The sequence below is a fragment of the Saccostrea cucullata genome, unplaced genomic scaffold, assembly GCF_032062105.1.
Source record: "Saccostrea cucullata isolate Sc308-1 unplaced genomic scaffold, CSIRO_AGI_Scuc_v1 ctg289, whole genome shotgun sequence".
Taxonomy (NCBI): domain Eukaryota; kingdom Metazoa; phylum Mollusca; class Bivalvia; order Ostreida; family Ostreidae; genus Saccostrea; species Saccostrea cuccullata.
In genome coordinates, this window is record NW_026933175.1 from 464,009 (window position 1) to 536,097 (window position 72,089).

The 72,089-nt window shown below is 35.9% G+C and overlaps 4 protein-coding genes across 7 annotated transcripts in view; 3 read left to right on the forward strand and 1 right to left on the reverse strand.

The window, feature by feature from the left end:
* Positions 1-9,927: 9,927 nt before the first annotated feature.
* On the forward strand, positions 9,928-12,146 carry LOC134237516 (uncharacterized). Its single transcript, XM_062719606.1, has 2 exons — positions 9,928-10,244; positions 10,582-12,146. Exon 2 carries the CDS (start codon positions 10,592-10,594, stop codon positions 11,879-11,881), a length of 1,290 nt encoding a protein of 429 aa, XP_062575590.1. The 5' UTR covers positions 9,928-10,244; positions 10,582-10,591; the 3' UTR covers positions 11,882-12,146.
* A 7,296-nt stretch (positions 12,147-19,442) lies between these two features.
* LOC134237517 (E3 ubiquitin-protein ligase TRIM71-like) lies at positions 19,443-20,993 on the forward strand. The gene has a single exon (XM_062719607.1). The coding sequence runs from the start codon at positions 19,443-19,445 to the stop codon at positions 20,991-20,993; it is 1,551 nt and encodes a 516-aa protein (XP_062575591.1).
* A 3,102-nt stretch (positions 20,994-24,095) lies between these two features.
* Positions 24,096-34,943, reverse strand: LOC134237505 (tyrosine aminotransferase-like). The gene is made up of 10 exons (XM_062719592.1): positions 34,831-34,943; positions 31,886-32,044; positions 30,555-30,659; positions 30,298-30,365; positions 27,079-27,237; positions 26,680-26,871; positions 26,028-26,110; positions 25,501-25,780; positions 25,107-25,205; positions 24,096-25,011 (listed from the first exon to the last, which is right to left on the reverse strand). Exons 2-10 carry the CDS (start codon positions 32,031-32,033, stop codon positions 24,856-24,858), a joined length of 1,290 nt encoding a protein of 429 aa, XP_062575576.1. The 5' UTR covers positions 32,034-32,044; positions 34,831-34,943; the 3' UTR covers positions 24,096-24,855.
* A 16,796-nt stretch (positions 34,944-51,739) lies between these two features.
* LOC134237507 (maestro heat-like repeat-containing protein family member 1) overlaps positions 51,740-72,089 on the forward strand; it is a 34,549-nt gene continuing 14,199 nt past the window's right edge. For all 4 annotated transcript variants that reach the window (XM_062719594.1, XM_062719595.1, XM_062719596.1 and 1 more), the window contains exons 1-6: positions 51,740-51,891; positions 55,371-55,516; positions 56,132-56,263; positions 66,311-66,473; positions 66,766-66,864; positions 67,894-68,045. In XM_062719594.1, the coding sequence (XP_062575578.1) occupies positions 51,834-51,891; positions 55,371-55,516; positions 56,132-56,263; positions 66,311-66,473; positions 66,766-66,864; positions 67,894-68,045 (750 nt within the window). In that variant the 5' untranslated portion in view covers positions 51,740-51,833. The remainder of the gene's footprint in view (positions 51,892-55,370; positions 55,517-56,131; positions 56,264-66,310; positions 66,474-66,765; positions 66,865-67,893; positions 68,046-72,089) is intronic.

A 72,089-nucleotide genomic window follows, 5' to 3' on the forward strand; every position in this document is an offset into this window, starting at 1 on the left:
TAATAGATGTGAAATTCGAAAACCCTCACATCCTAATTAAGAAGTAATGATCAGTGTTAAATATTTCAAAAGTAGGTCAAAGTCCCAAAAAGGCAACAAAAAGAAATGTTTGTACCAAACCAAAGGTCTTGGTATACGGATATGCATGTGTTCGTTAAACATTACTTTGAAAAAAATGTAATGATTAGAATGCATAACTTAAGGTCTGCAAGATAACATAGAAACATTTAAGATTTTTTTCTTGCTACGGGTATTGAACATAAAATTTCAGGGAAGTACCATAATGCTTAGGTAACCCTCAGTTATTTTTTTTTTCATTACACAGAAGTATATCTGACATAAATTACTTTATTGATTTCAACGACCCGAAGGCGGAAACACACCAAACCTCCTCGGATTCTTTATCCGGATTCTCCGCGGTTTCTTTATCTGTTACACACATTAATAATGATTCACTTTTCGACTTTCGGCCTATCTGTCTGACAAGTAATTCCCGGAATTAAATTTTGAACTTTAAAGAAAGTCTTGTAGCAGATATACTTAATTTGAAAGAAGCCGTTTAAGCATGAAGGAAATGATAATTTCGTAAAAGTTCATTTTCTTCTCGGAGATTTGTCTGTTATATGGCGCATTGGATAATGAGTTTTAGCGCCAGTGGATTAGCGGTTTATCCGTGGGGGAATTGGGCCTTGTCGGGGATCACTAAAAGATCCCGCCTTCTCTGACGTATACCACAATGATGAAAGCTTAGTCTAGCGCTGTGTTTATTAAACTAGAGTAAATTTTATACAGAGAAAGAAATTATTTCCTTCACTAATTGTTTTGTAATTCTCTTGTTATGCAAAAATATAAACACGCCAAGAACAAATGGAGTTTTTCTGATCTGTTACTGAGACAAGATTGTCAAAACCATAAAACGGAAGCCCGTTCCTCACCTTCTCAAGAGGACAGGGTTTTTCGGTTCGTAGGTGACACAAAAAGTGCAAACTACGTGTTAATGCAGTTGTGACAATAGATGTAACCTGTCGTCTGCGTGTTACGCCGTGCCGTCACCGGCATGTCTGACAACTACTCACATCTCAGGTCTTACAACTACTCACACCTGTCCAAATGCACTTTTAATGATTTTTGGTTTGGCCCACCATCAATGATTATAAAAAGGCAAGAAATATCGGTGAGATTAAGCAAAAGGTGTAAAAACGTAGCAAACAAAGGTATATGGAATGGCATTAATTTATCAATATAGGCTGGCCAGTAAGTTAAACCAAACACAGCGCCCGAACGGCGCTTCAAACACGCACGCGCAAAGTATCGAGTTTTGCGAAACAAAATATTTGAATTTTAATTTCAGTTAAATTAATTAAGTTTGTCTTTTGTTAAATAATCTCATGATTATTGATAAAGATACATGTAGTAAAGATTGATTTCCTTCAATGAAAATTCAGTCCATTTATAAGACAATGGATTCTGTAGTGGGATATCCATTTCTGCGTGTATTATACATTATACACAAATAAATAAATAAATAAAATATAAATTTCATGGGGCTGGTATTATCCATATATCCATGTCGCTTAATTCTGTCAATGATGAGCCCGCGAAACTTTTCAGAAGGTAACAAAATAAGGACAAATAAATGGTAACACTTTGTCAATTGTTATGTTAAGTAAAAATAGTTTTCTTGAACTGAAAACTTTCAATGCTTCCCTCAGCTTCTTGCATTAGTATATCGGGTAATCTACGATAGATGGATCACCGAACCTCGCCTTGTCTACGATATATGTTGGGTGCGTTTGTTTTGCTGCTGTTGTGTTGACGATATGCAATGGGCAGCATTATTTATGATTAAGTTGGCCGGAATATGCGCCTGCATGCACAGTTCAGTCTGGGTCAGCAATCACCATCACTGTATTGTTTGTAATATAACAGGGTTTAATGAACTTGGAAATAGATGAAGAGATTGGGAGAACTTTGTATCTCTTGTCTATCGCACTGTAAACACCCTTTTTAGAATAACAAACGACGGCCAGTAACCAGGGCTGGGAAACCTTGGGGTATTAATTACATATCAAACAAAAACCAAAGACTCTTCTCACTTTTGCTTTGACCAGGGCCTTCAATATAGAGATATATTTACATACAACACGCGTGAATTCTAATCCATACATACACGGGGGCATGAACTTAGATAATATCGACGTCAGAGGGGTGGTGGGTTATACTGCTTACCCCCTCAGTAGGTTTTATCCGAATTTTTTTTTCCATAATACTTTAAAGTCTGCACATAGCATAATTCTGTGAACCTATGGTATATACTATGTACAAATTATTATGTAATTCTTTTTTACCTATATCTATTCAAGCAGAATTTATCAGGTTACGTTTTAAGGATTCTTTTTATGTCATTCATAGAAATAAAATTATCACAGAGAATCAACTGCCATGTAATTCAGTATTGCTGTCCGTTTGTCTATTCATCAACTCTTAAGCTTAGGACCATATGTTCAAGGTATAGATTGACACTGGTAATCTTTGGGATATTTGGTCAAATTAATGACATCCAATTTTTTAACGTACAGAGATGAATTTTTTCTGAACACATTTGGACATTGATTGGAGAAAGTCGTCATGTAATACAGAGGGGCACTCGGTCTACGATCGATCAGTAAAAAAGATATTAAAATGCATTGTGTCATCTCTGCCTTATGATAATTTTATGTGGGTACTTACTGGAGGAATATGATTTTAGAAATCGGCGTATTTTGGTTGAAGATTAAGGTCAGAAATAGGCAGTACAATTCTTAGTTAACCTTGGACTTCCAGTAAGGCGTGTTATTCTCGACGTCACCTAATTAGCGTCTGAAATTTACACAGCCTTTTATTCACTGTTGAAATATACATTTGGGCGAATGTCAACGAGTGTAGCAATGACCCAATGATAGCGTTTCGTGCGGTAAAGAGGTGGGGCTTAAGTTGTCTCATCGTTGTCAACACCAATTTAAAGTTGTTGATGTTATTAATTTCTTAACCAATGAGAATCTATTCACCATTTGAGAGACGCTAATTACACAGTGTCTAGAAAGTCACGCCCTACTGAAAGTCCACGGTTTACGGAGAATTGTACTTATAATGTCTTTTAGCCCACATGCATACTGTTTTTCTCATTTACTATAAATGCGGGGCGTTGCTATGGGAAAGCATCGAAAGACCTCGGGATAAATCAGTCAAAGAAGACTTTAATTTTATTAAACTTACTGCCAGGCCTTGGATGACTTTTTTAAGTTCCACCAAGGTAATGAGTAATCTGATAACCATATGCTCACTATTGTTTTCTGTCTTTCATTGAATTCTAATCGAACACTCTTGACAAAACATCGATAAGTGTAAGCGGAGAAAAGGTAGCAGAAATATTTAAAAATTCTTCGCAATGTTGCTATTTGAACAGATATTGACGATTCCTCGTATAAATACTTGTAATCATAGCTGAAGGGATTGTCGATTTCGTCAGTATAAACGAGCTAAGTTCTGTTTATTTCTTGTACGGTGCTGCTTCTCCCGGTTCCTCAACATCGCCGAGATCCTAAGAAAACCAGCCTCATTTATGCGGGCAATAACTGCTTATATCATTCCTGTAATTAAACGATTGATCGGGTCCACCACACGATGTCATTTAATAAATAGAAGATTGGTAAAGTGCAGCAGACGGTGTAATGACGTCCTAATTTGATATAGCCGAGTGGTCATTTGCAACTCACCATATACCAAACGTATATTCTTCCTTTTAATTAAAACTTAGCCATCCTCGATCAATTACAGATCTGCAAAACTTGACAAAGGCCACGCAATGGAAATGTCGTCCTTGCAGATTTGATTTTGTGCAAAAATGTAATTCGGTTATTGTGCAATAGAACATTTCGAGGACATATAGGGGACCTGGTAGCGACACAGATTTATCTCCCTTGTGTGTCAGAGGCGCACTAGTCCGTATATCCTCAAGTCAAAACAATGATTAGCCTTACAATAAATTTTATTGAAATTTGAGATACAGGAGCGTCCTGATATGGAGTCTGTGATTTTATTGAATGCCTGCTACAAGGAAGTAACATTGATTTCCTTTCAAATATCGAGTATTGGAATTTAATGCATGCAATAACAGAATTAATCTTATATAACGGAGCAGATATTCCTCCTGCTTCGCTGTAGTTGCGTTTACTGTACTTCTGCTTGCAAAATTTCACACCACCAGATTTGAGGGAGATGTAATCCTTTTATCTGGCGGTAGCTTTGTGAGTTCATCTTGTTTCGCACATTAATTTAATCCCGTTGATAGTCGTAGAGTTATGACCCTACTGCGTCGAATCACAGCATGGCTTTCATTATCCAAGAATTTTCGTCGAATAGAATTTGTCGCGGACGTATTTTAAAGTCATAAACAATATTTAAAGATAATTCATGGCCAAGGTTGCCAACGTCTAACGGAACTGCTCTGTCATATTCCCCATCATATATAATTATCCCCCCATCCATAACAAACCATTTATGTTAAATATGTTCAGTATATATTAAATATTGCCCACGTCTTTTCTTTGTCTTGGTTATGAAGCAGTATCTCAAAGTGTTTTTTCTTCAAGTTCCAAGCAAATCCAAAAACACGTTCTAATAATTACTTTTATTAAGTATATGGAGTCTTTAAGTAGCTCATATACTAACCGTATTTATGTAAGTTGCAATTGTTATTGTTGTAATTAAACTTCCTGTTTAATATTTTTTTGTCAATAGTAATATATTTCGTAGATAAAAACAACTATGCGATGAAGCTGAAAACTAAAATAAAATATGGAGATAACGAACAGAATTCAAACTCAGAGTCATACAAATCCAGAGCAGAGCAAACACTGACCTCCAAAACATACGGTGGGATCAGGTGCCATGGAGGAGTAAGTATCGTTTGTCGCCCGGTCACATCCGCCGTGTGCTTCTGGTCATGATCGGGAAATGACGGAAAAATCCGTAGTAAATCCAGTGTGTTAATAATGGCCTAGAACAATTAGTATGAAAAACATAATTAAGCACTTGAACTCATTATGATAGATTTAATTTGCTGATATTTAAGGTCATTGTAGTTATTATAGAACTTGCAAAATGATGACTTTAAAGGAGACTGTTGATATCCTTGTTTCATCAAGTTGTTGGTCAATAGCTTTCCTTAATGAAAAAAAAATGATTGTACGTTGAGCACCCTCTTGCATAGATAAAAACAGTCTACAGTAAACTACAAAAAAAGATAAGGTGGTAAAGTTTACTATTTTGACAAATTAACGATTTTGGTAGAGAACATACTGTAGAGAACAAGACTTCAAGTACAATACCAGTGGAGTCAGGTGTTCCTCAGGGATCAGTACTGGGACCAAGTTTATTTCTTTACTATATCAACGACATGCCTGAGAAAAGACCAGACTATTTGCAGATGATACAATTGTATATTTGACAATAACATCAGACATCGATGCAACCCATCTTCAACAAGACCTTGACCAACTTGCAGCATGGAAGGAGACCTGGAAAATGAACTTCCATCCAGAAAAATGCAATGTTCTCTCTATATCCAGGAAAAGGAACCCCATCATGAAGAATTAGATCCTTCACGGTCACCAGCTTGAACATGTAACAGCAGCAAAATATCTAGGTGTATCAATTACATCAGATATGAAATGGAATCAACATATATCCACTATCTGCAAGAAAGCTAATAATACCACCAGCTTTCTAAAACGTAAGAACATAAGAAATGTAAATATCAAAGAAAAAGCCTACAAGTCACTCGTAAGACCCACCCTAGAATATGCTTGCACTACCTGGGACCCATATCTGAAAGAGGATATATATAAAATTGAGATGGTCCACTCCAACGCAGAGCAGCTAGGTTCGTTACCAACCGATATCATAACACCTCGTCGGTCACGGATATGCTGCACACCCTGCATTAGGAAACACTGGAGGAGCGCAGAAAGAGGGCCAGATTAATTCTTCTACACAAAATCCAAAATGGACTTGTGGGATTAGAAACATCAGACAAATTAGTACCACCATCAGGACTAAGCCAAAACATGGGAAGGCATTCCTTGCAGATACCATCCAGTAACACACAAGTTCGCAAGGAATCATTCTACCCTAGGACCATCAGGGATTGGAATGTTCTGCCCACTGACAGCCACATCAAAAAGCCTTGATGTTTTCAAGGCCCGCCTACTTGATTAAATTAATCAAGTTACTTTTTACTTGCACTTTTGAACTGTAAAGCACCATTTTTACTCTTTTAAAATTGGCATGCGCACCGACGTGGCAGCGTCATCAGCGATTGATGGTGGCTGCAGTGTGGTAGAAGTAGAAGAAAACGAGTTTCTTTGGGGAAAATTCACATAAGTTCCAGTTCAGTTCACTTCAGTTTATATCACCCAGACCAACCTATTGGTACATGTTCCAACATATCTATCGAGATATCAAACAATACACAACAAGATCAAAGAGTTAGTTCGTGATTTTTTTTATTGAAAACCCTCAAAATAATAAATATGTAACGTAATAAAGATTGGGTAAAACGTGGTGAATGACCATGTGTTTGTGACTTGTAAATCGTGTTTAAATTTTATTGATACCGAATTTATTGATGTAACAGTGTTCCTTCTATGTTTATTGTTATTGTATATGTAGCAACCGCTTTTTGTAACAGTAAAAAAGATACCCCTAGCCCTCTTCTTCCCCAAGAAAAAAATATCGACAATAAATCTTGTTTCAAACTGATAAAAACCCTTTCAAACGGGGTCCTTCATTTTCTGGCAAAATCAAAAGGATTTCTGAAAGAATGAATGTGAAATATCAATTTATTCAAATCAATTTAGAGTATGTATTTCTTGCTAATGAAGTAAGTAATAACGTTTTTGTCCGTCTCTGGATGACGGTATCAGACCAGGGTTTGTGGCGCTGCTGCGAATTCGTCTGAATGCTCGGTGCGTAATATGACGCTCGTGTGGCATAACACAATAAAGTCAAATTATTTTTCTTTTAAGTAGATAAGAAAAAGAAAAGCAAAAAAATCAATTGGCAGTGTTTCTTTAAAAATACACAAATTAATCATGTGCATCTTCATAATTTGTTTTTAGAATCTAATCTTTTCCTAATATTTGTTCTGCAGCGCAACTAATTAATGTAAATATAACAGCATAGTGCATGAACCTACAAAAAAACCTTGGTGCGCATCTTTTATCCCTATTTCCTTTTTGGAAATCAGATATAAACTTATGTCATACCACACATAATGTTTATGGGATTATATTTTGTTTTGTTATCGATAAAGATCGAACGAAGGAGCGAAAATAAGACTAATACAAACGCAGATGTCCAGAGTGCTTGGCCAGTCGTAACAATATTGTGTAAACTAAACTGATCCAATTGGTACTTGCGCCTTTCATTGGACAAATAATCAGGATATTTCAAGTTTAAGAAATAGTTTACAGGAACTAAAAGTAACCTTGATTCACGCTCCAAAATTTCTTACAGTTTAATAAATAACTTCATGTTCAAGGAAACTGTATTTGTTTCTGATTTTCATTAAAAAATAATAAAAAAAACAAGATGTGTTTGTGAAACACTGATGCCCCCGTATGGCAGCTTACGGCGAGGGTTGACGTCTTTCAGTCGCAAGACACAATGTCCAAGGTCAAAGTCAAATGGTCAAAATTGATATCAAAAGGAAGGTCTTGTCAAAAGGAATACGCCTTTGAAATATGAAAGCACTAGTACTGACGGTTCAAAAGTTATTATCAAGGTTACAGTAAAAAAAACTCAAATTCTAAGGTCAAGATGAAAAGGTAAAAAAAATCTTACACCCATTAAAAGGTCTTGTCACAGTGAATTCATATGTGAAGTATGAAAACCCTAGCACTAGCTACTAGTATTCAAAAGTTATGACCAAGCTAAAAATCGGAAAATTTTGGTAAAAGTGGGTCAAACTCCAAGGTAAAGGTCACAAGGTCAAATTTGGTGGTACCCGAAGAAAGGTCTTTTCACAAAGAAAAACATAGTCCCATCAATGCACTCAAAAGTAATGTCCAAGGTTCGTTTTTGCGGACAAACAGACAGACAAACAACCAGACAGACGGACGGACATGGCAAAAAACTATATACACCCGAATCTTCGATTACGGGGTTATAAAAAGAAGACACGATTTCTACTCATGTATCTTATTTGTTGACCTTGACCTTAACATGAAAGCTTGAACCAGTCTAACTCGTAGGAACCTTTGTTCCATGCTTGTGCTTCTAAAGCAATTCTTTAACGGAATGAGGTAGATAACATGCATGTGAACATGGTCACGGGATTTAAGAATCGGTCATCAATTAAAGAGTTTGTCTCGATCCAAAAACTTTCCTTAAATTTTAAGAGAAAATTGAATTAAAATCTGATAAACAGTATATATCTCCATCTTACGGTACCAAAGAATAAAAAAATAAATAAATAAATAACCATTCAGCATTTTGTATATCGCATATAAACAAGTACTTTTATGCTTTAACCATGCTTTCTTAAAGTCATATCATGTACATACGTGCTTCAATCATCACCTGCATGGGTTGAACGTTTTCTAAGATTGTGAACTTTTTCTTTACTTCAAATGAATAAGCTGAAAAAAGGTATAATAAAGCCAAATTATAACAGGTCAGCTGAAAATAATTTTTATTCACGATAACTTTTTCTCGCATAATAACTAGACACTGTCTGCTCACGAACATTTCTTTCTCGCGAATATTTTTATAAGCATAAAATAAAATTATATACACTATAATAACCAGGATCGCGATATTTTTTTTTCTTTCGCTTATAAATAGCAAATAGTCGTCTCGCGAAAACACTGATCTATACGGTAGTAAAAATAAATAAAAAACAAGATTTTATCTTAATTTTCTGAGATACCGCGGGCAAATTGTTTACGAGACAATAACTTCAAAATAAAAAAAAAAAAATCTTATGCGTATGCGTTTATAATGAAATCGCGTAAATGTATTCAGTGTACATAGGTTTGATTTCACCATTACTCTTGAACTTCTTGCCAAAAAAGTGCATGAATATGATAATTAATACTGTATAAAGTGATTATCAACCTGTCTTGTTTTACATCAGTATAAGGTTGTACTTCGGGTTGGGACCAAAGTGGTCCATCTTTGGAAACTCATGAAACTCAGATGCCCGCCAAGGCACTTTGACTTCTTGATTTCGTTTATCAAATATTCATTCCTTCCCCGTTTTCTGGGTTTAATGAACTAATAATTTATTATGATTTTATTATTCCTTGTTTTGTAGGAATATTATGTTAGAATTATTTGCCTCCGTGAATACAAGATGTCTGATCTTTGAGAGGTCTCCCGGGTAGTCGTGAAGTGTTTACTATTTATGACAACCTTAATATTACACAGTCTATTCCCTGCGAAATAAACAAGCGTTTACTATCAATGTCAACATATCTGTAATATGAACAAATCAAATTAAAGACACTAAAGTACTGTAAGTAAATTGAGGTTTTGAAATATTTTTACAAGATGCTTGCAGTAGAAATATTTGTCTATATTCTCCCATAAGCTAAGTTTTGTACAATATCGATGAATACAATACAATAATTTCTATATTCCTAAAAATCTTTAAATGTAATCAAATACCCCTTACTGACTGAAGGATTTCTTTTTAATTCACTCTTATGTACTATTAGGCAAGTTAAACAGTATAAATCATTTCATTTCTTTTTAATTTAAATACGGAGAAAAAAATGATTTAATATATAATTCTCTTTAAAAATCTTTTTTATTTCAGAAATCACGAAATGATTCTATTTTCTAACGGCTTGAATCGTTGGCTCTGAAAAGGAGCACCGTGGTATTTAGCGGCAAATAACGACGGCGATTGGTTATTGAACACTTTATAGCGGGCCAGCGAAGGTCGAGCTCAAACACCACACTGATAGTGTTTCATTTTTGGTGGATACACTTTTTTCATTCATGTCTGAATGATGTAGACTTTCATTAGATTTTGTTCGGCGTTTACTCGTTCTCCAATTTCTTGTTTTTGATTTAAAAACTCGTACAGAATTAACATATTCTTTGAAGTTTTCCTTCTATCGATGGATATTTAACGAGATTCCGAGGGACGAAAAAGCAATATATACTTTAATCTTTATTCATCCTGGATTTAAAAAGTAAGTCGCATGTTATTTTTTTTGACAGAGCAGAAAAAAATAACAATTATCTTTTGTATCAAAATTTAATTTTTGAAATCTTTTTATAGTTTATGTAATTTCACTTATAAAAGGATATTTGTTATAGATTTTTTTCTTAGATTAACAATGAATAAGAAATGTTCTTGTTTCATATTTAGCCAAAGAAACCCAGTAGTGTTTACTTGCTCTAATGTTATCCCCCATGCCATATCGGCGTCCATTATCTTGAACTTATCTGATCGTACGGGCACCTGGGAACTCCCGGGGCCATTAACTAAAAATATCAAAAGGTGCATCTCCATTTTTCTCTCTTCAGAATCCCTGCAATGACTAACTTCTCCGTGGACAAAGTTCTAGTTGAGGACAGTGAGCGCGAAGGCGCCATGAACAACCAGACAGTTCTACAGAGCATGTTTCTGGATTCCTTTAGTATTTCCGGATCTAATGAGACCCCGCTGGCTTATTACCAGCCCTACATACTCGTACCGTTTCCAAAAGACTTGGCTTTCCCTGTTTATGGTATTTTGGTCCCAATCATAACCATTCTAACGTTGGTTTCTAATGTGCTCGTCATCTGCGTTTTTCTGAAGAAGAAGATGCGTTCGGTGACCACGCTGTTCTTGGCCGGTTTGGCGTGCTCGGATACGCTTTCTGTTATTTTATGGTGTGTGGGACATCTTTATTTTTACGGAATTAAAAGTGACTACACGATCCCGGTGCAGTATCCTCTGTGCGTTTTTCACGACTATGCTTTGTATTTGGCTGTGATGTTCCATGCGACTTCTGTGTGGCTCACAACGACGCTTGGCCTTCAGCGTTGTATCATTGTCGTTAAACCGTTCTGGGGACCCAGACTATGGACAATGAAGAAGTCCGCATTCATGACTGTCTTAGCTTATCTTTTGTCCCTGTTTTTCGTTCCTTTGTTTTTCATGAACAATTACACGGAGATTGAAATCACTGAAAACAATACTACTTCTTTGGTTTGTGGTGTTAAATTGGATCCCTTCTTCTATGAAAGACTCTACGAATATTCCATCATTAACTACTCCTTTCGGGGTATATTTGTGCAGTTCCTACCCTGTACTTTGATGCTGATCACCACTTTTGTCCTTGCTTACAAACTGAAGCATGGTAAGATCCTTCAGCGCTGTATCTCCTCGGCAGCCGAGGGACCAAAACGAGACTTCCAACACCGGCAGCGCACCACCTTAATGGTGGTCATCATCATGGTCATATTCCTCGTGGTGGAGATCCCGAATGGAGTCGTGTTCGGAATCAAGGTGTACGAGGATCTGACGAATCATTTAATCATTGACAATGAAACAGACTATTCCATAGCCATCTTACAGAACTTTCTTCTTTTGTTGAGTTATCACTGTAACTTTTGGATTTATGTTGCTTTAAGTGCAAGATTTAGAGAAACCTTGAAAGCCTTAATTTGTCGATTTAAGGTGAAATATACATTTGAGAGAATGATGACAGTGAGTAGTTTTTCTCCCGCCAATTCGTTAAAGCGGAAGAGAGGGATCAGATATGGCGCTAACGGATGTGAAATCAGGTGCGACTTTGAGTCAAAGACGTATTTCTCGAACTTGAATGGCAGTAGCGAATAAATATCAATGGACGGCAAATAAGCTTTTAAATTTCAATACAAAGTTGAGTTATTAAAAAATTGTATTTTTAATTTTATTGGGAAAAAAGACACGACAGGCATTTTTAACACAGTTGCGTATACAATTTTATGGTACATGAACGTATAAGTTCTTTTGAAAAGTTTACATGGTAAACTTATTTCATTCATTTAGTGATATTATACATTTAAGTCACGTTGTACTTATTTCATTCATAATATATTAGAAGGGAATCTCAAAATATGAATAAAAAGGTTACACTTTTGACCTTGTTTATGTCTTTAACACTTTCAGCGCTTGCATCCTTCAAAAAGTGACCTGTTAATTAATATACAGTAAATATTGACAGATTTTGCTATATACACTATTCAATCACCTGCCAATGTATGTAATCTCTAAAGATTCGATGACTGCCATGTGCGAAAAAACAACCTGTTATTTCAAGTAGGTCGATATGGTCAAAAAGGCACTAAAAAGTTTTATATCCAGTGCTTCAATCTGTTTTCAACGTAAAAAGAGTTTGAAGAGTATATATTTGTATTTGCGAATAGACATTTTGTTTTACATCATAAATAGTAGTCAAAAGATCAATTTTTCTCATTATTTTTGATTTAAAAAAAAATCATGGATTTATAAAATGTATGTATGTCTTTTGTTTAATACTTTTGACTGTTTACGAATGCTAAGAACTTTTTTTTTAGGAAGAATACGCTTCTTTTGATGAATTTGATTCTTTCGTTCGTTTGATTGGTTCGACAAATATTCAGTTATAAATTTTATGCATTTTGTATAAAATTGTTTGGCTTTATAAAGTTTAGGAACATAAGTCCAGTCGCTCAGTTTATACGAACTTTATTCAAATCGCTGCAAGGTGAATATTTGCTATTAAATTGATAAAAAGATTGTGGAAATAAACACAGAAGGATGGGAGACCAGATTCCCTGCTTCTAATTGAGAGAATTGTAAACGAATCACATCTAATATACGATGTAAAAATAAACGAGCCGACCTTTAGTATCAATAAGCTCAGCCGTTTACTCTTAGACTAGCGAAAAGAAATTCTAAGGCAACAATCCTGTAAATTAATTAAGCTAATTGAAAGTGCATTTAACAGGTTTGGCATTTTCTTAGAGGGCAACAATGAACAAAGTTGATATAGGAATGAAAGCTCTGAAATCTTATTCGAATGAGGCGATGTTAATGGAATAATTCATTTGAAGGTTTTAGTGAAAGAATATTTCCTGTGTCGTAATCAAGCTAGAAAAAAGGAACAAATCCAGAAAAGTTCCTGGTTTCAAGAAAGAAGTTCTGCAAAGTCTGTATCAGATGCATATTAATGGGATACACCAGTCCTCGGTCGTAACACTAGAGGAATAAAACGGCGGGGGTGAGTCTGCATTCTGTAACACTCCAGGCATCTTCCCAGGAAAATCGGAAACAAGAGAAATATCAAAACACTTCCCCTCTTCACTGTTTATGAATTTGTCAAATTGCCGAAGGGGGAGAATGAAGGGAGGAAATACTTGATAAATGAGCTTGATAAGCCAACTCGTTTTACATCCCTCATTATCCAAAAATCTATACGATCCGCACCTTTGCTAGATCAACCATTAAATTATAGTTATACCACCTCAGCGAGTAAACAACTAAAAAATAAGATTGTTTTAGAACAGGTGCGTGAGTTGTTATATTACGGTATGTTGGCAGTCCTTTAATATGTGTGTGTGTATTAAGGAGATCTGATAACGTCAAACTATCCAGAGAGGTGTCAGTAGGGATTGATCCAGCAATGTAGCATGACCCCACTCCGCGAACCATTAACAAGGCACGAACAATGATTCGCCTCAGAAAACCCGCACCACCGACATCAGAAAATCAAAGCCCATTCTGATTAATGATTCGCTCTCGTGTTTTATACATAGTTTGTTTGTCCAATAAGCCACAAACTTCACTAACTTTATTCTGTCTGCTTCTTATAGTTCAGCGTTAAAAAGAACTTTTTTAATAGCAGTAACAGTAAAGTTTAGAAAAGAAATATTATGTCCCCGACATTTTACTACAGAACAAATACGTGATTATTATTTAAAACATAATAGTTTAATGAGCTGAGAGAAAACCGAAAATTATAAACGGGCTTTCTTGAAAGCCCTTTGAATCTAAATAACCAAATTCAAACCTGTGTACAAACATGTACATGTATATTATAATACCGGTATGAATTTAGTGTTACGAACTACTCCAGAGTCGCGGAGTAATTTGAGGAGTTGATCCTTATATCGCGGGCCACTGTAGGACGTAGAGATTGGTCCTTCGGTTTAGACCTATAAACCGAAGTCTCGTGTCGCAGTAGGTGCTGGCACGAAAAAGATCCCTTCCTGCTCAATGGCTCATAAGTGTCGCCCGCGTGGCGCTGTCGTTAGAGCGTCTGCTCTAGAGTCGCGAAGCCTTACGTCGCGGGTTCGAATCCCACTATGGAGCCCGGTCCTTCGGATGAGACCTATAAGCAGAGGTACCGTGTCGCAGTAGTGTTGGCACGAAAAAGATCCCCCCTGTTCAATGGTCCTAAGTACCGTGTATCGGACAATATTGTCTGAGAAAATTCATACTCAAAAAATTAAGTTAAAAACTGTGCATAAGGCGACCATACGTAACTTTCGTTAAGCAAGCAGACTATATGTATTTGATTGACAACTTGAGTTTGCCATTTTTACACAGATTAAGGATGGGGTTTTGTCATCATTCTATCGAAAACAGTTGATGTCTGTCAAGAAAATTTTCCTTAAACCTTTGATTGGAATTGGTTCAAACTTAATGTATCGCTGCCAATGTCCTACAAGTAAAGATCTTTCGAAGATCAAGTTCATTGCGTAACTGATAAAAGGTTATGAAATGATGTTTGGTTAATAACCTTTGACTGTTTATTAGAATGGTTTTTCAAACTTTAAGTTTTACAATTGTCGATGACCGAAAAGGACATCTCACGATACTGAATCAAATACGTAGTTTATGCAATCTGATGAAAATCAGATCCTTTGATCCGCTCACATAGATCGCTACACAAGGATCTGACTTTGTATGGCGATCTATGTGAGTTTATGAAAAAAAAAAAATAATTTGACCATAATTGACCATAACCGTGAATTATTTCCAGTTTGATTTTGTTATTGATAATTGGCGGGTCATGAATTTGACTCAAAACCAAATTGAAGTTCATATAGCCGTAATAGTCAAGGTCGATTTGAGAACAATCAAATTTTCTGTTTTTATGAAAAGTAGGAAAAGCTTTAAGCCAAAAAAAGTCGTCAATAATCGCCGGTCTTGTACAGACAAAGAAATGACAGCATAACTCTGCATTATCTCATTCGAAAGCTGTTACCAAATTTAAGACTTGAAAAGGAGGTCAAACTTCAAAGTCATGAGGACAAAAACCAGAAATGACTAGTTTTTATACGACTTGATGTCATATTATAGTTTTTATATTTACTACCACCTATAGTAAATTCAAAAATTGCAATATGACATTGGCGAAAAGGACCGAGTGATGTTACGATTGGTTGAATGAAATATCCGGTGTAGCCATTTTCTCTTATTCATAAGTCATATACTATATTAATGATCTTCTCTCATTTATGATTGATTAATTGATTTTATGCTGTTTAACGTCCCTCTCGAGAATTTTTCACTCATATGGAGACGGCACCTCTTGCCGGTGGAGAGCTGCAAAATCTTGTCCTATACTCGGCACTCAGGGCCATTGAGCTGGGAGGGATCTTTATCGTGCCAGCACCTACTGCGACACGGGAACTCGGTTTATACGGTCTCATCCGAGGGACCGGTCTCCACATCACACAGTGGGATTCGAACCCGCGACGTAAGGATCAACTCCTTACTTTGCGACTCTAGAGCAGATGCTTTAACCACTGCACCACGCAGGCGACTTCTCTCATTTGAAAGTATAATAAAAAGTTCAAGGTTTTGTGTCAGACTGACAGAGGAGTAGCTAGACGGAGTGACAGACATTTTGGGGGGATTCGTTGTCCTCATGTTTTCGGGAAAACGGGGACTACCATTCCCTACTTCGACACTTATGATTTAATGATAATGAACTTTGAATTTGATGATTTTCCAGATAATCAGATTGAAACATATTTTCACTTTCTTTCGAAAAATACATCGACCTTGCTGTGTATGCCAAAGATTGTTTGAATAAAGTGCACGTGTGCCATTGCACCAAAACTTTTAATTTATGTAAATTGAGAGGGGCTTTTTATCTCATAAAAGAAGGCGTTTGTCTTTTTCAAAAAACATTATACATAAATTGTGTTCGAGGGAAACAGGAGTTTTATCCGCCCCAAGAATCTTACATCAGCTAAATCCTTATTTATATTCATCACATATGAGGTCAACATGGTGAAATAAGGACCTGATACCTGGCGACAAAGTCTCGGGTCCTTTTTCACCACGTTGGCCCCAAAATGTTTAATTGTATAATATAGTCTCATAGGTTGACTGGAAATGTTTTGTTTGTTTTTTTTAAGCATAGATGAAGATAGGAAACAATTTTAAAGGGTAAAACACTTATTTGTGCAGTATCGGCTATTAACAGGTGCTATGCCGAAAATATTGGTAGAGGGTTTATAACGTCATCCATGATGTTTACTACGTATTAATTTTCCACAGATGACAAGAAATTAATCTTGACCCCACATAATCCCCTATGTTTCGATAGTGTGTCTAATTAATGTCACATATTAAATAATCCAATCAATTACATGTATATTTAATTACACTGTATCTATTAATCAATAAAAGTCAGTTTCAAATCAATGTCGTTTGCAATTAATTTTTTTGAAATTATCATGATCCCACATAATCCTCCCAAGTTTCTATAGTGTGTCTATTTAATGTCACATATCAAAAAATCCAATCAATTACATGTATAGCTATTAATATTTCCATTTCTATTTGTTTTCTCAGTGATGACTTTTTAAAACGTCGGTTTGTTGATTTCTTGATAATTCTACCGGAATGTAAATTTCGCCAAGCGAAAGGTCAGATGCTAAAAAGGCCCAATATGGATTTAGAGCTCGTGCGTATGTCTTTGTTTCTGGCGTTAGTGAGCGGGAACTATTGAAATTGACATGGAAAGCCTCGTGTAATTTAAATCTATCAAACAACATTATTTAAATAAGGGATCCCTGTCTAGTTAGTAGAGTATGCCAGGGCATCAACGCTTGTTGGAAACGTGGGGTAATTTATGCATAACTGACAGGGGAAGCTCACTCCTCCATGGCACCTGATCCCACCTCTGATGTTTTTGAGGTCCGTGTTTGCTCTGCTCATGTTTTGTATTGTTTTATGGACTTTTGATCTTGAATACTTTTCGTTATCACCATATGTTTCAATCATATTTAATGTGAACACATGCACCAGTGATAATCCCTGACCCAAAAGAAAAATTCTCAATCCTTTAAATACTACAGAAGGATATGAAACTGATTTGTCCCTGTATAGAAAGGTAGAAAAGAAAGTCAACGACGGCTATATACTAAGAGATATGTGAATATGTTCTGTTGTATTTTAATCTGAATTTTTCAATCTGAAATTTGTTACTTTGTATACGTATGTATTTGATCTGTGTTTAGTTTCCTGTAATTAAGTTCAGTTCATGCTGAATGCCGACATGGTAAATGTCAATAAAGTTTAATTGACTTGAATTAACAATCAAAATTCTGCATGTAATTACGAAAAAAGTTCACTGTAATCGAAGCCTCGAAAGACGTCAGTCAATATAAATATTACAAAACCCATTCCAGAAATAATAAAAATCAAATCTGTTCCGTTTTTTATATATATAAATCCTCACAAATAATTTACATTCTCTGGAAAATTACAAAGCTTACAGAAATCTCCCCGGTATGAAAGAATTCGAGACATCTGCGATGGGCAAATCAAAAATCATCATGTCGGATTTCATCTGAAAAGATGCAAAAAGGTTGGAATGGATCCCAAAATTGACATCCATTCTATATCAACACCTGGAGAGCTCAAGCCGTATCCACGTGTCATTTTCAGGATTTCTTTCTTAACTTTTGAGCAGACAGAAGCTTATGGAAGATTATCTCAGTGAGAAGTGATTAATTAACGTCATTCTTATACCTACATCCTACAGTGTCACAGCATACACAAAGCACTCAAAGGCAGTCAACCGAAAATGGAAAAATGTACAAGCTTTACAACAGATCTGAAATTTTTAAAGTTAAAAAAAGATAAATGAACATAGATTAATACGAAATTGTCAGCTTATTTATTGTCTGCAAAGTACTCGTCTTTAAAACAGCAAATTCGGGTAACGGTGGAATTGTTTCTCGAGGCCCAAAATTTTAAGCCTCTGAATAACAATTAGCACATATATATATCCAAAGAACACTGTGGAAAATAAAAAAAAACCTATTTAAACGCATTAATTAAATATATAAGATGAATTAATTATTAGAGCAGTTAGTGAGAGGATGTGGTCTAATCAAATGACATGCAAATATGTATAGGAGTACTATTTTCAAGCGTTTGTGTGAACGGGGACTGCCGTTATTTTAAAGTCGTATGATACACAAAGTGCGGAGAAATTGGGATATTTATAAAAACTTCAATTTTCCATGCTATTTTATTAAGTTCAGATTAATTTATTACACGGTAAACCATTTTAAAATAAGGTTAAAATTAATTAATTTCATGCTGGGGAATTATATTTCTTCCTCATGTTTTTGTCTTGAATATCAGTGAAGATGTTAAATGAAAAATAAAACCCAACACCCCTCCCTCCTTTCCAATTGACCACTCGATCGTCATTTACACAACAAAATACAATTTCTCCTTGGTACGTATATAAACAATCTAAGGTAAGAATATTTAGGATTTCTAGTTCAGATCATATCGTAAAAATATTCATTTTTAGAACATGGTTAGCCATTGTTATGCAATTTAAAAAAAGGCAATTTTAGGCAGCTTGAAATGAGGAACAACTACTAAGTTATAATTTGAAAAGCAGTCATAACTAAGAAATAAAATTATGACATTGCACAATCTTTAATTGGATTATTTCATTTATATAGACCCCTGGGGTGCATTATCTTTGCTCTGTAAAGCCTTGACTGCAGAAATGAATTAAACTTGATCTGTATTAATTACACATGTCTACAGTAAGTAAATGTCCCACTACGAAATGTCGCGGAGAAAGGAAATGGCCAAAGACAGTCGCTGCCAGAATAAAATTGTACAGAAAATTCTAACAGATAACTGAGAAACTGAGGGTAGATCAGATTAATGCGATTTTAGATCAAAGTTTGGTTTTCACTGAACAGATTAGACATGTTCAATTTAAATCCTTCTGTCATCTTCTTTGTATATTGGATATCTTATCAAGCCACATTAAACAAAGGGACTTGAGATTATACATAGTGACTCAGTCAAGCAGAATACTGCACACTGCGCCACACGAGCACACGTTATAGGCCTTGGAGACACAGTCCCACATAACACCAACATGGACAGAGCGACCAGCAAGATGTCTATCCGGACCACCGTGTCCACCTCTAGTCGTCTGTCACGTGGGACGTACCGCGCGGAAGTGACCCACCTCAAGAACTGTTACGTCCACCACGATGAAGACCTGATTCTAATGTGTAAGAGCTGCATCAAACCTATCTGTCTGGTCTGCTCTAACACCGACCATCACCAGCACGAAATCGAGGCTCTGCCCAAATATATCAGGCATCAGAGGAGCGTGTTACAGTCCAAGTGTCGCGTTATCAGAGAGTCCCAGCTTCCGAAGATCCGAGAGGCCATCTCCTCTATTAACGAGGCCACAACGAGGCGAATCCAGAACATCAAGGATCAAGAACACAAACTTATCATGGCGGTCACCCAGGTAGCACAGAAATTGTTGTCAAAGTGCAGACACATCGCCAAACTACAGAAGACAAGGATACTGGAACTGAAGGCTCATGCCTCTGATCTAAAAGAATTTACAGACTCAGTTGAGAAAAACACCGGGGATTTCACCGACTCTGAACTAGTGAGTATGGTTCAAAAGTACAACGCTTTACTCGGCAAAACCAAGCAGCTGGACTCTCCAGACGAAGCAAGCTTAATGAAGTTCCAGAAAGGTGACTTACAGATGGATAAGCTGGAGTCGATGTTTGGATATATCGACACCAGTGAGTACGACAAGAAAGTGCTCATGAGGTACAGAGTTGAAGAACCGGAAAACAAGTTCCATGTGAAGGAGATCGGAATCTTCACAAACGGCGCGGAGGCCATCACTTCTTTGTACCCGGTATCCCCCACTAACGCCTGGCTCTACAGCGACAATTCCCGCCACAACAAGGAAGTGACGTTTAACGGCGAACTTAAACACATGATGGAGCTAGGAGCATACTCACGCGATTTTTTCATAGGGGATGAAGGTAACCACGTGTATGCATGTACGGACAAAACTGTGAGAACAGCGTCGGCCGAGAAGGTAGATATTCTTTTTAGTACCAAGCCATTACTTCCTTTATCGCTGTGTAAGTCTGGTCCCGGGGAGATTTTACTTTCGTTGGTGGACAATCTATCGAACTCTCGTTCTCGTACCAGTACCCGTGTTGTGCAAAGAATGACACTCTCGGGTCAAGTGAACGCTACATATCAGTATGAACATGATGGAAAAACGCCACTCTTTACAAAGCCGTACCGGATAGCGCTATCTAGTCATAAAGATGTCATCGTGGCCGACCAGACCGGCTCTCATTCTGGCAGACTCTGTGTTCTCGATGTGGATGGACGTGTTCGATTCTTTTACGGGGGGAAAGGCGGGAAAAGAGATTTTAAACCCAGCGGTGTGTGCTGTGACGTAGAGAATAACGTGATTGTGGCGGACAGCGCTAATCATAACATTCACATCCTTAACCAAGATGGCGAGTTTCTGCGTTACCTACTAACAAAGAAAGAGGGACTTGTTTATCCGTTCTCCGTCGCCATGTTTAGGGACGTACTGTGGATCGGAGGGTATTACGGCCTTGTCAAAGTCTTCAAGGTCAAACACATTAAATGATACTTGTTACTGTTAATAGTCTTCTACTTTCAAAAATCAAAATACGTTTGTAAAAGTCTGCAAGGTCAAAATTGTTACTATTAATAGACTGACTAATCAAATCAATATACTTCTGTGAAGGTTAGGATTCTCACAAAATTCTCATACAAGGTTAACAAATCAGCACAATAGCCTATTAACAAAACATCATTCCTCTGTTCCACGTTGCCAATGTTAATCATGTGTTGCATTTATGTTAATAAAAAACAAACAAGTAAATCTCAATTTTTATTTTCAACAAGACAAAACAAAAAGGGCATTGGAGATTCATTCAACAAACAAAATCTGTCAACAAATGGTCTCCGTACATTTGACCTTAAGCTGCACCAAACCATGAAAAGTGGTAATCTGTCTACCATCAGGGCCCAATACTGTACAAGGGTCATATCATACAAACCTACTGGGAAATGTACTACATAACAGTATCTTAAACACGTATAAAATAGCTCCCATATGATACTAATTGAAAGTTAACCTCTGAGATTACACTCCAACATGAAAATTAACGGTTCCATCATATGTACAATCATATTATAATATATACAGTGGTTAAAATACACAACCAGAAGTCTCTGTCGAGACTGAAGCTCTACTGGTTTGTACTTATAGCAAAGGAAGAGAAAAGTACTTAAGCAGTTGGAAATTGAAACTTTTCAACAGCAATAAATAGAATAATGATCCTTGATTAAGTCTCTTTATGTTTTTAGTGCAGTCTACTTGCATGCCACATTTATATTATAATCAGACTAAAATTGTATTTGGAGTAGCATTTTGAAAGAATTTCACAGAAATTTCTATTTTTAGTAACCACGGCAACACCGTTCATCGAAATCAAAAACCGATACACAGAATTATGTACCTTATTGTAGTCTACTTGTGTGCCAAGTTATATTAGAATCAGACTAAAACTGTAGAAGGAGTAGCATTTTGAAAGAATTTCACAGAAATTTCTATTTTTAGTAACCACGGCAACACCGTTCATCGGAATCAAAAACTGAGACACAGAATTGTGTATCTTAGTGTAGTCTACTTGTGTGCCAAGTTATATTGAAATCAGACTAAAAATGTAGAAGGAGTAGCATTTTGAAAGAATTTCACAGAAATTTCTATTTTTAGTAACCACGGAAACACCGTTCATCGAAATCAAAAACCGATACACAGAATTATGTATCTTAGTGTAGTCTACTTGTGTGCCAAGTTATATTGAAATCAGACTAAAACTGTAGAAGGAGTAGCATTTTGAAAGAATTTCACAGAAATTTCTATTTTTAGTAACCACGGAAACACCGTTCATCGAAATCAAAAACCGATACACAGAATTATGTATCTTAGTGTAGTCTACTTGTGTGCCAAGTTATATTGAAATCAGACTAAAACTGTAGGAGGAGTAGCATTTTGAAAGAATTTCACAAATTTCTATTTTTAGTAACCACGGAAACACCGTTCATCGAAATCAAAAACCGATATACAGCATTATGTATCTTAGTGTAGTCTACTTGTGTGCCAAGTTATATTGAAATCAGACTAAAACTGTAGGAGGAGTAGCATTTTGAAAGAATTTCACAGAAATTTCTATTTTTAGTAACCACGGCAACACCGTTCATCGAAATCAAAAACCGATACACAGAATTATGTATCTTAGTGTAGTCTACTTGTGTGCCAAGTTATATTGAAATCAGACCAAAACTGTAGGAGGAGTAGCATTTTGAAAAATTGTTTACAGACAGACAGACAGACGGACAGACAGACAGACAGACAGACAGACGGACGGACGACGGACGCATTACTATCGCATAAGCTCTTCTGGTCTCTGACCAGTAGAGCTAAAAACATGAATTTTCAAAGGGATATAATCCTTGCTAACATTTTATAATGACATAGATGTTCAAACAATAAAAGAAATAATAATCAGATAACAATATTGTTGGAAACATGCAAAAAAATACATTCAAGCAAATTTTTAATTTGGTCATATACATGCAAAGAATATAAATATTTAAATAATTTACAAACTGTATTATATTGTAGTCATTTAAATACAAAGGGAAGATCACTTGAAGTGAAAAAATACCATGGAATTGTAACTCTTCAGTGTACAATGTTTAGAGAAGGTCCAAAACAAGAATGGAGTATATCATAAAGCATAAAAAAATATTTAAATTTAAAATTATTCTATATTATATTTAAAGCTTTCATATGCACCAACACGGAGAGTTAACTTATACATACACATAGTCATGTGTAGATGTATAACACGTTAACACTTCAGAGTAAAAACAAGAGATGTTGGTAAAACACTTATGCCCCCCCCTCCCCCCAAATTGAAATTTTTCCAAGTCCAAAAGGCCATAGCTCTGTCAAAAATGGCACGATTGTACATGTACCCAAAACAGAACTTGACCAAGATAGTCATCTGATAAAGCTGTAAACCAAATTTTATTTTAGTATGTGCAACCTCTGCAAAGAAAATGAAAGGAAACTGCAAAGAACTGGAATTTTTCTAAGTCCAAGGGGCATAACTCTGTCAAAAATGGTGCAATGGTACCCAAAACAGAATTTAATCAAGATATTCATTTGATAAATCTGTATACTAAATTTCATCTCAGTATGTGCAACGGTTGTGAAGAAAATCAATGGAAACTTCAAATAATTGAATATTTTCTCAGTTCAAGGGGCATAACTCTATTAAAAATGGTGCGATTGTACCCAAAATAATCTTGGCCTAGATATTCATGTGATATATCTGTATACCAAATTTCATTTCAGTATGTACAACGGTTGAGAAGAAAATGAACAGAAACTGCAAATAATTGGAATTTTTCTATGTCCAAGGGGCATAACTCTCTCAAAAATGGTGTGATCGTACCCATAACAAAACCTGACCTAGATATTTATGTGATGTATCTGTATAACAAATTTCATTTCAGTATGTGCAACGGTTGCGAAGAAAATGAACGGAAACTAACTGGACCGACAGACCGACAGACAGCAGCAAAGCAATATGCCCTCCCTTCTTCGAAGGGGGGGCATAATAATTGTTCCTAATTCTTCCTGTTCCCTTGTATGTCATTTCAGATTTTTTCTTTTAGAAAAGGAAGAAGAAAACAAAATAATTATTAACAAATATCTGCAATACAGTTACACAGAAAAAATAATAATTAAAAAAACAAACTTATAAAAATTCTTTAAAAACACTAAAAAAGAAACCCATTTTGTTACAAACTTGCATTAGTTACTGATTACCATAGACAAATTACTGATTATCATAATGTTGTATAATACATGTACACTCCTGTACTAAAATATGTATTGATTATATACAAGGGATAATTTTTATATACAGCTATATATACAAAGAAAATTCTTTCAACAGATCTATCAAAACAAAATATATAGGGTAAAAAGAAAACAGAAAAACAAAAATATACAACTTGTGAACTGCAAGAATACATGTATATCAAACTAAACACTAGAGACTAAAATCAAGTTTATGTCAACAAAAATTTTGTAAACATTGCATCAATAATTTTATAATTCAGTATTTGGCACAAATGAGTAAATATTCTAAACTGCGATACACTGACTTGTTTCTTAGTTGAGGGGTAATTTTATAGACAAAATGTTTTATTTAAAACATAAGCTTTGAAAGTAAATCTGAACTTTTCAGAAGATCTGTAAGGCTCTTGATTGAATTATTGGTTCTCTTATGAGTATCTATAACATGGTCCCTTAGACCTTAAACAGGGTACAATGTCATCTAAAAAATGGTCATGGGTCAGTCTAATTAGTCTATTTACAAGAACTGCCATTGATCAGGGTCGGTCTATTTACAGGCACTGCCATTAGTCATGGTTCTGTCGTGGACATTTTTTGGGCTGTAATGTTCTCTACAGAATTCCTCGATTCTATCACAGGCCACAGACACTTTAGCTTTGGGAATGGTTAATACTATCCGGAAAAAGTTAGGAAACTGGAAACACTGTAAAATATAGAGATAATAACCGTAATTCTCAAAAGCAATTGTAAATGGTTACATCAGTGACTGTACCGAGACATATTGTTATGGAGACCTACCTTAGCGGGGAGACAAAAAACACTTTGTTCTTTGACCATGTTCTCAGTGAATTCCACATCATCTTTAATTCCCGGGAAATGCTCTGTATCAATGCCAATCTGTAAAATGAAGACTTACAATAAGTCATGTTATAAAATAACATCAATAGTATTCATACAGTGAAATCTATTTAACTGACATTCACTGATAGACAAACTTTATGACAGAAAAGAAAGAATGTATTGCACAGTGCAATGAACATGGAAAGAAAATATAGGTCAGATTTCACAGTGATACAAATTGCATTGGTGATAGACACTTTTCAATGTACAACCATACCAGAAGTACCACTGTACAAACCCACCAGAGTATCACTATAACTTGAACAGATAACTGTACACTACTACAACTCACCATCATATACATGGCACCCTGAGGCTCCACTGGCTTTAGGCCTGGAATCTTAGAAATCCTGTCATAGAAGTTCCTAGCATTCTCCTCCACATACTTTAAAGTATCCTCAAAGAAATGCTCTGGGGTGCCTGACAAGATATCTGGAAGAGCGGCTTGTACGATGGAATTAGGACCAAGGAGTCGCTGAGTCAGTCTGACTAGTCCAGGCCGTACGTCCTTAAAGGCGTCATGGCGATCGTGGATAACGATCCAACCAAGCCTCCAGCCAGGGACTAGAAATCTACAATTACCCACAATTAAGTTTGATCACACTTGTTTTAGTGACTTGTTGCCAAAATGTGGCTGAAATATTGCCAACTTAGCATGAAATGATAAACATTCCTTAAATAACTTTTTTTTAATGATCTTATTACACAAATCTGATTAAAATATTTTACATGACTGGTAATTTGAAAGGATAATTTGATGAAACAATAGTAAATCAAAAGACTAAATGATTTGTCTAAGGTTATTGCTATGATTCTCACCTTTTAGTGAGTCCACTACAGGACAGTATGGGGACGTCATCGGACAGAGATCCCAGGGAGTGGTACTGATTACCAGAAAACACCTATAAATTGTGATTAAAACTGGTCAGTTGAAATATACATTACGCAGGAATATTCTTTAACAAAATTTAAACAGAACTTGCTATTTCTAGAAAAGTTTTAGAACATTTATAAAGATCTTGTATTATATTCATGTAAAATATGGAAGTCTCGTCTCGTCAGGTGCAAAACTTATGAACAAGCTTACAATATTTGAAAAGTAGGTCTACCTTCAAGGTCACTGGTAAAACAACTGATCATAAAATGTTATTGACACAGCTTATGCATATATTAAATTTAAAAACCCTCTTACTCTCATTCAAAATTTATGACAATTAACAGTTTACATTTTTGTGACATAGGTTGACAAAATTTTAATGAATGAGATTTAATGTCCTAATGCTTTTGTAGAATGGGGAAAAAATAATTATACATCACTGCCCAAGAGCTTGCTACAGATTCATATTTCACTATACTAGGCTAGAAATAAAATCTTCATATAACTGTACTGATGTCATTTTATTTGAAAACTTTAAATGGTGCTCTGTTGGCTGGAAACTTAATTTTGAGAATAAATTTATACTAAACTTACAAAATGTTCATAAATTTCATCAGCAATGATGGGAACTTTGTGTTTCTTGGCGAGTTCTAGGATTGCCAGCAGGTGGTTGCGGCTGAAGACAGATCCACACGGATTGGACGGATTATTGATGACGATGGTCGCTGTTTTGTCGTCTATCAGCGAATCCAGGTGATCCAGATCAACTTCCCAGTTCTTCTCTGGCTACAAATGCGAAAACAATCTATCATGAGGTTATCATAAGAAACATGAAGAAATACTGTACTGCAAATTCCAATGTATGTATTTCTATTCAACTTTTACTATTACGTACAGGTTTACCATCACTTTATAGTTATTACTTGTCATATAAACAAAATTTGAATGAAAAAAAAATTTCAATTTTCCGATTTGTTTTTATTTTTTATGTACCAGTAGGTTGTAGTGCTTGACGTTAATGCCGTGGGACTCGGCCAGAGTTTTATAGATAGAGAAGCCCGGCTGAGGTACGATGATATTCTGTCCTGGGTTAGCCAGCACACAGATACACAGATCCAGGGCCATAGAACACCCACCAGTCAAAATCACATCCTAATCAAAATAAAAAATATCACAATTGTTTAATAGTTGAATCATAGCATCATCATGTTATTTGATAAATGTGAAATGATGACAGATTTATTATATGTAAAAATATTTTCGAACTTGTTTACACGATTTCGTTCCACATATGGAATAATTACAAGCTCGCTCTCTCCAAAAACAATGCATTTATGCATACCAAGTTGTCATAATCTTATACAAATATAATGACAATTAAAATGTTTCATAGACTACATGTAACAAGTTAATGTACATACTTTTGAATGAAGTTGAAATTAACATTAAGATTCAGCGCCATAAGAAGACAGCAGCAATTTTATTACAAAACACATTTAGTAAATGGAAATGAAAGTGTCATATTTACTGTAGGTGAAATAAATTTTAGGATCAGGCCAGGATATAAACTCTACAAATCTGTATCTGAAACAAAATCAGGCAATAATAGCAAACCAACACAATGGACCATCCTTATCTTAAAATATTTGAAACACCTTACAAATTAGTCTCTATGATTTATATCTGAAATCAACATGATTATATTTATATGCTGTGGCTGAATATGTTCACCTTGACTCAATGACAACATCTCAAAATAAATTTTCATCCTCTCATAAAAATTTGTTTTTCCACATTAAAAATAAAAATATTTCAAAAGCAATATAATTTGAAAACAAAATATTTAAAAGGAAGATGCCTAGGCGCCACATTGCTCACCTAAACAGTGTGGCTAGGAAAAAAGAAAAAAATCAGTTTAATATTTAAAAGCTTAAATGCATAAGTGGTTCCGACCAACCCATAAAAGGGAGGGGTATGATTTGAACAAAATTGAATCTACTAAAGGATGCACATATTTTTTTTTACAAACTGCGACTTTTTTCCTACTAGTTTGAATTTTCATAGTGACCCCTCTCTTATTGTTGGGGGGTCATGATTTTAACAAACTTGAATCTACACCACCTGAGGATGATTCCATATAAATATGACCAATCATGGCTTTGTTGTCCTTGAGTAAGAATTTTTAAAGAAGATTGTTCCTATATATTCCCATGTAAAACTGATTGTCCATTGTGGTCCCACCCATTCCTAGGGAGACATAATTTGAATAAACAAGAATCTACACTTCCTGGGGATGCCTCTATATAAATATACTAGTAACTAATCATGGCTTTTGTTCTTGAGGAGGAGAATTTTAAAGATTTTTCTAATGTATTCCAATGTAAAATTTTGATTGCCCCCCTGTGGCCCCACCCTACCCTTTGGGGACAAGATTTGACAAATCTGAATCTACACTATAGCCATGCACGGGCTTTCACATAAATTTAATTTTTTCTGGAACAGCTCAGAAAAATGAAAATTTCATACAAAGAATTATGAGGCAGAAGAATTCTATTTGTGTGCTAAGTTAAATCAGACCAAAAACTGTAGGAATTTAAGGTAAGAATTTTACAATTACTTTTAACAGAAGTTTTTGTTTTTAATGTGTGCTAAGTTAAATCATGTATCCAACATGAATCAAATTTTTCTTTCAGTGACCTTGAACTTGCACAGATGACCTTGGGTGTCATGACACAATAGGTCATGAGGTATTTTTGTGAATTTTACAATTACTTTTCCAGTGACCTAGAACTTCCCCAAATGACCTTGGGTCAAGGTCAACATCTTTGTGTGAAGTACCAAGTATTTTTGTTTTTAATAATTTTTCTTCCAGTGACCTTGAACTTCCCCAAATGATGGCAACATCAATTAACAAAATCAAAAACTGATGCAGGGAACTTTGTATCAAAGTGTGAACTATTTGTGTGCCAAAGTACTGGTATACTGAAATGAGATCAAAACTGCAAGTGGAGTAGCATTTTGAAAAATATTTTTACAGACAGATAGATAGATAGATGACGGAACCTTACTATTTGCGAAAGCTCTTCCGGTCTCTTTCCAGGGGAGCTATAAACACTTACTATGATGTTATGACAATAATGAAATGTTGACTGAATAACATACTGAAATGGATAACACTAAATGCCCTGGCCATTTCATGGAGGGGACATTTGCACTTTGAGTTTGAAATTCATATAGATTATTTTTCTCTTTAAAGTGCAACAAATTCATGTTTTATTTGTTTTGTCAACCACCTAAAAATATGTAATGTAAGTGGCCTTGAATTAAGCTAGGATACATAACAGCTAGTTGTCAAAAGAGCACTAATTTACATAGCTAATAGGGATAACAACCAACCCCTGTCAGGCACATTAGTTTTTATGAAGTACATTTAAAAAAAAAAAGATGGAGAGAAAGAGGGAAATAGAGTAAATATTCTTTTACTTAAAGAATAAAAAAACCCCTGAAATCTCTGATGAGACTGTAGCTCTACTGGTTTGTACTTTATACAAAAGAGAAGAAAAGGGACACTCTGACTTGAAACTATGCAACAGCAATAAATAGTGATACTTTGTTTTGTTTCTTTTTATGGCAAACTTTATTGCAATCAGTCTAACACTGAAAAAGGAGCTAATTTAACATTTTTTTATTTAATTAATAGAAAGTTCCAAGATCATAATTAATACCGTATAAGTGGAAATTTTAGCGAGACGCAAATTTAGCGATTTGTCCTTAAAAACTGGTAATATTAATGTTATTTTATTTTAAAATGCCACATTAAAGAGGCTATTACAAATACAACGCAATTTATTTTTAATGATATTAGATTTTAGCGATCTCGGCACCCTCGCTAATAATGCCAAAATTAAATCCTCGCTAAAAATTCTACTTATACGGTATTAAATTATTCACTGATTACATCTAGCAAAATTTTATTATATCATTCCCATATATTGCGACATCAATGGAGGACATATCAATCTAAGGTATATTATATTCAATAACATGAAAATACGAATTCAAAATTATTTCCTGTGTGTGTACACTTTATGTCAACAACTTAACCTGGCCATATGCCTGCTGTCCAATTCGATTTTTCATAAATTATCCAGACAGAAATTTGCTTGATATTCAATTTTTAAATCTCTTTTTCATTAAAATGTCAGTATTCACCTTAGCTGTGAGTTTTCTGTTTGGGGTTGATGAATATTTGGCCACTGCTTCTCGGGACTCCTCATAACCTGCCATAAAAAAAAAACAAAACACAACAGTTTTACTAATGAGAGACAGAGATAAATGAATATGCTGAGAAGGCAAATAAATGTTCCAAAACAAAGTCTGCCTAGCAAAATTTATTCTCAGTTCATGCAAATAAGAATGGAGCAGCTGTGACTCTACTTTTTGTTGACCTAAATCGTCGGAGGTCGTACCTATGGAAGGGTTGTAGCCATTGTGTTTCTGACCATGGATCTTGTTCACGAGACAGGTGTTCACATGCTCCGGTATTGGCAGGTTGTTAAAAACAGTCGGGTCTCCTGTTTATGAGAAATACACATTAATATACTGACTACCTGTTAATTAATATATTGACTATTCTCCAACCTCTTATAACGTAATAATGTGGTTGTTGATCTAACCTTTTACATCTAAAGTTCAATGTTTTAAAGTATCAAGTGTTTTTTTTCCTTATATAACTGGTACCAATAATCGGCACCAAAAAGGTTAATTTTTCCCAATTTTGTGACCAAAAATTCCCAATTCAACTGTGAAGCAACAGACTATGACGACATCTTATTTCTTTTTAAATGAAACAATGTACAAGTTGAGTAATTGTTTAACTTCTGCTTAAATCGAAAGTAGAGAAAGTCATAATCTGGCAGGACCTTTGGTGTAAAAAGCGTAGTATCATACATTTTGACAAACTGAAAGCATGAAAATGTGGAAAACATGGGACATTGATTAAGAAAAAGCAATATTAAGTACTTGTTGCTTATTCTTTAAAACACGTAGTAATAGGTAATTAAGTTGGAATAAGTGCAAAATACGTTTTATTTGATTTAATGAGAGAAAATTCTCATTGTTCTTCTTTGATGTTATTTTTCCCAATTGAACCAGTACCAGACCCTTTCCCAATGGGTGGAAAAAAATCGCTGGTATCATTGTTCCAAATATTTACATAATCACCAAGTATGTTAAAATATGGAGAAAACTTGTCTCAAGATGAACTTAATTAAGATTGCATAACTTGAAAATTGTCATAAATAAATCTATATAACCATAGCTGGATTAATATCACAATGACCAAGCCTGGTAAGGCATGGCATTCACAGACCAAAACATAAAGTTGTTTATCAACATATAATATTATTCTTAGATTTTTTTTTAATCACCGACCAACAGATAGAGAAATATTTCATTTTTTTTACCAATCAATAGATAGCATATTTTTTCCCCATTTTACTTATAATAGATAAGAGCTATATATATATATATTTCTTCACTTTTTACTGACCAATAGATAGAGCTTTTTCTTCAATTTTTATTACTGACCACTAGATAGAGTTATTATATTTTTTCTTCAATTTTTCCTGACCAATAGATAGAGCTATATATTTTTCCTTCACTTTTTCCTGACCAATAGATAGAGCTATTATATTTTTTTCTTCAGTTTTTACTGACTAATAGATAGAGCTATCATATTTTTTTCTTCAATTTTTATTACTGACCAATAGATAGAGCTATAATTATATTTATTACTGACCAATAGATAGAGCTATCATTTCTTTATCCGGATTTGGAGTAAGCTGCATTGTGTCTACGATGTTACGGATTGGATTGAATGTCTGGTGGGACATCCGAGAAGCTGGCACTTCCCAGTTCATCCTCATCTTTTTACTTGGTGTAGACATTGTTAATCAATCTGTAAAGAATAATTAATATTATTAAGGAAATTTCTAAAAAATTGTTCTAGAAAATAATAAGCAGAACTGAAGGTTCCTATTTACAATTCCACTGGTAGTCTCTATGCAAGCATTTTTTTGGGGTCAATGTATCAAGATCCTACTGCTTCATCAAAAAGTTAACAGCATATATCATGCAAATAAGAATGGAGCAGCTGATTATAAAGCGTATTATAAAGCGGATTATATATCATGACGATAACGAGTCATTCCTTAAATCAATTGACTTTTAATTCATTATCAACTCTATTCAATTTTAAGTTAAATAATTTATTTGTAAGCGCCACAAAAGTTTAAGAGCTTGAAGAATTTAGAATTTTATATTGGGCAATAAGCATTTTCATTTAACATGTGCATCTCCATTAACCAAAAAATTTGTATATTGTACATTCTTAAAACTGCCTCACATATGTGCAAGTGAAATAATTTTGTTTTTGAAAATCTGTGAAGAAAATTGTTACTAGACAAGGTATCTGAAAGAAATATGGCGGAATACAGCTATAGTTGATATGAAACAAATCGCAGGTGAAAATGTCGCCTTTTTAAGAATTCATAAACTTATGCAATTTATCCTTATCCAAAAAGTTCATCTGAAAACAGTGGTCAGAGTTTTCAATGTCACAGTTTTTCTTTATCTTAAAGATCTACTTTGTCTATCTTAATTCCATTAACTCAAAATATTGACTTGACACAGACACCAAGAAAGTTAAATTTTCATCACTGCCAGTACTACATTTATCACCTGGGACATTAAAGTGTGATAATAACATAATCTCTAAAAGCTGATCTATTGGACATTTTCTCATTTTCCATGAAATAAGCAAGCTTTTGCAATAAAGATTTCAAAAATAAAAAATAAAGGGCACCAGAAAAATGTTACTATATAGTAAGTTTCTTCATCTTGATAATCTATTTTCTGGAATGCTGACTTTTTTATTAAAGTACAAAATTTCACTTGTCAGTGGGGACAACTTACAGATTTCCTGATCAATTTAACTTATCCAGGACATGAAGTGAACATATTTACAAGGTTACTTAAACAGATGAGTCAAAAGTACTGACAACTAAAATTGTCAGAATCTTTTATTTTAACAATTTTTAGGAGTATTTGAAGAAGATTCAGAATTTTTTTTTTTTTTTTTACATTTAACAATCTGAAATACAAGCTCCTATATGGTATAGTACTGGTTTTAAACTTTAAAAAAGCTTAATATCTCTAATTCTACATAACTTAGTGACATACTGTTGAAGTCTGTCTATAACCATCGTCGCAAACCACGGCCAACAATGCCCAACATGTACAATCCTTTCCCATTCTGGCCATGGTTGAACGAGGAGAGAATTCTTCGTAGCTCATTAAAATATTGACCAATGCGAGTAAAGCATAGTCGGATGATGAACTTTTGCGACCACATATCCAATCGCAGTATGCAAATATTTCTTGTAACGTTGATCACAGTTGTTGATTTCAAGTGCTATGGAAACAAAACTTGCCACTGACTGACTATGACATCACAATAGAGAGGCGTAATTATTTAAGGAATGACTCTAATTCTTGGCCAGATTATCGAGTATAATATGGTTTGGGTCAACACAGCGGATTAAAAAAACTTTATAATCCGGTGCATTTTGCAGTTATACTCGATAAGAGGTAGTCATTCCTTAATTTAATTTTAAAATAATTAAACAACTGGGGATGTAAAATTGTGTTGTTTTTATTAGTTCAAATTTAGCAATAATACAACCGTAGTAACGGAAGTGATGGGAAGCAAGGGGAGGTAAAAACTGATACATAGTTTTAGCAGCCATGATGCACATGAGGTAAATCGAGCAACTGTTTGAAGTTAAAGGTACATTTTAAATCTGGAATTTTTCATGAATCCGAAGGACTGGAAATGAGGGGATTGATGGATACAACAAATTAGCAGGGGGTGTTACCAAACCAGATTATACAAAATGTTATGCGTTCCTTTTTGGAAATCAACCAATGAGAGACAAGAATACAAACAGAATTAAATTATTCATTATTACAACACTTTTTGTGATCAAGCAGCCACGGGTAGGAGAGAGAGCTATAAATGCGGACTCCCGACCGTGGCTTGAGACGATGGTCTATAGCATTATATAAAATTTGTGATGACTTCAAGAAAATTTTTTTTTTGTAATTATTACCGGTATAATTTTCAAGTCATATTTCAGGGCACTAAACTAAGCTTGCTTGAATAAAAATATTGTTTTTTATTATATGGTCCCTGCAACCAGCTAGGTTCAAATTAATTAATTTTAATATAAGAAGTGCATGTAGGCCTTTCAATTTTTTTTGTCTCAATGAAGTTAAAACAGTTTACTCACTTCTACTACATGTATACTGGTCACTTCTGGAGATTGTGAAAATAATAACATATATACTGTATCATATATCGATATAAAAACATTTACCTATTGTAAATTTACTTCACAGTTATTTATTCACTAAGTTAAGCTGTTGTAATAATCTTCTATCGTGTAAACAAAATGCAAAGCGCAAAAATGCAGTTCTTTTATATATTCAGTCGAAAACAACCCACACACGTGGTTTTACGCAAGCAGTAAACAAGTTTTGATCGTGACGTAAACAACTTATTCATCATTCATGTTTCGTATAAAAACACAATGTTTAAGTCGATAAACATACATAAAACACTGTAATATACATATTCTAACAAATTATTACGAGAAAAACAACAATTTCTCAAAAAATACTCACTTTTAGAAGGAGAAATACTTGATTTTGTTCTCTCTAAAATTCTATGTCCTTGACTTCGGGAAAGGTTGCTGAAATTCTGAGATTTCATTGGTTTAAAAGGTGGGACGGGCAGGACAGATATCGCCATCTAGTGAGTAAGTAAACAACGGAACATTACTCGGCTTTTTCCGTCGCGATTTTTCTCTGATTTGACGGAAAAGGCCGAATGATTGTTCAAAGTACTGAAAGTAAGCATACTTCCATATGGAATATTAACACACTTTTTTTTGCCATCATCACTTACTTTTTATAACCCCCGCTTCAAGCAGAAAGTGATTTCCTGTTACGTAGTTGATTATATCACAGTTGTACAGAACAATATGTATTCGTGTTTATTAAAGTCTTATCAATGCAACAAAATGATAAAATGTCACTTGTAAAAAAAAAAAAAAATCAGTGAGCGGGTTTTTTTCCCCCCCCCCCCCCCCCCAAACCCCCCTGAATCCGCCACTGATATCACTGAATGAAATTTGATGAGACTTTCACAGAATCTTTATTACATATTGCCATTGTGACCTCCTATTTACTTTTATATACCCCCGCTTGGAAAGTGGGAGGGTATTATACCCCCCTCCCCCCGCTTGAAAAATGGGAGGGTATATAGTAATCGGTATGTCCGTCCGTCCGTCTGTTACGCTTTGGGGTACCCATCTCTTATCCGCAACTCCTCTTATACTACTGAGTGAAATTTAATGAAACATTCACAGAATCTTTATTACGTATTGCCATTGTGCGCTTCCTATTTTACTTTTTTATTCGGCACATATTTTATGTTTCCCATAGCAAAACATGGACATTGCCATTATATTCTTTCCTATGACGTCACATATGGCGGCTTCTGAATAACATTTGATATGACGAGTTATTCCTTTTTACACATTACCGTAAAACAATATAATTATAGCCAACTAGAGGCACTGTGAGCAGTGAGCTCACTAAATGATATCCCCGCCTCTCTTATGATAATAATGGAAGAAGTTCATGTTTTGCTGTGGCCGGAAAACCCAAAATATGTGTCGGATCAAAAAATAAAATAGGAGGTGCACAATGGCAAATATGTAATAAAGATTCTCTGAAAGTTTCATTAAATTCAACTCAGCAAGGCCGTAACTAGGCTCAAATTTTTAGTGAGGCAAGGGTGCTGGGCATTCCTAGTACAATATGGGGCAAGGGTAATGCCTGATGGCCAGTGGTGAGGGTTTCCAGGAGGAGGGGGATCCTGAAACCTGGGTATTAGAAAATAAAATATTTAATCTTAGAAAGTGTTTACGTTTTGAATTGTCGCCTGCATGGCACAGTGGTAAGAGCGTATGCTCTAATTAAAGTCGCAGACTAAGGAGTTGATCCTTATATCGCGGGCTCAATCCCACTGCGGGATGTAGAGACAGGTCCTTCGGATGAGACCGTAAAAACCGAGGTCCTAAGTCACAGTAAGTGATGACACAAACAAGATCTCGTCGTCAGTGACCCTGAAAGCCCAGCAGTACAGATTTAAAACTTGCAGCCCTCCACCGGCAAATGGTGGTCAGATGTCTCAATATGAATGAGAAATTCTTAGAAAGGATGTTATAAACAATCAAACAATATACAAAACAAACATTTTTAATTATATTTTACATGCGTTCTAAATGAAAATGAGGCACCTGGTGAGATGAAAGATTGACAGATATTGAAACAAAAGTTGAAATTTTAATTAAGCACGAAGACACACTTAATTTATAAGTTCAATGTAAAACATTTTCACTTTTCAGAAAACTCTAGTCTAAAAATTTAGTGAAGCATTTGCCTCACTTGCCTCAATGGTAGTTACGGCCTTGCTCAGTGGTTTAAGAGGAGTTGCGGATAAGAGATGGGTACCCCAAAGCGTAACAGACGGACGGACGGACATACCGATTACTATATACCCTCCCACTTTTCAAGCGGGGTTTATAAACATGGACATTATGGGAGGCGGGGCATCATTTAGTCAGCTCATTGTTCACAGTACCTCTAGTTTTTTTTTTGGGGGGGGGGTTGTTTGTTTGTTTGTTTTTTTTTTTTTTTAACTTTTTACACATATTTTGGGTTTCCCATGCAAAACATGGACACTGCCATATCATGTTATATTCATATGGGAGGCGGGAGTATCATTTAGTGAGCTCATTGCTGAACAGTACCTCTACGTGTTTTTTTTTTAAAAAAGAAGTTTTTTGTACTTTCACACAAATTACTCAAATACAAACGAACCTATACATGTATGTAAATAAATGTACAAGACAATATGAAATAAAGCAAAAATAAGAGGTAACTAGAGGTACTGTGAGCGATGAGCTCACTAAATGATACCCCCCCCCCCCCCACCTCCATATAGTTATAATGGCAAAGTCCATGTTTTGCTGTGGCCGGAAAACCCAAAATATGTGTCGGATCAAAAAGTAAAATAGGAGGTGCACAAAAACAATATTTAAAAAGATTCTGTGAAAGTTTCATTAAATTTCACTTTATGGTATAAGAGGAGTTGCGGATAAGAGATGGATACCCCAAAGCGTAACAGACGGACGGAAGGACGGACGGACGGACGGACGGACGGACGGACGGAATTAACGATTACTATATACCCTCCCGCTTTTCAGGCGGGGGGTATAAAAACAAAACTAGTGTGAAAGAAGAGAGAGAGAGCACAAAAAGTATAATTTGCTCACGTGACCCATGACTATATAGTGTGGTCACGGTGTAAATTAAGGAAAGGAATAAGTCGATCTTTGATTTAATGGTTTAGTCGTTGCTCCCAAAACTCAAAACTTTGCAGGGGTGTTTCTATCTAGTTGGAGTACCTTTTTGTGAAAAATTGGAAAAAAATGGACGTGTGTTTAGAAGTGTGTAACATTAAAAAATTATGGCCTCTCAAAATAGCAATGATAACAATTCACAGTGTAATCATACTTTGACGTCGAGAGTCACCAGAGCATCACCACAGATGTCCGCTATTCATGATTGCTTGCGGTCAATTGCCGTTAAATTGGACAACATCAATATTTTACAGCAATCAGTAAATAATATGAATCGAGATCTTTGGGATGAAGATGGGTATATAGATGAGCGTATCATATACATCGGCCAACAACATGCGTGGAGATAACGTTGGAGAAATTGAGACGCTGAAGAATCATCTCCTACTTTGTTCAGCTGTTGTTATACCCCCGCTTGAAAAGCGAGAGGGTATAAATACAGTGTAGTAATCGGGATGTCCGTCTGTCTGTTCGTCTGTTAGACATTATGGTACCCATCTCTTATCCGCAACTCCTCTCATACCACTGAATGAAATTTGATGAGACCTTCTCAGAATCTCTATTACATATTGCCATTGCGCACCTCCTATTTTACTTTTAGATCCGACATATATTTTGGGTTTCCAATAACAAAACATAAACACTGCCATTATATGCATATGGGAGGAGGGGGATATCATTTAGTGAGCTCATTGCCCACAGTACATGAACCTCTAGTTATAGGGAGGGGGGTATATAGTAATCGATATGTCCGTCCGTCCGTCTGTCTGTTACGCTTTGGGATACCCATCTCTCATCAGCAACTCCTCTTATACCACCGAGTGAAATTTGATGAAACTTTCACAGAATCTTTATTACATATTGCCATTGTGCACCTCCTATTTTACTTTTTGATCCGATACATATTTTGGGTTTCCCACAGCAAAACATGAACACTGCCATTATATTCATATGGTAGGCGGGGGGTATCATTTAGTGAGTTCATTTCTCAAAATACATCTAGTTTAATATAAAATACACAGAAAAAATTGTATAGGCCTAATTTGTTTCTAAATGATGATATTAAAGTACTGTAGAGTTTATAATTAAAGAATTCAGACAAGAAGCAGAAATGCTGAACTTTTGCACAATTCTACCAAACTGAACTAGGCCGTATACTGTGAGCAATGAGCTCACTAAATGATACCCCCGTCTCCTATATGGTTATAAAGGCAAAGTCCACGTTTTACTCTGGGAGACCCGAGATATAAGTGTCGGATCAAAAGTAAAATACGAGGTGCACGATGGCATTTTGTATCTAAGAATCTGTAAAAGTATCATCAAATCATATTCAGTGGTATAGGAGGAGTTGAGGATAAGAGATGGGTACCCTTTTATATTATAGAAAAAATGGCCTGCTCATGTTTTGTTCCGGGAAACCCAAATTTTGTGTCCGATCAAAAAGTAAAATAGAGTCACACAATGGCAATATATAACAAAGATCATGTCTGTGAGAGTCTCATTAAATTTCACTCAATGGTAAAAGAGGAGATATGAGATGGGTACCCCTATATAAAGCGTGAAAACAGGCGGTTAAAAAACGGGTATTGAAAGGAACGGAAGTGAAAAAACATCCGATTTTCGACTTTGGGAATTTTTTTGTTGTTGTTGTTTTTTTTTGTTTTTTGATAGTCAACTTTTTCAGGTAATATCCCTGGCCCCCCCACTTTCAAAATCCGCTTTTTCAAGCGGGGGTATAGAAATAGGAACAAGAGGCACATGTGTTGGACGATAATATCATGAATGTTTTGTCATTGGTTAAAAACTGACATGAAAATTTTACAGTATTTAAACTTAGTCGAAAAAGAACATATTTATTATGGCTATTCATCTAATAATATTTCTGTTTTTGCATATATCTATGATTTCAGTATTAATTATTTCCCGTTGGTCGCTGTCAACATGCTAGATCTCTTCACATTGACCGTAGACATAAAGCAAATTATATACTAGGAATAACACTGTTTTTCTGTCAAATATATAAGTTTTAACTTTTTAGAGCCTCCTTTAATTTACAATTTTAATATCGGGCCATCTTTTTGGTTGCTTCTCCCAACCGACTGACTAAAAATGGCCCGACTCAAGATTTTTCTTACATTCCCTGTCAAGGTATTGTTTTTCTTTCTATACCCCCTTCTCCTGCTTGAAAAGGGGGAACGTATATATAGTTATCGGAATGTCCTTCCGTCCGTCTGTTTCTCTTGGGGGTACCGATCTCTTATCCTCAACTCCTCTTATAGCACTAAATGAAATCTAATGATCGAGACTTTCACATCTAATCTTTGTTTAAGTGCCATACATGATTGCGCAACTACTATTTTACGTTTTAATCCGACACATATTTCGAGTTTCCATAGCAAAACATGGACACTGCATTCGTTCTATATAGTGGAACTATGTATCCTCTGGAAAGACGGAGTGTCTATCATTTCTGACAGGGTTTCCGTTTATGATTTGAACAGGTTCATACTTTTTTCTTAGGTTACATTAAACATGATCTACCGACACTAGTTCACTGTATCGGGCGATAAATAGTACAACTCCAGTCACATTTCCAAAAAGGATCAACGGCCGACGGTTTTGAGGCAAAAATGGGATTCTTCGGGCGACAGTCGGCTGTTCATCGGCCGTTGTTTTGTTCAATTTTGACCTCTTTTTTCGTCAGCCGACCAATTTTGTGTTTGTCGTGCCATGTTATAAATTCTCCTGCGTCGGTGGCCGATTCCTCCAATTGAATATCGTTAAATAGTTTGTCGACCCACCTTCGATCGTCATCTGACTATCAGCAGCGCGAGACAGTTTGTTACATGTAAGTCGGTCGTCGGTCAGTCGACATTTAAGTATCAGTCACATTATCCAGCGATATACGATGAGAAACTGATGCGTATTTTGATGAAAATGGCGTGGTTGCTGGCCGGACACCATTAGTAATCGGACGGTGACTGAGGCCATTTTGCGAATCGGTGGAGTCACCGGTAGAAAATAATTCGTAGTTAAAAATCAGCGATGTCTCCACCGATGCCCCACATCGCTCCTCACTGGCAACCCATCATTAACGCATCTTTCAAGGATTGGCCGATGTATGGCCGAGCATCATCAAGTGTCCGTTGAATCTAAGATCATCGGAGGGTTGAGTGGTGGGCAACAGACACTGGCCGATCATTGGTCAATGTTCGACCAAACATTGGCCCATAGTCGACCGACGTACGAACGATATTCACCAATGTATGAGCGATGTAATATACATCGGCCGATTACCCTGGGACATCGTTTTATGATAAGGAATGCATCGCTGGGACTTTGTAAGTCCGTCCGACAACCAAGCCATTTTTATCAAAAATTCATTGGTTGCCCATCGTATACCCCATCTCTGGATAATGTGATTGATACTTTAAGTATTACTAGGCCGATATGGACAGATGTTGGTGCTTCGTTCACACCACGGATTACCACCGATTACCACCGGTCTACGGCCACCGGCCGGGAAATGTGACCTAGGTATTAGGAATTGGGTTTTCATAAATGTCGGCCGACAGTGAAAATCAAACTGCGGCTTAGCAAATGATGAACGGGCGACTGTAGGCCGACTTAGAATTATTAAAATTTTGAAAATTATCGGTGTTCTTAGGAATTAATATTACTGCTTCACGTCGCCCATGCTCCTGTGGGGCGATCATGTTTTTTTTTTCAGCCGACGATACAATATAAAAGATATTGTGATCGCCCGACCATCGGCTGAAATGTGACCTAGCCATACGTTGTCACAGTGACTCTATAGACCCTTCAAAAAATAAAATAAAAATGTATGCATTTATAAGTCGGTCAATCGTCGCCCGATCATCTTTCGCCAAGCCGCAGTGTGATTTTCAGTGTCGGCTTTATATATATAAATGTCGACCGACCGACGACCGACTAATGCCTTAGTCACATTTCCTGGCCGGTGGCCGTAGACTGGTGGTAATCGGTGGTAATCCGTGGTGTGAGCGATGCCCCAACATCGGTCAACATCGGCCTAGAAGTCCTTAAAGTATAAGTCACATTATCCAGCGACGGGTTATACGAAAAGAAACCGATGCCTTTTTTGATAAAAATGGCGTGGTTGCTGGCCGGTCACCTATAGTAATCGGACGGGGACTGAGGCCATTTGGCGAATCAGTCGGAGTCATTGGTAGAAAATAAGTTGTAGTTAAAAATCAGCGATGTCTCCACTGATACCCCACATCGCTACTCATCGGCAACACATCATTAATACATCTTTCAAGGGTTGGGCGATGTATGGCTGAGCATCGTCAAGTGTCCGTTGAATCTGAGGTCATCGGGGGGTTAAGTGGTGGGCAACAGGCATCAGCCGATCATACGTCGATGTTCGACAAAACATTGGCCCTTAGTCGACCGACGTACGAACAAAGTTCACCAATGTATGAGCGATGCAATATACATCGGATGATTACCTTGAATATCGTTTTATGATTAGCAGTGTATCGTTGGGCCTTTGTAAATCCGGCCGGCAACATGCCATTTTTATCAACAAAAAAAAAGTATTGGTTGCCCATCGTATACCCCATCGCTGGATAATGTGACTGATACTTTAAGGATTACTAGGCCGATGTGGACCAATGTTGGGGCTTCGGTCACACCATGGATTATCACCAATTACAATTGGTCTACGGTGGCCGGGAAATGTTACTAAGGCATAAGTATCAGTCAAATTATCCAGCGATGGAGTATACGATGGGCAACCAATGCGTTTTTTTTAATAAAAATGGCGTGATTGCCGGCCGGACTTCGACGTTCCAGGGTAATCGGCCGATGTATATTTATAATTACATCACTCATACATTGGTGAACATCGTTTGTACGGCGGTAGAGTATGGACCAATGTTTGGTCGAACATCGACCGATGATCGGCCGAAGTCTCCTTCCCACCACCTAACCCCTCGATGACCTCAGAACCAACGAACACTTTACGATGCTCGGCCATTAATCGGCCAATCCTTGAAAGATGTGTTAATGATGGGTTGCCGATGAGGAGCGATGTGGGGCATCGGTGAGGACATCGCTGATTTTTAACTACAACTTATTTTCTACCAATGACCCCGACCGATTCGCCAAATGGCCTCAGTTACAGTCCGATTACTATAGGTGTTCGGCCGGCATCCACGCCATTTTTATCAAAAAACGCATCGGTTACTGTACTCATCGTATACCCCATCGCTGGATAATGTGACTGATACTTTAACCAATCTTTCTGCCGATGGTCGGACGATGATTGAAGGTTGGTCGATAGACTATTCAATGACTGCTTCAATTGAAGCAATCGACCACCGACGCAGATGAAAAATATAATCTAGCCCGACGGGTACAACATTGGTCGGTCAATAAAACAAGAGGTCAAAATCGGACAAGGGCTGATGAGCTGCCGAATGTGGTTCGAAAATCGTATTTTGTCTCAAAAACCGTCGCTCGTTGATCGTTTTTGGAAATGTGACTGGGTTTTGTGGTATCAAAAAGGTCAGGTGCATCAAAAATTTGACAAGAAGCCGAAAATCAAATGGCGTTTAAAATAGCTAAGTCGGAATGATAAGTGGATATTTTGTTTATGAGCTTTCACATTTTGTCTCAATTCAAGGACAAACTACTTAACTATTATGATACAATTCTTGTTATTGATTAAAATACTAGAATATTTCCACATGCAAACGCCAATGGATTAAATACCGGTAGAAGAAGTTTAATTATTCCCATTTTTTATTCATAAAATTTAAAAATAAAATTCTTCAAAATATAACTATATTCATGTACATATCAAACATGTATACAATGCACCAATTCAAACACAACCTAGAGTTAGTCTGGGTTTCCGAGTAAGAACTTTCATAATGTTTCTATTATATAGAACATAAAGATATGATTTCAATGCAAATACCAAATCTGCCAGAACCGCAGCATATTCAAGTATCTCTGTAACGTCATGAGATGTACTGATGTTAATCATCAAAAGTAGGAGATACGGAAACATTAGAATTGCTAGAAAGAGCGCTAGGAGCATGCGCTTTGAGACAGAGTCTGAAGCACTGATTGGAGTGTGGTTGGATTGAATACGTCGCCTGTCGCAGAAACATTGCTGGTCAACACGATTAGCCGTCTGAATCTGTTCTATGATAGGAAACTCCTCCATGAAGGCGTTTCTCCGTGAGACAATCTGATTCCCCGCTGTAGAAGGACGAATGATTTTAATTTCTACCGGTACGTCCGGGTTCTTACCGATCTTAGAAATCGGCGTCTCGTGGACATCATCAAAGTCATCCTCATCTTCATCCAAATCCTCGATTATCTTCTGCTTCCAAAATTTTACCTTTTCCGACGGAGTAAATGAAGTGTTGGAAAACTTGTATTCCGGAATTTCTGGTGACAAAAATATCCCGCCAATTTTTTGAGTCGAAATAAATTTTTCGGCGCTGTTGACATCATCAATCTCATTGGTTGATAGAGAGTGAAGGGACAGACTCGTCTCTGTGTAACAACTCTCCTTCTCCTCATAGCTTTTGTTTACAACGCCCTTTTCTGTAAGGTGGAGCTCTAAGCCACTAGACAACGACAAGCTTGTCTCTGGACGTATTAGTTCTGGCAAGTCTCTACGTCTCTCGCAACAAGCACAGGATCTCGAATCAATGGACGACTGTCGATTGCTCTCACTTCTCTTCTTTATTTTTTGTCTAGCATACAACCACCGCTCTTTGGGGCATCTCTCTCCTGGCGTTTCTGTACATGTAGAGGAGAATCTTTCATTACTCACGATGGATTTGGTATCGGAAATGGACGCTAGATTCTTGCGTTTTCTCCTCATTACATAGATCTCTGTTGGAGAATCCCAGGGATGATCTACGTTGGAAAGTTCAGACCAAGAGGTTAGATTTGTCACATTTGTTCTGCGCCTCGTTTTCAGTCGGCACTCTCCGGGTGAGGGTGGAAAGCAGCCATCATGACTAGGCGTATTCTTAGTGTCGGAATATGAGGTGAGCGTTGTTCTTTTACATATACTCCTAAGTTCTGCAGACGACTTGTCACTAGAACTTACTTTTTTGGAATCCGTAGACGAAGTTTTGCTACAGAGGTAGCCATCGTTACTTGTACATAAGGTTTTGGAACAAGAGTTGTGTTTGGATCGAAAATTGTTTAGAGACAAATCACTTTCTTGCAATTTGAAATTTTCCGCCTTGGACCAAAAATCACCCGAACTATGACTGCGTTGTAAGACTTTGGATTTCTGTTTTCCGTCAAATGAACATTTGCTAGATACCGTTTCTTGGGTAAAACGAAACTTTGAAGAGGAATGTCTTCTAGACTGACGAAATGAATTTCTCTTTTCACGGCACGTTAGGGATGTAAATTTCTTTTTAGGACTTAAGTCAGAATGTTCATTCAGCTTTTTCATCAACTTTCGAATTTGAGATGGATTCATATCCGAATGACTTCGAGAAAATCGACAACGACGAAGTCTAGGACTTGACTTTCGTCTTGATGTGCACGTGTTCGATGGCGGATTCTCCCTTTCCGAACACTTTTGAGGATGGCGAGAATTAGGACTATGATTAAACGTTCGACGAAACAACCTTGACGGTCCGGAGAATTCCGAGACATCACTGAAGCCTGGTTCGTCGTTCGTTGTGGTCCGTAAAGATTCAGTGTAGGATCCCTCAAAGGCATTAGCCAAACTCTCTTCCGAATCGAACGAATTAAAATGCCGAATTTCCGATTCATTAGATTTTATTTCAATGTCGAATTCTGACTCATGACGTGTTTCTTCGTGGACAAACCCAGGAATAGATATTTTGATTACTGTGTCGGAGATGGAAGTGACTCCTTTTCTGATTGTGGGGTGTCTAGTTAAAGCAAAGCTTAACGATTCCAGCGGCTGTACTGCGTGACGAACACGGATGGCAAGTAAAATTCCAAGCCAGCACATAATGATAGCAATAAGCATAACACTGTATAATAGCACCTGTAATGATTCATGAAAAATTGTCGATGAGCTGGAAGCGACGATAACACATCCTTCTTGAAAGTAGGATTGGTTGTGGAATGTGTCGTGTTGCCAGGCCTGGGAATAGCTGGCCAGCTGTAGGCTTGACAACAGGACACTGAGGGCCCACGATACGGAAACCTCTATTAGGTGAGTGAGGCTCGGACGGACTACGACGATCCGCTGGCGGACACGGTTCAGACGATGGATGGAGATGAAGAAAATTGTGAAGCACATATTGCTCCATGTTAAAGTTCGAAAGAAAAGAATCACCAAGCAGAATTTGCAATCGACCACGAAAGGAAAGAGAAGACTGAGATGGCTAACCCAAGTCAATGGAATATAGACTCCACAGAAAAATACTCCCGTCACCACAATGTTTACCTCTAGGGTATATATCCGGCGGAAATCCGCTTCCAGAATACTCTTAAGAAGAAGATAGCTGTTGACGGAGGCTCCCAAGATCATGGCCATTAGTTTGATGATGAGTGTTATTATAACGGTGGCTATGTGGATCATGGTCTGAAAAAATACAATAAATAGTTAAATAAACATAGGAATGGATTAGGCTGGGTCCCCACTCATAAATCATCTATAGATTTCACTATCGTATATTAACTGTCAAAATAACGTCCACTGTTAATGCCCTGATTCTTGATCTGCTTAGAACCTCGAATGTTCAGACCAATAAAGCACCCCATATACAATAAAATCCTGGATCCACGATCCAGGGTTAATGAAAATTAAATCAACACGACGCTGATTTAATTATCACTGATATGAAAGAGCATGAATGTAACATGAAGAAAGTAGAGCTTTTTGACTAAATTAACGCTTACATGATTGTGTATAGTATATTGCAATTAATTAGTAAATACAAAACAACTTATAACTATGTACAATACTGTTATCAGGTAATCGTATTTCTCTGGACCCGCATTACATGAAAATGTCATTCACAAGTGTGTAGAAAACAATTTCATTGGGGGGGGGGGGGTTCAGGTTTTTTTTTTTTTAATTTTTTTTTTAGGTTTTTTTAGTTTTGGGAACACTATCAAGCGAAAATTCCTCGGGAAAAAAAACTTCAGATGAGGAAGCACAAGCATAAAATACCTATGTTTCCCATCTTTCGGCAAAAAGCCGCAAAATCGCAAAATAAATAGGTTCCTAATACATGCATATGGTCATATTCTCGTCCGATTCTATTACTTTGTCTATACTCTCTCCGAAATTCCCTATTATTTATCATCAAAACATGGCTGGTTACTTAGTATTACTTGTTTAGACTTCCATATTCATAATCAGTAAAACATAAAAAAAAATTTTAAATGGTCATATACACGTAATTTAAGAAAACGATCCTTTTATATGTCATTTCAAAGATGCCGTCGAAGCTTGATCTTGAAAAATACCGGTATTACATGTATCATACCGCAGAGAAGGTTACGGTATTTCTTATAGTTAGCTGATTTAGATCTGTAAATAAGTTAATTGGCCGTATTTCACACCATTGTTAACGCACCTTTTTTTACACCGTATGATGGGAGTAACAAGTAAAACGCATGGAGAGAGAGAGAGAGAGAGAGAGAGAGAGAGAGAGAGAGAGAGAGAGAGAGAGAGCCTTCAATAAAAAAAGGAAGCATTAAAAAAGAAAGAAAAAGAAATAAAAATAAAGAGATCACAAACAAAAGAATTACAAAAGGAAGAAAATCCTTACTTTCTCTTCAATTTTCAGAATTAAATGTACAATTAAATGTAATTTTTCATCATATTACATTCAAATTAAAATAGAACAATTAAGCAACTTCTTCTAAACACAGTACTTTGTCAAGAATTTCTTTCTTTTACAGACAATGAATATGACATACTTACCGTAATTTTCTTCTGCTCTAAACAATAACTGTTGATTTCTTTTTATATTGAAGACTGAAGAAATTCCTCACCTCTGATTGGTCATTTCTGTGATGGGTATTGGCATTTCTCGATTATCTTATATCTTGTAAATGTTTCTGCAGTTTGTTCTCTCGATAGGCCTATAGGCGTTAATATAATGTACGTATGCATGTATAAAGAATTCTAGTATGAAACATTCAACGGGCATGAGTTAGATACCCGGTAGTACATGAAGAAAGGACAATGTGTAACCTGATCTAGATGGTTCTTGTGCGTACTAGAGGAGAAAATAAATTAAAGGTTCTAAAAGGGCCATTCATATACAAGGATATCTCCCCAAACCTGGGTTGAAATCTCGACCTGCGGAATCTGTCTCCTAACAGTGCAAGATCTGCTAGATTGTTGGACCAGCAAGCTAAAAACATGACTGCCACGTTAAGCAACCGCAACTTCTATAGCCGGAAAGACTGGAGAAGGTGCGATTTCTACGTTTAGAAGATTTAATATTGACGAGAAAATTGGGGCAGATTTAGATGGCTTAATAAAAGACTAGACAACAGGAAAAGATTCAGACAATTCATACAAGTACAAGATGATTGGGGACAGGTTAAAGTTCATGGCATTTATAGAATAGGAAAATTTAAGATTGCTCATTAATAGCAGTAAGATTCAAATGGATTATTTGTAAGAGAAAAATATAAGATCAGGACAGTTGGTTTATTAATTGACAAAAGGGATTGGACGAGGTTCAGATCAGATGGGATATCTTTGAAAATTGGGACAGGTTCCGATAAAACCTTATTCATAGAAATATTTTAATGGCTTAATTATAGATTAGAAAACGTTGACATGTTAAGAAGGCTTGCGAAAAGAATATTGGGGAAATTAAGATAATGTATTTGCATTTGTCTGTCCGTTTCCGTTCGTCTAGCTGTCAAACTCTCTGTCTGCATGTCTGTTTGTCATTCTTGCAAAGGCATTGTTCAATAAGATTATTATAAATACGTCATAAATGATCACCGGAAAGTAAAGTATACTCATTTTCCAAGCACCTGTGCCATTTTCTTATAAATTACAAGTTTTTAGCTAAGGAGAATTTAAATGCATATTTTTCATTTTTATACCTTTAAAAATTACACTATACGAAAAAAAGTCTAATATTTCTAATGTTTTGCTGATCGGGCATAAAAAATCGATGTTTGACCACTGAGTGAGATGTTGGACCGGTCGATGAAAAGTTGGACCGCTTACGTCACAGAATGGGCGGAGCTTTTAATCTCATTCCTTGGTGTTCAACAGTGACGGACCTGAGGATATATCATGGAAGACAACTTACAAAATACATGTATGTAAAAAAAATAATGAAGCTTTAATAAACATTTATTGGCTATGTTCTCGGGCAAAATGTGTTTTGTCGATCCTCGAACCAAACTTTCTGTCTTCGGCCTAACGGCCTCAGGCAAACAGTTTGGTTCTTAGGTCCGACAAAACTCGATCATGTTGCCCCCGAACTCCAATAAATGTATACTGTTATACCTTTAGAAATTTGTTTCTATACAAATCTGTACGAAAAATGTCTAACATTTCTAATTTTTTGCTGAGCGGGTAAAAAAATTCGATGTTTGACTGCTGAGCGAGAGGTTGGAATCGTCAATGAGATGTTGAACAGCTTACGTCACACAATGGGCGAACTGCAGTCAATAAATGTTTATATTATACTTTCATGTAAATTAGTTGAATCTGATTGGTCGAGAAACATTTGTTAAAAAACACTATTACCCGCTGAATAATGAAGCCACGCCCTTCAGCGTAGCAACAGTTAACATTGCTTGACGACAGGTGATATTCCAAAAAATAGCGACTGCGCAAAATTTATGCGCGCACGGTTCACTGTTATATGTATTTGTATAATTAGCATTCAGTATAATATAATAAATATTGCATGTAGTTGAGTGTAACATTGAAAATTTTCACCCCTCGAAAACCATTGTCAACCTCGGCTGCGTCTCGGTTGACAATGGTTTTTGGGGTAAAAATGTTCAATGTTGCACTCAACTACATGCAATATTTATATAATGCATCATGATATTGAATCATGTACTAATTATTCGTTCAGGTTTTCCCAAAAGTGATGTAAATTCGTGATAAATAAATTTTCTTCTGTAGTTTTGATTAATTTTTAACTAGTTAGCTATAGAAAACTAAAGTTTACAGATCAATCACTCTAAACCACTGCGCCGTGGGCGGCCGGGCGACTCTTGAAATAGTATATGATGTGTTTTGTCCCACATATGCCATACTCAGTTTGGTTCAATTTTATTATACAAGTAGTAGTATTCAACTCATACTCATAGCAAGTACATGTAAATGTAAATTTTATCAAAATCGGTCTATATGGAGAAATATCCAAAATTAATTTATCACTTAGTTTAAGTTATTCGAGGTATATATTATTTTGAAACGTTATATTTGGTTAAATCGGTAACGGATGATTCAGATATCACAATTGTAAAATGGCATTCGGTTTGTACGGTCTCATCTGATGGATCGGTGTCCACGTTCCGCGGCGGGATTCGAATCCACGATGTGACCTTGGATGAGCTCGTTAGTCCGTGATACTAGAGCAAGTAGCAGATTCAGCAGGATAGCCATTAGGAATGGGTGTCAGGGGTCCGGACTCCTCCCCCCTCTGGAATTTTAAAGTATTCAAATTCATGTAGTAAAATTCCCCTCAATGAAATTAATTGACCTCATGACCTCCCCGGAAAATATGGATCCCTTATAAAGTATATAATATATAAAAGTAAATATGTGAGAGAAAACGGCTTATTCGCGAGAAGTGCCCGACCCAATTCGAATAATATAGTATAGTCATTAAACTTTTTAGATCGATGTTTTTGAGTCCCCCCACCCCCAGGCGATAAATTTATAATAGTGCATATTATTATTCTTAAATTGTCATTTTGTGTTATTTTACTATTTCATTTTTGTCAGTGTGTGAATGTTGAATTTTTTTTTTTTGGTTCAAAAATTTTAATCTCATCATTCCCTCTGCGTCACATTCGTCTCCGAAATATCATATCTTTATTGGTAAGTGTTAATAATTCACTATCTTTAGAAAATTGGTCTGCAACGTCATAGTTAAACTTTCCCCTCGAATATTGCTGTAAATCGAAAATTATTGAAACATTGTTGAATCCTGCGTTTATCAAATTAGCGGATATGATCAATCTGTATAAAATTGAAATTCCAAAACAATGTTGTAAAAGGTCATATCTGGGACTGTTTGACTTAGATAAACGTGTAAATCAATTATTCCATTCATTTACAATTTAGCATTTTATTGTTTTTTTTCTAATCTATGACAGCTATGTTATGTCCATCATGAGTCGTAATTTCACACGATTTTTCACTCCTTCAATTTTCGTTTTTTTTTTTTAGATCAACAAATTTCGGTATCGGACATTTGTTTGAGTAACTAACCAGAAAGCAAAGATAGAAAAACGTTGTGAGACACATCCAGGCTGATTCAGCAACACTTAACTGCATACGGAAGGCTACAGTCATAGTAAAAACTTGGAGGACTGACTAAATTAAAAGTACAACAGTGACGTAGCATCGTTTTTGAAAGGGTGCATGAGCAAAGAAAAAATCACCCCCCCCCCCCAAAAAAAAAGGAAAACAATTTTTTATTTGAAAAACATGCTATGTACAGTATACTACATTACCCAATTTTACTATACTGCAACTATATATACAAGTGCGTGTGTATGTGTGGGAGGAGGAGGGGGCTTTCAATGAACATTTTCTGTAATAAATGTTATGTCTGGAAAATGTCCGATGATTATGGACCTGGACCCAGGATCATGAAACAGACGTAGACTTTTAAAAGACAAATTTTTAATCGCCCGAAAAATGTTCATTAATTATTGAACAAATCTCTAATTTTGCAGAGAACAACATTTTGTAAAGCAATATTTATCTAATTCATTCATTTTATCTTTAAAAGAAATCATATCCATGAATATTTAATCAGAACCCATTTCAAAACAGGGATTTCGATCGGCGAAACATAAATGCCCGACTGTTGAAAGAATCGAAAAAACTGAGTATGCACTGCCTAAATCTTCCAAACCGGAAATTATTTCAGACGATTCGATGCAAATCACATGACGAGGAGGCGCACAGCAATTTTACAAGGATAGGATGTTTTAGATCTTGTGACACTGCTGAAGTCGTCAATGATAATGCCAGGCCCGGAAGAAGATGGAGTTCGGAGCACGGGGGGTCAGGTTGACGGTAAGCATAGGCGGAAAGGAAGGGGATGCACACGGCTGTGCAATACCCAGTGGCGGATCTATCAAGTTCAGACATTCTTAATCTTATGGCTTGCACTCTAAAATAATATCCTATTTTTGGTCATTCAAATGATACTGTCTGCTGAAAATTGCACAGTAGTATCAAATGATCCAATGTGATGGAATATAGCTTATCGAAATTTTGTACTCATTAATTTAAATGGCCCTGAATAACTTTGTTAAGGGTTGCACACTCTGATTTGTTTATAAGTGTTCTTAGATAAGCACCATTTTCATATGGAATATAGAATAAAAATGTTTATTTGGATGGTAACTGTTGCAGAGTACTGTCGGAGTTTGATTTCAGGATGGTGTACATTTTGAATTTGTAGTTTATTTTTAAAATGTCAACGTACATTCCTAACTCATCACCAGGTCGGGATTTGGGTGAGCAAGACAAAAGCCAGGTCATCCAAAATCATTGTGAGTGGAAATTACGAGGCGACATTGGTGAATGTTGAAAAGTCAACAGAGATAATTAAACTTTTTCTCTCTAGACACTCTGTGCAATTCCAGTATGCCTCTACAAACTAACGTTTGTCCACATGTATGGTTGTCCGGTAGCAGTGAAAAATTTTCACAGAAAAGTTGATATTGCCAGGCACTTGTCTGATTAAACAAGTGATTTTTCTGTGATTTTTTTTACAATTTGAAATAATAATAATGATAAAAAATTGTTGTCAGCTTTTTATTTGCATTTCAAAATTAAAAGCATACAGAAATAAATTGATAATGTGACAATTCCGGAATCTAAAGGTACGACCATGCGGAGTCCTCAGTTAGTCATCGTTGACATCACGTGACTTTCATAAGGTATATATACTGAGACCCTGCAGTCATCTGTTATTGTTATTCAGATGCAGCAGAGGAGAGAAGACGATTGACAGTGTTCTAAGACTGTAGTAAATAAAGTTTGCGGTTATTAATTCCTCGCCTTTGTTCGCTCATTTTGAGAGGAAATTTGGAAGACCATTTGAGGTTTGCCAAACCAGTTATAAGGCCTGCCACGAAGAGGTTAACCTCAAGCAAAGAGGCTAGCCATAACAGTTCATTTGTCTGCATTGGCCGACCAGTCTGTCCAGGCTGCTATACTCATTGTCTGTCCTGAATAAGGCATCCTACAGTGAGTGTAGTGGTTGAAGGGCTATCACATAAACTGTCTGTCCTGAATAAGGCATCCTACAGTATATGCGGTAGTCCGAGGGCGACTGGGCTTTCGTTTTAGTATTAAGTTAGGTCTACCAGATAATTTATTGTTGCTTGCCTCCGATTGTTTAATTGATTTTACCATTTGATTATTGTTAACCTAGATAAGGTTAGGACATATTTGTATATTTCGGCAGTCAACTAAGATCATACCAATTATTTTAAATCAGTTTATGTTGAACACCCCAAACCCTGGAAATGACCAGGTACGATCCCAGTGATTAATTGTAAATACGTTACAAAATTTGGTGGCAGCGTCGGGATTTGTTGTTGCATTCAATCAATAAAGTTTGTAATTATATATTTTTGTCTTGGTTGATTTAAGTAGAGCTCGTAGACCACCCATCTGGTTACATGATTATGAGACTGACATGTAAGATAATTGATTCTACCAATTTAAGTTGTACATTGTTTTATATTTAGTGGTTTAAAAAAAAAAAGAAGAAGAAAGGAATTCTTTGAATATAAGTTTAAAACTGTTATCTGTTTAAACCTTTAACCTAATTAAGAATCATTCAGTTTTAAAGTTGTACATGCGGGGCGCATGTCATCGGAGGCATGGGTAGTGTGACAATTCCGGAATCTAAAGGTACAACCATGCGGAGTCCTCAATTAGTCACCGTTGACATCACGTGACTTTCATAAGGTATATATACTGAGACTCTGCAGTCATCTGTTGTTGTTATTCGGATGCAGCCAAGGAGAGAAGACGATTGACAGTGTTCTAAGACTGTAGTAAATAAAGTTTGCGGTTATTAATTCCTCGCCTGTGTTCGCTCAGTTTGAGAGGAAATTTGGAAGGCCATTTGAGGTTTGCCAAACCAGTTATAAGGCCTGCCACGAAGAGGTTAACCTCAAGCAAAGAGGCTAGCCATAACAGTTCATTTGTCTGCATTGGCCGACCAGTCTGTCCAGGCCGCTATACTCATTGTCCGTCCTGAATAAGGCATCCTACAGTATATGCGGTAGTCCGAGGGCGACTGGGCTTTCGTTTTAGTATTAAGTTAGGTCTACCAGATAATTTATTGTTGCTTGCCTCCGATTGTTTAATTGATTTTACCATTTGATTATTGTTAACCTAGATAAGGTTAGGACATATTTGTATATTTCGGCAGTCCACTAAGATCATACCAATTATTTTAAATCAGTTTATGTTGAACACCCCAAACCCTGGAAATGACCAGGTACGATCCCAGTGATTAATTGTAAATATGTTACAATAACTTCACTCTTGATCATAGCAATGCTGATCCCAGTCATCAAACCTGATTGAGATGGAAGTTTACTTTGTAGACTGTATATACTTTTGAAATTGAATTTGTTGAATGAATGATGAATCTAACAATTTTTTGATTTTTTGTATGGGTAGGAAAGGTGTAATAAAAGAAGAAACGTAATAAAAAATTAAGGAAGAAGGGTAATAGATATTAGAAACATTTGTCTTTGTTGCTGTTTTCACATCATACTAAATATAGCATTTACTGCTACTTAGGACAGATGATACAATTTTAGATATATTGTGGTAGTTTCATTATTTGAAATATGTGTCAAAAAATCATAAAGCAGGGTTTGAGACTCAGTGTCTTTTTGATATAGGATGATTTTCAAGTAAACTTCAGAATCTCCTACTGAATGGACAAGAAGAAATGTTCATCTAGAGCCCTGCATTGCTAATTTACAGCCAAATCCTTCATACACTAGTCTTCATATTTAATGTAGAGGGTAGAAATGTACCATAATACAAAAACAGGAAGCCTTAGGGCAATGGCTTAGGTTGTAAATGTCAACAAGTATGAATTATGTTTTGTTAGACATGTATCATAAATAGTTCACTTAATATTTGTCCTATCAGGAATTTAGCATCTGTTTCATAATCTCAACTAAGCCAAAGACTCATTGACAATCAAAACTTAAATCAGAGGTGCACAAAAGCAACGTGCATTAAAGATTCTGTGAAAATCTCAGTATTTTTTTTTATTATGTGGTAAAAGAGAAGTTATGAATATGAGAAAGGTATCCCAGTATTATAGAACATTTAGAAAGAAGGCAGCTTAGAGTGTCCATATTTTGATATGGAAAACTCCAAATATGTTTCAGATTGAAATGAAAAAGGAGGTGCAGAGTTTTGTGTTAAACTGTCAATTTTCAGAATACTATACAGAGCTTATATCTGTCTTATGAAAAATAGATTAGAAGTTAATTTTCTTCATACAGACATGACGATGGCCCTGATTGATTCAGCCAATGACAGGACTGAGGAGGGACAAGAACAGATTTCCCAGGCGCTGTTTGACCTTGGAAAACACAAACCTGCCCTGGTTCTCAGCTGCTGCTACTCGTACCTGAAAAAACACACCAAGGTATGGCTACATAGATGTAGTGTTTTATGCTGCTGATTTTGAAAGATGTAAATCAAAATGCGTGTGATGACCACTGCAATAAACAATATAAATCAGCTGCTATAATTAAAGACAAAGTTTGTTGAAGCAGGTCTATTTCCAGGTAACTGTAAGTCCTTATTAAAACCATCGTAGCAAGTCACAGGTTTTGTGTCCACTCAAACCCTGTTTGTGGAAATAGAACAGACACAAAACCTGTGGATTGAGAGACGATGCATTTCCACACGATGATGTCTGTCCCACATAGCGCTTTCACCACAACATTTCAAATCAAATTTTACTATTTCCAAATGGAAGTAGAATGGACACAAAACCTGTGTCTTTTTATGATGAATTAAATCAAAATTTCATGGATATTGATCTCAGACTGTATGCTAACGAGAAAAAAATTTCTGAGGTCTGCTAGATAACAATTGTCAAGGTGAGCTTTGTAATCTTTGATTACCTATATTTTACTTTATGTCTAAAATGAAAAGCTTTCATGCAGAATCTATTTGTTTTTCTATTGCTACACCCCTTCTTTTTTGTCTTATAGCTTGCTTAATAACACTACACCCCCATATTAATTTTTTATAGCTTGCCCAAGAACACCGAGTGATCTTGCTACAGTGTATGGAGAGGATTGTAAAAGAAACTCTGGATCAGATAGGCACGGGACTCGCCACTGATCTCATTAAACTCGGGGCCCAGGAAATGACATGCTCAAAGGTTTGTATCATATAGACACGGGACTCGCCACTGATCTCATTAAACTCAGTGCCCAGGAAATGACATGCTCAAAGGTTTGTATCATATAGACACGGGACTCGCCACGGATCTCATCAACCTTGGGGCCCTGGAAATGACCTGCTCAAAGGTTTGTCTCAGTTAAACAGGTTTAATGAAAACTAAAATAAAGTAACAAAAAATTCATGATTAACATCGCAATTAAGGCTCTTAGCCATCAGATATATGCCATTTTGTTCTGCTGATATTAGTCTATATAGGGACCTATGGGAGGTAGACACTGAAGGGTGTGTGCAAGGCTCTTTTGAAAGTGGAGAGGGACAAGAGTACCTCTGTGCCACACTAAACATTTCTTATATTTACATTTTACACATTTAAAAGACATTTATACACATTTATGCAATTTCACCTTTAAATTAGCAGATTAACATGTTTAAAAGTACATTTTTATTAATGTCTCTGTAGGCATATTTTATAAAGTGCGCTAGCGTGCTTCATGAACAATATGCCTACGTGCAAGCCTGTGTATTTACACACCAATAATTCACACTAAACTTAGAAGCATTCCTTATATTATTTTATATTTTACATGACTAAAAGCACCAACTGCCCTATATTGTTATATTTTTATGTTCCCCAAACGAAGTTTGGGAACATATTGTTTTTACTCTGTTTCTTATTATTATTAAGGTCTTCCGTCTTCAGCGGAAGACCTTCTTGTTATTCTTAGGTTTCTTTTTCACTTTTATTATTATTATTCTTTTTTTTCTTACCGATTTTGTGCACGCGATTTCTCAAAAACGGCTCGATGGATTTCCATGAAACTTTCAGGACTTATGTAACATTACTTGAACCTCATGCATTTTTTTCCGATTTGATGACGTCACTTCCGGTTTGGAGATATTGTCGATTTTATGATTTTTGAAGGGTCAGGTTGTCTCCAGACTTTCTCAATAATGGCTCAAGATAGAAACATGAAACTTTCAGGTAAGATAGACCAAAGTCTATAGATATGTATAAGGTATTTCATTTTTATCGGAAGTGCCGCACGTCGGCGCACGCTATGGCCGAAAATTGTCGTATCGCGAATTTCAAAATTTTAAAGATCTTTTCTACGATATCTTTTTACCTGGAAATATTTTGTTAAAACACATAGAACAAAAGAAATGTAGAATTTCAAGATCTTTCAAATCATATCTTGTAAAAAGGGCTGTCCCCTAAAATTAAGGGCCTAGAGGGGCCAAAAGTTTTTCCTTTATATCTCAAAAAGTATTGAGAATTTGTAATATGTCAAAGAAGCAAAGTTGTTCAAAATGTCAAGTTCAATCTATTGATGTCATTAAAATGCGTCCGACGTCGTCACTTCCGGCCAAACCGGAAGTAGTCGAAAACGCGTATTTTTGCCGTTCTAAACCCGTTTTTGGGTAACATATGTCTCTGGGAGCATAAAAAAAAATTTTCGTCCGTCGTCGTCACTTCCGGTCAAACCGGAAGTAGCAAAAATGGCTTATTTTAGCATAAATTAACATAAATTAAGGTGATTTATACATTGTTGGGCGTTATTACTCATTTTTGTAAAAAATGAAAGTTACTTCCATTTACTTCTGGTCAAACAGGACGGAAGACCTACTCGTTGCTTTGCAACGAGCTTTGCTCTAGTTATTATTATTTTTCTTCTCGGGAAAATTTTGTCCGCGAATGATCTTGTAAACTACACATCCGATTTAGGTGAAATGTTTTTAGGGTCAGTAGACATGTTATGTAGATTTGCGGAATCAAGGTCATTTTGCGCGCACGTGCTTGCAAGAGCGCGCACGTGCAAGACTTGAAATGACCAATATATAATGGATAAAACCGTAACTTTTCTATTCTTTAACAAAATATTTTGAAACTCATAATGTAAGGATATATTAGTAGTATGCACAAGATGACATGGTCAAAATAGCAAGATTGCACGCGCTTGCACGTGCGCTTTGCTCTGATTGGCTGAAACTAAAGTCTCTATATCTTTCTTGTTTTTTGATAAAATCATTTGAAATTTTGAACATAGTTATACATTAGGGAGATCTACAGCCTGTAATATAAGAATTGTCATGAAAGCATGTGCATGCACGTGTGCTTGCAAGAGCTCGCACGTGCAACATGAGAAATGTCCAACATAATTGATACAGACGTAACTATTTTAATTACTGATGAAATGCTTTGAAACTCATATTATAAGTATATATTAGAAGCAAAGACAAGATGAAATGGTCAAAAAAGCAAGATCTCACGCGCATGCACGTGCGCTTCGCTCTGATTGGCTGAAACTAAAGTCTCAATATCTTTCTTGTTTTTTGACGAAATCCTTTGAAATTTTAAACAAAGGCATGTATTAGGATATCCTACAATAAAATATATAGCAATTATCATGAAAAAGCGTGCATGCATATGCGCTGCAATCTGATTGGCTTATGCTTTAAATAGCTATAACTCCCTTGGTTTTCAACCAAACAGGATGGGATTTGGAACATAGATAGATATAATAGACTTCTACAAGATGGTATGGTCATCATGCACATGCATACACGTGCGTGTACGTGCACTGCAATCTGATTGGCTGAAACTTTAAACAGCTATAACTCCCTTGGTTTTCAACCAAACGGGGTGGGATTTAGAACATAGATAGATGTAATGGACTTCTACAAGAAGGTATGGTCATCATGCTCATGTATGCACGTGCTTCCACGTGAAATGAGTAAAATCAAAAATACAGTTTAATGAGAGTATTTTTTTAATACTTTTGGATTAATTACTTTAATATTTAGTATATTAAAATATTAAGATTGTATAGACAAGATGATATGGTCATTACGCACATGCATTCACATGCGCACGCGTGGAATTCTATAATTTGAATGAACTTGGTACTTTCTCCTGGGTAAATGTTGTTAAAGCCTCAAATGCATAGAGTTTGTCTTATTTAATGAAGCTTACAGGGAATGCGGCACCAAAAGGAAGTTGGGGAGCGTTTGGGGAACATCTGTAACGGTCCCCGTTACAATTAGCACTAGTTACTAACGTCTCTGTAGCCTTATTGTGAGATCACGTCAGCACAAGTTGCTCAGTGTATATTTCTTCGCGCGAGTATACATGAAAATGGTATTAAATCCATTTCACAGTTGGCTTACTTAAAAAACCCCACAGCAAATATAAATTTATTAAAATGGAATTCAAATCAATTTCACAGATCAGGCTTAATTAGTAGAGAAACACAGCAAATGTACTTGGTAGATGAAAATGAGAATTTAATTGGCAAACAATTGACAACATCCCACATCCAATTTACTGCATGTAATTAGCTCACCTGAGCCAAAGGCTCAAGTGAGCTTTTCTGATCACAATTTGTCCGTTGTCTGTCGTCGTCGTCGTTGTTGTCGTTGTCGTCGTCGTCGTTGTAAACTTTTCACATTTTCGACTTCTTCTCAAGAACCGCTGGGCCGATTTCAACCAAACTTGCCACAAAGCATCCTTGGGTGAAGGGGATTCAAGTTTCTTCAAATGAGGGGCCAGGCCCTCATTCAAGGGGAGATAATTGGGAATTAATGAAAATTTGATGGTATGTTTTAAAAATCTTCTTCTCAAGAACCACTGAGCCAGGAAAGATGAAACTTATGGGGAAACATCCTCAGGTAGTGTAGATTCAAGTTTGTTCAAATCATGACCCCCGGGGGTAGGGCGGGGCCACAATGGCCGACCAAAGTTTTACATAGAAATATATAGGAAAATTCTTTAAAAATCTTCTTCTCAAGAATCACACAGCCATTATTGATCATATTTATATGCAAGCATCCTCAGATAGTGTAGATTCAAGTTTGTTCAAATCATGACCCCCGGGGGTAGGGCGGGGCCACAATGGCTTACCAAAGTTTTACATAGAAATATATAGGAAATTTCTTTAAAAATCTTCTTCTCAAGAATAACAAAGCCATAATTGGTCATATTTATATGAAAGCATCCTCAGGTAGTGTAGATTAAAGTTTGTTCAAATCATGACCCCCGGGGGTAGGGCGGGGCCACAATGGCCGACCAAAGTTTTACATAGAAATATATAGGAAATTTCTTTAAAAATCTTCTTCTCAAGAATAACAAAGCCATAATTGATCATATTTATATGAAAGCATCCTCAGGTAGTGTAGATTCAAGTTTGTTCAAATCATGACCCCCGGGGGTAGGGCGGGGCCACAATGGCCGACCAAAGTTTTACATAGAAATATATAAGAAATTTCTTTAAAAATCTTCTTCTCAAGAATAACAAAGCCATAATTGGTCATATTTATATGAAAGCATCCTCAGGTAGTGTAGATTCAAGTTTGTTCAAATCATGACCCCCGGGGGTAGGGCGGGGCCACAATGGCCGACCAAAGTTTTACATAGAAATATATAGGAAATTTCTTTAAAAATCTTCTTCTCAAGAATCACAAAGCCCTAATTGATCATATTTATATGAAAGCATCCTCAGGTAGTGTAGATTCAAGTTTGTTCAAATCATAACCCCGGGGGTAGGGCGGGGCCACAATGGCCGACCAAAGTTTTTCATAGACATATATAGGAAAATTCTTTAATAATCATCTTATCAAGAATAGGAAAGCCAGGATTGGTATTGGGACTACTTTTGGATTCAAATTATTAAATAATAAACCAATTTCTACTTTTTCCTAGCCACAGTGCTCAGGTGAGCAATGTGGCCCATGGGCCTCTTGTTACAAGACTTAGTGTTTATTTTCTAGAACAAAAAAATTAGTCAGACAGGGATTGTCCTTTCTGGTCTTCCCCCTCTGTGTGGACTAGCTCAAATTACACTGAATTTTGTTCGCAAATGTGCTGACTTCGAAAAACAAACACGCGGACAAAGAAAATACAAGATGTCCATTGCTAAAAAAGATATACAGTTAAGTAGTAGTTACCCCATATCATACTGTTGGTTATGTGTAGATACCCGATGGGCGTGGTCATAATGACACGAGGGAGCGTAGCTCCCGAGTTGTCATTATGACCACGCCCATCGGGTATCTACACATAATCAACAGTGTGATATGGGTTAAATGACTTGTACCATAGTTTTCAAAAATCATTCATATGTAAGTCATCTTAGGAATCGGTCGGACTGATTCGCGTGATTGAAACATTAAGTGTTTGGTTTCAAAGATGCATTTGGATTTTCTATGATTTTATGCTCCTTCGTGTCCTTCTGACCACGTCCATCGAATATAGGGTAAGTGATTTGTATACAATACTTTTCAAATTTTGCCCTAAACTCGGCACTCAGGGTCATTGAGCAGTGAAGGATCTTCTTCCTGTCCAAACCTTCTGGGATTCAACTCCTTACTTTGTGACTCTAGGGCAGGCACTTTAACCACTGGGCTCCCCAAGCGACATAAAAATTTAACATATCTAGGTCCGTTTAAAAAGTTTGATTGATGTAATTGAAAAAATGACGAGTTAGGTTTCAGTGATATATGTTAATTTGATATGTTTTTTTTCTCGTAAATTTCAATCGTCAAAATTACATACTAGCAATTTAAATTTATTATGAACTTGGTTTAACTTAAATTTTTGTAAACCTGATACAAACTTTGCCGTGCACAGTGGTACGTTGATTGAAATGTTTGTTAGGGGTTATGTATATTTCAATTTAATGAAAATTAGATCTTTGATCGGCTAGATCCGCAACCGAAAAGGTTATTTAAGTACAGTAGTGTACAGATGTTTTTATGTCAAGTATTTACCGCGTTTCCTTTGTTGGTTATCAAAACAACGATATAGGTATTGGAATCTACGAAGCTAACGTCACCCTGGTCATTACACTATCCCGAAAAATGTTTTAAAAATCAAGCGATTTCTGAAGTTTTTTTTTTCTTCACTTTTAACTAAAGTTAAAGTATTTATGGCCGTTTTTAACTGTTATTTATTACAAAATGCTGTAGACAATTGAGAATTTTTACTCCTTTTTACTACCCTTAATTTGGTATAAAACCACCAAGATAACAAGCCCATATCATGCATACGATTGTTTCATTTATTTAAAAACCGTGCTTGATCGTTTTTGTCCCGACTCGATGGGCGGAGTTATAGAAAAGTGTGGGTTATGTACAGAAAACCCACACTTTTAACAAAAGAAATCACACCTAACTATGGTACAATTCTCAATAAACCGCCACCTTTTGTTATTTAGAAATCATGGCGGTATAACGAATTTGGCGATGAATTGAATTTCCCATCTTATAGAAAACAAGAAGTAGAGTTACCGTTCTTAGAAATACCATTTAGCGTTTCTATTCTTATTATTATATGTACATGTATATAAAAACATATTTCTGATTGAAAATACTTCAAGTATTTTTTTTTTTAATGTACAATTTCGCTGAAACAAAATGTGCAGTTATGAAATAAAGATGCATGTAAATCTGCACGTCTTATATTGAAAAAAAAACATGCTGGGTCGATCGTCGTGATATATTGCCGATAGTACGTAAAATGAATTCTTGAATAAATTCATTATTTATTGCATCATTGTTAATGAAACGTTCACAATTTATATCGTATAAGTATTTTTTCAGCAAACTTTGCAGAAAACAAAATTATTATAACAGTTCATGTTGACATTATTGTTTATTTGATTCTTGTTTAATTACTTAATTGTATGTACCTCGTCTGCCTTTGCATGCGTTACAACAGGGATAGCATCAACCAATTAGCTGCGCTTTACTGACCCCATGCACCTGTGGTGGTATATCGAGATAATTGACACTTTAAAATACATGTTTATTGTGAAAACAGGGTGGCGGATGGGGGTATGCGAATTTGGCGTCATAAAGAGAATTTTATATAGCAGGAAAAACGTTCCTGGGAAATCATGGCGGTATTGCAAAAATGGCGATGAATCGAATGGCGATAATTCGAGAATTGACTGTACATGTATTGTCTTCACTTTAAATTTGTTTTCACATCTTCAGAAAAAAGGAATTAAAAAATGCTTTATTGTTTCGGAATTTGACAATCACCTTTTCAGTTTAAAATATTCACAAATTTGACAACTTGTAGAGAAATTTCAGATACCAATAAAAAAATTTAGGCACCATATAGTGACTAATTTATGCTACATAAAACTGAAATAATGGTTCTCAGGCCTACACTCATCCCATTTGAGGTAGCCATATTCCAAATTTTTGATAAGATTGAAAGTAGATAATGCTGAGACCTGCAATCTCAAAAAAAAAGTTCCATCCTTATTTCTTTTAGTTTAGTACTTGAGTATTGTGTCTGTTAGACATTTTCTCAGAGATTTGGCTACTTTGTTTAAAATACATTCAACATGTATAATAATGGATACATTGTTCACACACTGATAAGCAATTGATAATGCAAACCTATTGATCAGATATGGAAAGTATATCTTGAACAAAGAATTTTAATCATTATTTTATAGTCAACGAGTATCGAATACTAAAATTGGTATCGGTTACTCGGATGTATATTTTTGAATATTTCTAAGCTAATTCATTAATGCATTAAAACATCGGTTTTAAAAAGAAAATGTTCATTGCACTTGTACATACGGTAATTAGGGTTTCCCACACCTCTAAATGACCGTTATCGCCTGTGGCAGTGTTTATACAGTAATTATCGTGACCAAGCACCTGCTACTTGGCTTTTCTCACCTTCGGTAGTCTTCTACCCTTATTTTTGCTTTGCTTTAATGATTTGTTTTCACTGAACATCATTTAATGTCAATTATAAATAAATAATTTAGATAAATTTGTCATTTCTCCATGAAGCCGTAAACTTTCGGGAAAAGTGACAGATGATAATACACGTGCGATCGTTGATATGGTTGCGTTTGATTACATGCCAATGCAAATGGTTGAAGGCAAAGGCTTAAAAATTTGATGTCCATCGTTACACCAAACTACAACATACCGTCCCGTAATACTATTAGGATCGAAAAGTGTATATCCGCTGTTTGAACATGAAATTATACTGTAAAAAAACGCAACTAAGAGTTACATTACAATTACGATGCAGATTTTTTTCTAAACAAAAACACTGTGAACCATTTGTGATTTGATTTTGTGTGTTTATCTGATGAATAAATTGAACTTTTAATTAAAAAATATCATATTTAAAAATTTCGTCGGGCAAGAAGTGTTGATAATTGTTACAACAGAAACACATTTACGGGAAACCTCCCATCAGAGCAAGAAGTTTAATTTCTACCATAGTTTACAATATGTTTTACAGTTATCAATTTACTTTTTTCATATTTACACTTTTACCGAGTACCCGAGTACTCGATCGGAAAAACGTCCGAGTAACCGAGTATTAAAAATTGACCGATTTGACATCCCTATTTTATAGAAATTTCTGGTGTAAAAAAAATACCTGCCTCATCCACTTTGTTGTCATGCAGTTATCGATAAATGATAAGAAAAGAGCCTAGGTCTGTCCCTCACATCTCTTTTGGAGAAAATTGGCTGGAGAATCAGATAATGAAATTTATATAGCCATGGTCCCCAAATTATAGCCCAGATACGCTTAAGTTGAAACTGTTCTTACATATGTTTAAGAATACTGCAATGCAATAATTATAACAATAAATGCAATAATTATATCTACTTAGTACAATCACATATTTTCTTTCATGAATCGACAATTAACACTTACAATAACACAAACTCAGAAGAGGTCTTTGATTCTTAGGCTATACAAACTGTGTATTCTTAATATAGAAATGTATATTAAAAGATATTTGATTTTTAGGAAACATTTGTCATCAACTAAGGAAAGTTTGTCAGATAAAGATACAGGTTAACTTTGGTAGCCCTGCTTGGATATTAAGATGAGGAAAAGCAGGAATATGTTATTATGGGAATCATTGATTTACTGTGGATGTACTTTTTTCCACGGGGTCTTAATTCCGCGGAATCTCAATTTCCGTTTAATCCGCAGGTAGAAAATTATGCTGATTTTTTTAGACTGTCACTATATGCCTTACATTTATATTAAGTATGCTTGGACAAATTTCCGCGGAAAATTTGTGACCGCGTACATAGTGTAATCTGATACCATGCGGAAAAAAGTACTTCTACAGTATATATGACAATTTTAGTTTAAACTTTGTCCTACATGTATCTCACTGAATTCATCACATTCAGATTTAAATGACAACATTTGATCGTCAGTATTTCTAACACTGATATCTTGAATACCATGGATATATCAAAGTAAATTGGAAGTCACAACCACTTACCCTTTAATTAAGTATAAAATCCACCAATATCTCTAACTTTTTTCTTGGGTTTGAAGACTGTATAGTAGAACTCCTGTGTCTCGAACACGAACATCTCAAATACAGTGTATTTGTCGAAGTCGCTTTGAAGTTCCAAGCATCTCCTTATTCCTTAAGTATTTTACCCTGGATATCTTGAATCCTTTCTTATCTTGAAGTTTTTCTTGGTCCCTTCAAGTTCGAGATAAAGAGGTTTGACTGTATATGGTTTTGTTTTATTGAAAACAATGATCGGTTAACTTAAGTGGAATAATTACAGTTTGTTTTTAAAAAATATCAAAGATTTGAATGCAGATTTTACTTGTCTTGCTTGACAAAGTTTTATCATTGTGAAGTTTTAACTTAGTTTTCCCAGTACAATTTCAATTTATCCATGCAGTTACTGGGTAATTACTACAAATTATAGTTTGCTTCCTTAGTGGGTGTAAAATTTGCGATTTTGCTTGCTCAAAGAAATGTCAAGAATTTTGACGCAACTTTTTTGGCGGACACAAAGTTCTGTAACATTGGATAATACAGAAAATTCATCTTTAAAATATTAAGTTTTAGTAAGTTTAATATGTTTGATTTACCCAAAAGTTTGAGTACATACAATACCAGATGAAGGATAGCAACGGACTGATCAAAGTTATTAAAGTTATTTTTTAACTGTTTTAATTGATCAGCTTGATTTATGATGGTAACTTTCTTCATTATGACAGGAAGTGGTCCCTGATTGGCAGAACGCGGCCAGCGGTCTTTTGGTGGCTCTCGGTGCGCAGTATTGTGATGAAGTGATGGCCGAAATGTTTGAAAGATTTCAACCTGGCACATTGCCGCATTATTTTGTTGTCAGGACTATTGGCAACTTAGCTCAAGCAAATGGTAAATAATGGCATCAAACCTTTGGGTATAATGGCAGTTTGCTTGGTTCAGTGAAAACTATTGCTTATTCAAGCTAGTACATGTAGGCTTATATAAATGGTACACATGTACTAGAATTAATGTTACGAATTATAATAAATTCATTATTTGTTTGCGACATTAAACAGACTCCAAAGAAATTTTTGCTTCAAAGTATAAAATTTTATGTTTTGTTTTTGCTTTATCCTGTTTTAGTATTTGATTCCATTATTCCTAGTAATGATTGACCAGTGACTGAATTATTTCTTAACAGTGTACAGAATGGTTCCCCACCTGACGGCTGTTCTAAGTACCACCCTCCCAATGCTGGGGATGGTCAAACATGACAACATGAAATGGGTGTTCTCATCAGGTAGGCTGCTATTACTATTTATAGACAGGGGAACCCTGAAACTCACCCTGCAGAGTAACATATACATTAAGTTCTGACTCTCTTGTTTGATGATTTTTCTATGATTTTGTCATGCACACATTTAATCAGAATTGCTGGCTTGTGGCTATTAATTTTCACCCAAAGCATTTATGTATAGAAGAAAATGATGAACCATCTATGTATATTTGACTACATTCCTGTCTTTCAAATTTTCTAATGTCCGTAATTTTTTCATATTTGACTGATTGTTTATTCAGTTAACACTTAGAGTTTATAAGCTTGTGAAAATACTTAGTACCATGCATGGATTTTCCCAATTTTATGGACAGAAAAAGAGCTTTGACAATGATTATATTATGATATGAATATTGGATAATTACGTTTCTCATTGAAATAATTCTCTTTTTCTGAATCTATTTTCTGTGCAACAAATTTGAAATGATAAAATAATTTTAATTTCTTTGAATACACAGTATATTTGTAATTTATCGTATCTTTAATTATATTTAGACATTTATTGTATGGTTTATAATTGTAGTTTAAGATTTAAATGAACATTTTAAACATAAGTTACACATATATATATATATGTATGTAAGTCATTACCAGTTCAGTATTAAGATTTCTTAATTTTCCCCCCACAGTATGAATAACAGAAAGGCATTTATCAAAACAAATAATTTAATTAAGTTGTTAAACAATTTTTACATATATCCCAATTAAAAGCTGCTAGAAAGTTCTTGAATGAGGACAAAAAAAAACTGAAAAGCCACTTAAAGGTCACTGAAAGACGACAGAAAGGGCACAAAAAGGTAACCAAAAAAAAAGGTGTCCACTGAATGATGACTGAAATGTATCTGAATATTGTTGCTGGAAAGTCACTCAAAATATACCTGCCATTTAGTGACTGAATGGCCCCTGAAAAGTAACTGAAATTTTTAACTGAAAGGACCTCCTGTGGTTTAGCCACCATCTCTAACACTCTGATGTCCAGTTTATACATTACAGCTCTGTCCAAATTCAGTGAGGCCATCATTGAGTACTGTGCCAACATAGACAAGGCCCCTGACCAGACCATCACAAAGGACCGCTTCTCCCAGGAGATTGGCTCCGCATTCGATGTCCTGTTCTCCACCTGGCTACAGTCCAAAGAGGCCAAGGTCAGTCTAGAACAAGGTAGGAGGGAGGCAGTTAGAGGAGGGCTTTAGATATGTTTGTGAGGGAGGGAGGCAATTAGAGGAGGGCTGTAAATCTGTGTGTGAGGGAGGAGGCAGTTAGAGGAAGGCTTTAGATCTGTGTGTGAGGGAGGAGGCAATTAGAGGAAGGCTTTAGATCTGTGTGTGAGGGAGGAGGCAGTTAGAGGAGGGCTTTATATCAGTGTGTGATGGAGGAGGCAATTAGAGGAAGGCTTTAGATCTGTGTGTGAGGGAGGAGGCAGTTAGAGGAGGGCTTTAGATCTGTGTGTGATGGAGGAAGCAATTAGACGAGGGCTTTAGATCTGTGTGTGAGGGAGGAGGCAGTTAGAGGAGGGCTTTAGATCTGTGTGTGAGGGAGGAGGCAGATAGAGGAGGGCTTTAGATCTGTGTGTGAGGGAGGAGGCAATTAGAGAAAGGCTTTAGATCTGTGTGTGAGGGAGGAGGCAGTTAGAGGAGGGCTTTATATCAGTGTGTGATGGAGGAAGCAATTAGACGAGGGCTTTAGATCTGTGTGTGAGGAAGGAAGCAGTTAGAGTAGGGCTTTATATCAGTGTGTGATGGAGGAAGCAATTAGACGAGGGCTTTAGATCTGTGTGTGAGGGAGGAGGCAGTTAGAGGAGGGCTTTAGATCTGTGTGTGAGGGAGGAGGCAGTTAGAGGAGGGCTTTAGATCTGTGTGTGAGGGAGGAGGCAGTTAGAGGAGGGCTTTAGATCTGTGTGTGAGGGAGGAGGCAATTAGAAGAGGGCTTTAGATCTGTGTGTGAGGGAGGAAGCAGTTAGAGTAGATCTGTGTGTGAGGGCTGAGGCAATTAGAGGAGGGCTTTAGATCTGTGTGTGAGGGCTGAGGCAATTAGAGGAGGGCTTTAGATCTGTGTGTGAGGGAGGAAGCAGTTAGAGGAGGGCTTTAGATCTGTGTGTGAGGGAGGAGGCAGTTAGAGGAAGGCTTTAGATCTGTGTGCGAGGGAGGAGGCAGTTAGAGTAGGGCTTTAGATCTGTGTGTGAGGGAGGAGGCAATTAGACGAGTGCTTTAGATCTGTGTGTGAGGAAGGAAGCAGTTAGAGGAGGGCTTTAGATCTGTGTGTGAGGGAGGAGGCAGTTAGAGGAGGGCTTTAGATCTCACAAGACGAAAGACTACCTTTAAGCAGTCGCTTAATGGTAGCTTAATGGTGACATAATGGTGGCTTAAAGAAGTCAATTCCTTTAAGCCACCATTAAGCTACCATTAAGCTGCAACTTACAGGTGCTTAATGTCCAAACTTCATTAAGCTACCATTAAGCCACCATTAAGCTGAGCTTAATGGTGACTTAATGGTCAACCCTCATTAAACTTTTACGCATCTTATATAGAATCTTTGAACTAACTTTTAGTTATTTTAATATCATTTACGCAAAATCTATTCCAACTCATAATTCTGTCTCGATCATAATTTTTACGAGTTTTTTGTCAACATGCATAAACTTGATCACTGGGAACAAAGTTAGCTAATGGCCACAGGGGCTTGCTCGAGGTGTCTAATTTTTTCTTAAAATCATTTACAGTGATAATAAAACAAGACATCCTGTATCAGAACCGTATATTATTTTTTTAAATACATCATTATTACATGCGTTGTTTTTATTTTTAGTGTATATGATTTTTAAAAATAATTAATTATTACACACCGTGAGCAAGTCCTTGTGAAATGTCTTAAATTTACAATACCAAAAATCAATTTGTTCTTAAAATTATCTATATTCATGAACACAAAATATATATTACTTTTTAAAAACAAAATGATATTTTTATTTCATGTGTTAAAAGAAACATTCCGCTACAGAATTCCAGGAATATAACTATATAATCTCATGAAAAAAAATCTCTGTCCTTTTTTTTGGGGGGGGGGGGCTACTGGTATACAAATGTTTAGTTTTCAAAGATTGACTTTTACCATGAAAAACTTTTTAATGGCTTTTACATCATGAATAATTCTAATTAATTCGTTATTTTTTTAAATAATGCAGCGGTAAGTATCTGTCAAAATCTAGTCGGTCTTCAATGATTGTTAGTTCAAAATCGATTTTCAGAGGAACGGCTGATCAGACTAAACATGACATCCGACCAGATGTATACACATTGAGAAACGGGGTAAGATTAACAGATGATCAGTGTACAGTAAACCGACTGGTCAGACAATGGACCTTAATTAGGTGTCCCCCCGTCCCCGGTTAACTAACAGGAAACTATACATACACAACGTACACTGACAGATTTTAATGATCAATTATTTTTTAAAAAATTTTAAATTTAACGCAAGCATATAACAAATTAAAAATTATGAATCATCGTAAAAAGTCAATTATTTTGATACCCATTATGCTGCAAAAAGAATTGAAACTGAATATGATATTCTAAAAAAAGTTTTTGTAAACGTAATTCATGGTAATTAACCAGGTAACTCTTACAGGAGGATTGTCACTAAATTGTTGACACAGAAACCGTTAATCCGCAGTATATTAAAAATAAAAGTAGAATCTGTTTTTCCTCTTTCTTTTTCGATGATAGACTTTTGTGTTTTATCTATAAATAATTTAATTTCAGTTGTAACGCGTCATTTGATAGGTTAAACGTTTTTTCCATTTTGTATAACATAACTTGCCTACGTCACAATGAGTTACGTCAAAAACGTATCACTCCGCTTGACGTTACTTTTAAAATAATGCTCACTTTGAAGCCTTTTTCTGGAGGAAATATTGTCTCATTGTCTACATTGAAATTAAATTATAAGAAATGAAGCTTATTTCAACTTATGTTATCCGATATAACAAAACTTGGGGCAGTTTAGTTACGCTTACTTATAAACCGCTTCGCGGTTTATAAAGCGTAAACTGCCCCAAGTTATGTTATATCGGATAACATAAGTTGAAATAAGCTTCATTCCTTAATTAATTTATTTTCAATCATGATTTAATGCTTACATTTCGAAAATTTTCGAATAACAGAGCGAAGAACTCAGTCACATTACATCAATAATAATAATAATAATAATAATATAATAATAATAATTCTTTATTTAAAGAAGGTAACCCGATTAGTGCACGCACTATTCTTCCCCGGGGCCTTCTATAGACAAATTATCAACATACATACATACATACATACATATATATAAATATACACAATCAATAAATAATCATAAGCTATTTCTACATTGTTTTACAAATTTTTTGACTTGATGCTTGAAAGCATTGAGTGTTTGAGACATTCTTATATGTACAGGTAAATTATTCCATAAGATAGCACCAGAGTATTGAAAGGAGTTCTCAAAGAGTTTACATTTATGAGATGGTACACAGAGGTCTAAATTAGATTCAGATCGAAGATTGTATCGATTATCACACTGGAAATCAAACATACTATTTAGATAAGTAGGGTGAGAGTTGAACAATGATTTATATAACAAAACATATTTATTTACAATAAGTTGCTCATACACTGTGAGCCAATCTACTCAGTTTCTCAAAGAGAGGTTGTGAGGGCGCATCAGGAGGAGCATCTAAAATACATCTTGCAGCACGTTTTTGAAGCTTATATACTCTGTCAAGATTTGAGTGAGATGTATTACCCCAAACAGTTAAACAATAATCAATTGAAGGCATAATATATGCATTGTAAAACAGCTTGCGTGTTTGAATAGGAAGAAACTTTTTAATTCTACGGAGGGCAGAAATTTTACGTGACAGTGTTTTACAAACATGGTCAATGTGTACATTGTATTGTAAAGAATTATCTAAATAAACTCCAAGAATTTTTTCATTTGATACAATATCAAGTTTTCTGTTAGATACAAACAGATTAATTTCATGCTCAGAAAAATTTGATCTCTTTTGATGCGTACCAACTAACATGCATTTAGTTTTTGTAGCATTTAGAACCATTTGATTTTGAGAACACCATTTTTCTATAAAAGCTATATCCGTTGATAATGTATCTACAATAGTTTGAGAATCTTTACTTGATGCATGTAAAGTG

What these genes read in the sequence shown, in the direction of transcription:
- LOC134237516 (XM_062719606.1), top strand. Translation starts at nt 10,592, where the DNA reads ATGACTAACTTCTCCGTGGACAAAGTTCTAGTTGAGGACAGTGAGCGC.
- LOC134237517 (XM_062719607.1), top strand. Translation starts at nt 19,443, where the DNA reads ATGGACAGAGCGACCAGCAAGATGTCTATCCGGACCACCGTGTCCACC.
- LOC134237505 (XM_062719592.1), bottom strand. Translation starts at nt 32,033, where the DNA reads ATGTCTACACCAAGTAAAAAGATGAGGATGAACTGGGAAGTGCCAGCT. An exon ending in TCAAGCACTACAACCTACTG is followed by an intron (nt 26,872 to 27,078) that starts GTACATAAAAAA and finishes TCGCATTTGTAG; the next exon opens with CCAGAGAAGAACTGGGAAGT. An exon ending in TTTTTTGTCTCCCCGCTAAG is followed by an intron (nt 25,012 to 25,106) that starts GTAGGTCTCCAT and finishes TATATTTTACAG; the next exon opens with TGTTTCCAGTTTCCTAACTT.